The sequence below is a fragment of the Emydura macquarii genome, unplaced genomic scaffold (genome assembly GCF_026122565.2).
Source record: "Emydura macquarii macquarii isolate MOO-44397 ecotype Brisbane River unplaced genomic scaffold, CSIRO-AGI_Emac_v2 contig_931, whole genome shotgun sequence".
NCBI classification, from domain to species: Eukaryota; Metazoa; Chordata; order Testudines; family Chelidae; genus Emydura; species Emydura macquarii.
Window position 1 is genome coordinate 120,455 of NW_027131068.1, and position 67,232 is coordinate 187,686.

At 62.5% G+C, this 67,232-nt stretch overlaps 4 protein-coding genes and 1 pseudogene across 6 annotated transcripts in view; all 5 read right to left on the reverse strand.

Moving 5' to 3' along the window:
* Positions 1-324: 324 nt before the first annotated feature.
* CADM4 (cell adhesion molecule 4) lies at positions 325-20,315 on the reverse strand. 3 transcript variants are annotated; one of them, XM_067543615.1, is made up of 9 exons: positions 20,194-20,315; positions 6,942-7,088; positions 6,707-6,859; positions 6,454-6,588; positions 6,046-6,207; positions 5,605-5,695; positions 5,147-5,319; positions 737-865; positions 325-515 (listed from the first exon to the last, which is right to left on the reverse strand). In XM_067543615.1, exons 1-9 carry the CDS (start codon positions 20,255-20,257, stop codon positions 406-408), a joined length of 1,164 nt encoding a protein of 387 aa, XP_067399716.1. In that variant the 5' UTR covers positions 20,258-20,315; the 3' UTR covers positions 325-405. The 3 variants fall into 3 exon arrangements, with proteins under 3 accessions (XP_067399716.1, XP_067399718.1, XP_067399717.1); XM_067543617.1 differs by lacking the exons at positions 325-515; positions 737-865 and adding an exon at positions 3,626-3,996; XM_067543616.1 differs by lacking the exons at positions 325-515; positions 737-865 and adding an exon at positions 4,233-4,976.
* A 15,214-nt stretch (positions 20,316-35,529) lies between these two features.
* On the reverse strand, positions 35,530-39,043 carry RPS19 (ribosomal protein S19). The gene is made up of 6 exons (XM_067543623.1): positions 38,961-39,043; positions 38,283-38,353; positions 37,829-37,929; positions 36,532-36,715; positions 36,167-36,221; positions 35,530-35,594 (listed from the first exon to the last, which is right to left on the reverse strand). Exons 2-6 carry the CDS (start codon positions 38,351-38,353, stop codon positions 35,568-35,570), a joined length of 438 nt encoding a protein of 145 aa, XP_067399724.1. The 5' UTR covers positions 38,961-39,043; the 3' UTR covers positions 35,530-35,567.
* A 1,043-nt stretch (positions 39,044-40,086) lies between these two features.
* On the reverse strand, positions 40,087-41,756 carry LOC137149978 (adenosine receptor A1-like). Its single transcript, XM_067543630.1, has 2 exons — positions 41,284-41,756; positions 40,087-40,840 (listed from the first exon to the last, which is right to left on the reverse strand). Exons 1-2 carry the CDS (start codon positions 41,754-41,756, stop codon positions 40,087-40,089), a joined length of 1,227 nt encoding a protein of 408 aa, XP_067399731.1.
* A 4,426-nt stretch (positions 41,757-46,182) lies between these two features.
* Positions 46,183-56,120, reverse strand: LOC137149970 (guanylate-binding protein 1-like; annotated as a pseudogene).
* Positions 56,121-60,978: 4,858 nt separating this feature from the next.
* Positions 60,979-67,232, reverse strand: part of LOC137149971 (guanylate-binding protein 1-like) — a 12,487-nt gene continuing 6,233 nt past the window's right edge. The window contains exons 6-10 of the mRNA XM_067543624.1: positions 66,992-67,232; positions 64,968-65,242; positions 63,589-63,805; positions 63,302-63,400; positions 60,979-62,144 (exon numbers count right to left, since the gene is read on the reverse strand). The exon at positions 66,992-67,232 is cut by the window's right edge and continues 2 nt beyond it. Of these exons, the coding sequence (XP_067399725.1) occupies positions 61,714-62,144; positions 63,302-63,400; positions 63,589-63,805; positions 64,968-65,242; positions 66,992-67,232 (1,263 nt within the window). The 3' untranslated portion in view covers positions 60,979-61,713. The remainder of the gene's footprint in view (positions 62,145-63,301; positions 63,401-63,588; positions 63,806-64,967; positions 65,243-66,991) is intronic.

A 67,232-nucleotide genomic window follows, 5' to 3' on the forward strand; every position in this document is an offset into this window, starting at 1 on the left:
CCAATCTGCCCGTAGCCTGTACCCCCCGCCCCCAGGGGCAGGTGGGCGGGGCTTTGGCACTGGGTGGGGTTTCGTTACAGCAGGTGGAGCCTCCCAACCCAAGGGCGAGGTCTTACCGGGTAGGGGCAGGGCTTCTTGTAAGAGGCGGGGCCTCACCACCCAGGGGCGGGGCTTGCGCTCAGGCCTGCTGCTGGCACATAGTCCTTGGTTTCAAAAATTAAACCAAAAAAAAATAATGCCGGGGGTTTGGCCGCGGCTCGATGTTATTGGCTGTTTGCCCAAATTCTCCCCCTCCCCCCCACCCAGCTCTGCCCCCCCCCCCCCCACTCTGGCCCCCCTGGACTCTGATTTCCCCCAACCCCAGTTCTGGCTCCCTGGGCGGTGACCCCCCGCCTCCGGCACGGCTCAGATGAAGAACTCCTCCTTGCGCTTGTGGCTGTCCCCGCCGTTCAGGAAGGCTTCCCGGGCCTCGCCGTGCTCGTCCAGCCCGCTGGCCTCGTGCGTCAGATAGGAACCTGCTGGCGGAGGGAGAAGTGAGGGGCAGGCCCACCCCGTCATCCTTCCTGCCCCCACCCACCCCCACGCAGAACCCCTCACCTGCCCCACCCAGAATCCTGCCCCTCACCCTCCCATAGCCCCACCCCTCACGCTCCCCCACCCATAACCCCGCCCCTTCCATAACCCCACCCCTCCCATAACCCCGCCCCTCCATAGCCCCGCCCCTCATGCCCCCCACCTTTCTGCCGGATGGAGCACCACACCATGGCGATGAGGACACAGATGACGGTGAAGACAAGCAGGGCTAGGATGCCCCCCACGATGGCGTAGGGCACTGAGGTCTGGGCCTCCACGATGGCCCCGGGGTCTGGGGAAGGCAAAGGGGGGTAATGAGGGGGGGCTGAACCCAGAAAGAAGCTGAGCAGCCAGCGGGCCACCTCCCCTGGGCTCCTCGAGCCCCCCAAGACAGCCCCCATGGCCCATCCAGCCCTCGACCGCTCTGCTGGGGCAGGGCCAGGTGAGATACAGGGCTGAGATGCCACCAACTCGCTTCACACACAGGGCCAGTGAGTGAGAGGGGCCCGGAGGACCCCCAAGCCAGCCAGCCCGGGGCTGCGTGGGGCGCACCTAGGGCTGGGAGAGCAGAGGGCTGCTGGTGGGACATGAGGGGCCCCAGCCATGCTGGCTGGGGCCTGGGCATCAGGAATGAGCCGGGGCTGCAGGTCGGGAGCGAGGGGCAGGGGCCGAACATCCCTGTGTGCACCTCTGTACTAATCTGTACAATGTCTGCCTTGGGGTCGCAGCCGCTTTGCTGGTCAGCGTTTGTGACGAAGTTGGGAATTTTGTCAAGCCTGCTCCGGGGCTGTGGGAGAAATTGGGGAGGGGGGTCCGGCCCCCCTGGGCCTTTGCACATCACCCCGAGCCACCTGCTGTTCACGTACTGGAAAGTGCACCAGGGATCCACTCGCTGTATGGGAGAAGAGTGAAGGGCCCTGCTGGGGAATCAATGGTGCCGTTCATATTAGCTTTCTGGGAGAAGCTCACTGAGTTCATGGGCCTGGCCAGGGAGAACTTAGCCAGGACCCAAGGAAGCAGAAGGCCGGTACAGCCGCCCCGTGCGTGCCCGCTCCTAGGGCACCAGGGCCCAGGGGATGGTTCTCATCTTGGTGCGGAGGAAGATGCTACAGGCTGATGGGGACAGGCCCTTTAAGGCCATCAAACAGCTGAGCGAGGTGAGCGCCGTGTAACCAGGTGCACAGCTCCCGGGTGTGTCATGGCAACATGATGAAGTTGTACTGTGCCAGGGAGGGGCCGGTGCTGGCCACGTGTGGCCAGAGGGAGGAGAAGGGGGAAGATTCCCTTGGTGCGTGTCTGCCCTGAGACGGGAGCTGCCACCCACTGGAATCGCTTCCCCTCTGCCCAGCGAACCCGGCCCAGCAGGCAGAGATCAGAGTGGTGCTGGGTTCCTACTAGCCCGTTCTCCAGCCGGCCAGGGCTCAGTAACCTGGCTACCCACCGGGTGCAGACGGGAGCAAACCCTCCCATCAGGTGTTCCCCTTCCTGAGTCACTGGGAAAACAGCCCAGGACCCCGAGAGAGAGGTCAGGCCCATGCTGGCTCTAGGGGTGATCCAGCGTCTAACAGCCCCTGGGCCGCCCTGGCAGTGCTGGTCCCCGAGAAAGACGGGTCGCTCCGATTCTGTGTGGACGATTGGAAGCTGAATGCCATCACCGTGTCCGATGCCCGCCCCATCCGCTGGACGGACAAGATCCTAGACACGCTGGGGGGGTGGGGGGGCTGTTACCGCACCATTTTCTGGATCTCACCAAGGGCTACTGGCAGGTGCCTTGGGAACCAGAGGCCAAGGTGAAATCTCCCTTCATCGCCCCTCTAGGGCAGTTCCTGGTCCTGCCTTTTGGCTGTAAGGGGGCACCAGCCACCTCCCAGTGCCGGGTGGGTTGATTACTGGGGTGGAGCACGTTGCCCTGGTGTACAATGCTGGTATCTGTCCCAGGGGAGGAAGGTGCTGGGTCCCCTTGAGGAGGCAGGACTGACTGTAAAGACTGGAACGGGTACAGGGGGAGGGGGGGTGCAAGGGGTTGTACCTGGGCCCCAAGGTGTGAAGCAGCTGCCTAAAGCCCGAGCCGGCCAAGGGGGAGGCGACCCGAGACTGGAACAGGCCCAGGCCTAGCTGGGGATGGCAGGTGCTACTGAGGTTTGTACCCACGACAGCCCCCATGGCCCAGCTGTGTAAGGTGGAGCCAGGCGAGGCGGTCTGGCCCGCGCAGGGCCGGGGGCTCGCTGCGCTCTGAAGGAGGCTCTAAGCCAGGGGCAGCGCTGGTAAAGCCAGACAAACCCTCCCTGCTGTTCACAAGCGCCTCCGACCCCGGGCCAGGCGCGGTGCTGATACAAGCTGCTGCTCGGGAGCCGAGACCCTCCCCTCGGGAGCCGTCCTGAGCAAGACGCTCCTGCCCCGGGAGCAGAACTAGGCGGCCATAGTGAAGGGAGGGGCCTGGCCATGGCAGGGGGGGGGGGGGTCTTAAAAGCTGCAGCTGTGTCTGTTTGGGCAGCACGGTACCGTGGGCACAGCCTGCTCCCCTCACCGGGCTGCACCAGCTGAGAGGGTAATGCCGGGCTCCTGCTACGGAATGTGAGACACGGACGGGGGCCGGGCCTGTGAAGGGAGGAGCCAATCTTACAGCCAACACTGGCTCCTGCAGAGGGACCCTGAACCTCCCCAGAGCACTGGCTGAAGTGACCCCACACAGGTCAGATGCGAAGGGTGAGAGGTGTGACAAAGGGGGGGGATTTGCTTGATGTTTTGCCTGACTGTGTGTGCCTCAGTTTCCCTAGGGGCAGCAGGTTAACACTGTGGTGGGACAGGGGGTTGGTTGTTGCAGGGGACCAGCTGTGAGCTTGCCTAGAAGCCGGGACTCCCGGCGACCCCCCATCTTGGGAGCCAGCCAGTTTTAGCCAGTCGAGAAACAAAGGGTGGAAGAGAGAGGGCCCAGGGGATCTGTTTGCCCCGGGAAGGAGACAAAGGATGGCGGCGGGGCTGCTGGGAAGGGGATATGGGACGAGCGGCTGGAAGGAGGTGGCGGGCGGATGGGGAACAAAGAGCAGCCTGAAGCACTGAGCCCCTGGATGCAGGACACCCCCGAGGGACGGTGCTGAGACTGTCAGGGTTCGAGCCCTGAGACCTGCCTGTGCTGCGTCCAGACGCACAATGAACCTGCTGTTTTATGCCCGCCGAGAGTCACTGCTGCTGAGAGATCGGGGGGCCTGGCTCCCTCTGGGCGGAGGAGTCCCAGGGGCCCAGATCGAGGGGACTCCCCCTGGAGGACCACAGCGAGAGACAGGCGGACTGAAGGCTCAGAAGTGCGGTGCCAGGGCCACAGGGCCTAACCCCAGCTAGCGCGTGCAACCCATGCGGGGGCTGTCACACAGGAGGAGTCCTCCCAGGGGCCGTGCGAAGCCGAGAGTCCGTGAGCGTCCTGTCCTGAGAAAACGTGTGACAATGCGTGTGAAGTTACAAACGCTCCCTGGCCCCGACGGCGCTGTCTGCACGGGGGTGAAGGCAGTGAACTGCATCACTCCAGGGGCGGGACGATAGGAGGGTAGCAGCTGTAGTGTAGACCTGGCCTAAGGAACGGGGATCTAGCCAATTTGCATTTGAGCAGCAAACAGAGCCAGCCCCTGGAAGGGTGAACAAAAGCTCCAGCAGGTGAGGAAGGACAGCAGGAGGCAGCCTCTCCCCCAGGCCTCTGATTCAGCAGTCAGTCTTGTCCAAGGAGGGGACTGACACTATAAAGCTGAGGAAAAACACCCCAAGGCCGCCCTCCTCTCTGCACATCGGCCGCAGGGACAGGGAAGCAGCCGGTACGCAGCAGCAGGAGTCTAGCCGAAGGCGTTTGGCCTGTGAGGCTGCAGAGATGTGAGAAAACTTTGCTTTGAATTTAACCCAGTTTGCCAAGCACGACTCCAGCTGGGGTTTTGCCTGGTTTTGCCGGAACCATTTGGTGCCTTGTTTCCTCAGACTCACGTAAAATCCCTTTGTAGCTAATAGCCGCATGGGACCGTTTGACTCAGGCTGCACACTGGGACTGAAGTGCCTGGGAAAAGCTGCGTACGGTAACTGAATCTGGGCGTGTTTATTTCCATCGCTCAGGCAACAAACCCATAGAAACGTGCACTGGCCAGGAGACGGTGGGATGCAGGTTTCTGGGCGAAGCGTTGGGGTGAGCTGCAGCGCAGTCTAGGCTGGAGACGGGCGCAGCTCACACAGACAGAACTGGGAGAGACGGAAGCCTTGTCTACACCATTCAGTCAAATCGAGGTGTAATTACAGCTGGTTTGCATGTCCACTCTGCCGGCGGTGCACGGCCCCCAGGAGTGTTGGCACCTCCAGAAGGTTAGCGGGCTTACAGGCTGGCGGGCACCCCACGTTGCAGGACAGGGGTGATATGGATCCTCTTTGGTCTGGATTGTACACAGGGCATGACATGGGGCACCGGCCACGCTGGGGGGGCTGAGGATTAGGAGGGGCACTGGCCATGCTGGAGGTGGTAGGGGGGCTGCAGGGTCGGGATGAAGGGGCGCCGGGGGGCTGCGGGTCGGGAGTGAGGGGCGCCGGATCGGGGCGTGCTTACCATAGACGACCAGCACGTACTGGTCGGAGGCGCGGCCGTGCTTGTTGGCCGCCTGGCAGGCGTAGGTGCCGTTGTCCAGCAGGCTCAGCCCCGGCAGCGTCAGCACCTCGCCCTGCACGTGCGCGCGCTCGGGCAGCGAGTCGTTGGCCCGGCTCCACGTGATCTCTGTGGGGCTGTGGGCACAGAGACCGGGGGGGGGGGAGGGTGAGCTGGGCCATGACCCCAGCCATCAGCTGGCCCCGCACCAAGGTGATGGGCAGTGACACTGACCACACGCTGATGCAGGACTCCTGAGGCCCCACCCCACCGTATCCCAGCCTCTGGGAACATCTGGCGCTGTGAGCTTCTCCCCAGCAGTGCCCTGGCCGCAGACCCCGGCGCTGCGAGCTTCCCCCCCAGCAGTGACCCAGCATGCCGACAGTGGCCCCCAGCCCCACAGCCCTGGGCAGGTCACTCACAGCGGGTTGCCGTTGATAGAGCAGGTGAGGAGCAGGGTGTCGCCCTCACGCAGCACAGCCTGGCTGGGCTGGATCCGCGCCGTGGGCGAGTCTGCGGGAGAAGACGAGCCTCTGACAATGCGGCCCCAGCACAACTCACCCCCCGGCACGACATGCGCCCCGAAAACGACACCCTGCAACACAACAACACCCCGCACATCGGGGCGGGGCCCAGCCCGCCAGAGCTGCAGCACACAGCCCAGCGAGGCACCCTCACCGTGCGCCCGCCCCCCCCAACCCGCCCCCCCGCATACCCACAACACACAGCAGCCCCTGAGCCACCGCCACAGCTCCCAGCCCGGCCCCACATGCGACCGACGTGAGGAACACGACCTCCCGGGGCAGCCCCCTCGGCAGGCGCTCCCTGCCCCCCACCCTCTCCCCGCCCAGCCCCGCACTTACACTGCACGTCTAGCACGTACTGCGTCTGCTTCCGCTGCCCGCGCAGGGCGGGGTGGGTGGCCTCGCACGTCACGATGGCGCCGTGGTCCCGGCGCTCCACCCGCAGCCGCACCGTGCTGCTCACCCGGAAAACCTTCCCCAGCTGCTCCCGGCTGCTGAGTCCTGCCACGGTGGTGCCAAGGGGTGAGCGGAGCCGCAGCGCCCCCTTTCCATGCCCCGTTCCCCACCCTCTCCCGCGCCCCATTCTCCACCCCCCAGGGAGCTAGCCCCGCCGCTATGCCCCTCCAAGCCCCATTCACCACCCCCTAGCCAGCCCCACCCGCCCGGGGGGAAGGTCCTGCATACCTGTCCCCATCCCCAAGCCAGCCAGCCCCCCACCCCCCCCCAGCAAAAGCCCCACCCCCTCACCTCTCAGCTCCCGCCGGTCCCGGTACCAGCGCAGGGTGGCCATGGGGCGGGACCGGGGCACGATGCACGTCAGCTCCACCTCCCCCCCCTCCACCGCCTGCTCCTTCACCTCCACCGTGGGGTTCTCGGGGGCCACTGCAGAGACACAGGGGGGGAGTCAGGGGCATCACTGGGGCTGGGTCCCCCGTCCCTTCCCAGAGCCCCTCCCCCCTGGGGCAGCCACCCCTCCCCGGCCCCCAGGGTGGCGCCGCACCCAGCACGGTGAGCAAGGCGATCTGGTGGTGCGTGTCATCCGTGTACAGCTGGCAGAAGTAGCCGCCCTCGTCTTCCAGCTTCACGTTGGAGAGCAGGATCCGCACCTGCTTCTGGGTGAACTCCACCAGCTGGAACCGTTCGTCCTTCAGGGCTGCGGGGAGACAGACGGACAGGGCTCAGCAGCTCCCCCGGACCCCCCCCCCCCCCCCGCCCCCTGGCCGGCACCCTCTTACCCCGCGTGCCGTTGAAGAAGAGCGTCTGCCGGACCGGGTTCTGGATCACCACGATGGAGCCGTCGTACCGGTGCAGCCGGCAGTTGATTTCAGCCACACCGCCCTCCACCACCGTCATGTTCTCTGTCTGCACCTCCTGCGCCAGGGCTGGGTGGACGAGAGCGGGCGTCAGGGCCGATGCTCCACATACGGAGCCCAGCAGCACCCGAGCGGGGCGTTGGTCTAGGGCTAGATGGTGCTGCCCCACCCCACATTCCCAGACAAGGGAGACGGGGAACTTGCTGCGGCGGGAGGGCACGACTGGCTTAAAGGCCAAGCTCAGCGCATCGCCATCAGCGGGGCACCATCAAAGGGGGGCACGTGCCAAGTGAGGGCCAGGCTCAGTGCCAGGGCTGGGGCTGGGTGGCATTTCCATTCGTGACTTGGATCACGGCTGGATCTAAAACCTGCCGCGGCACCAAGCCGGGAGGGGTGGTGGCGACCTGGTGGGCAAGATCCGGAGCCACAACAACCTCGACACACTGGAGAATTGGGCCGAAACCAATTCACTAAAGACAAGTGCGAAGTCCAGCCAGGGGGAGGGAAAATAAGACACCTGGTTGCCAAACGGGGCATCGCCGGGCGTCTGGCTGGGAGGGAGCCGGGCACCGAGTGACCGGGAACCAGCGGTGCCATACTGTGGTGAGCAAGGCTGAGACCGGCTGGGGGTACTAATGGGAGTTTCACACGTGAGACATGGGAGGTGGTCGTCCCGCTCTGTTCAGTGCTGGGGAGGTGCTAGCCGGACGCCTGGGTCCGGTTCTAGGGCTCGCACTTCAGGGAGGAAGGAGACAGATCGGAGAGACTCGAGAGAGCACCACAAAAGATCCAAGGTCTAGAAAAGCCAACCTAGGAGGAAAGGTTAAACTGTGGTCCAGAGAAAAGCAACCTGAGGGGGAGCTGATAAGGCGGCCAACGCGTCAGGGGCCAGGATTGCTTGTTCTCCATGGCCGCTGATGCGGGACACACAGTGCTGGGTGTTAGAAATAACCAAACAGGTTGTCCCAGGGGCGGAGTGGGGAGATGAAAACCTTTATTGCCTGCTCGTTCCACCTCGACGCCGTGAGTGAGCAACGAGGGGTTACTTTACAATTCTTTTATCCACAACGGTCTGTAAATGTATACATTGCCAGCAATACCCCATAGACTCTGATTTGGTTACACTGACACCTATAAAATGAATATTAACAACTACACGATGAATATAATTATACCCACCCGTTTGTTGTTTACAGGATTATTGCACAGAGCACAGGCACATCACCTTAAAACCTATAAATTTTATGCTAACGTTCTTTGAAGTAAAGGCATGCCAGGGGGAGAAGGAAGATAATGCTTTCTTCCCACCAAGGCCTTGTGCAGGAGTGGTGATAGACTCATCCCCTGAGCAGATGGCCGGGAAGGGAGGAGAAAAGAGATAACAGACTAACTAGAATTCCCACCAATTAACAGAAACAAGGTTTGCCCGTGCCTTGACCCCGTTCCCTGTAGCTTAGGCCTGATCACTTGTCCAGCTTTTAACTCTTTACTCTCCTACAATGGGCACAATCCGAACTGGGCAGACTGAGCTTCGACACGAGGAGGCAGCACTGGGGAATCGATTCTGGCACCAGCCTGATGCTGGGGGGTGGGGAGAAGGGGTATCTCCCCCCACCCACTCCACACACCTCCTGGTTAGCAATGACAGCAGCCCCAGGGAGGGGAACCCCCATCTCACACCATCCCCCAAGCACCAGGGGCCCCGGCCTTCCCCCAAGGAGGGGATCCCCCTCCCCAAGATTTTGTAGAGGTTTGTTACAGGTGACATGGAAATAAGGGGTGTGGCCTATACAGAGAAGGTGGGGCTAAAACATTCTTGCTCCCCAACTGGCCAATAAGAGGCCAGGGTTGGTTCATGCTGTTATTTCAGCCACTTGTCCGTCCCCCAAAATAAACCCCCCCCCCCCCATAACTGTTGTGTGACCTTTGACCTCTACCGTGAGGCCACTTCCTGTTTTTGGCTTAATCCCTCCCCTCCCCCAGTGTGTACACAGGAAGTCAGTCCTTGGGTCACTTCCTGCTTTGCTCCCATGTGGCTGCATATTAATCGGCGTCAATAAAAATTGCTGCTGTCGCACACAGCTGCCTCCTCCTAGCGCCATGTCGACCCCGAATGCCCACTGTCCCTCAGCGCCACGTCGACCCGAACGGCCGCCCTGCCCCCGGCTTCGACCTGAACGGCTGCCCTTCCCCCAGAGCCATGTCTACCCCTGCTGCCCATCCTGCACCGCCACCTCGACCCAACGGCTGCCCTTCCCCCAGCACAACACTGACCCGAACGGCCGCCCTGCCCCCAGCGCCACTTCGACCCATATGGCTGCCCTCCCTCAGCACCACATCAATCCAAATGGCCACGCTTCTGCCGGCGCCACGTCAACCCAAACCGCTGCCCTGCCCCCAGCCCCGGATGGCTGCCCTTCCCCCAGAGCCACGTCTACCCCTGTTGCCCGTTCTGCACCACCACGTCAACCAAAATGGCGGCCTTCCCTCAGCACTGTGTGAACCCAAATGGCCACCATCTCTCCACGCATATTGACCCAGATGGCCGTCCTTCCCCCAGCACCACGTCGATTCAAACGGCTGCCTTCCCCCAGCGCCACATCAAGCTGAACAGCCAGCCTTCCCCCTGCACCACGTCGACCCAATGGCTGCCTTGTCTCTTCAGCATCAGCACAAACGGCCGCTCTCCCGCTGGGTAAGGTCAACCCAAATGGCCGCCTCTCTCTCGCTGGGCAGTGTCAACAAAACCGCCATCATCTCCCTCTCTCCAGCGTAAACAAACAAGGCGGCTCCATCGCGCTCTCCGCCTGCCAGAGAAAAATGGCTTCCACGTCCTTGTGGAACATAAACAAACATGGCTTCCCCTCCGCAACGTCAAGCAACACGGACGCCCGCTTTCTCCCTCCGTGCAACAAATACGGCTGCCCCGCAGGGCCCTTCACACAGGTGTCTGCCCCCGCGCTCGCTGCACCGGCAGCACAAAATCGGCCACCCTGGCCCACATATACAAAACCAGCTGCCAGCTCACTTCATCCTCTAGACTACAAACATGGCCGCCCTCTCTCGGGCCAGACGGACAAACGTGGCCGCCCTCTCTCGGACCAGACGGACAAACAATGGACATCCTCTCTTTGCACAAGAAACATGGCCGCCCCTCAGCAACATGAAGGAACATGGCCGCCCCTTGGCAATCTGGACAGGAATGGGCATCCATGCAAGGGGATGGGGTCAGGTAGGTTAGAGCAGAGGGGGCTGGGAGCCAGGACTCCTGGGTTCTATTCTCATAGATGAGGTGGGGGTGCCCAGGGCTGAGGGTCTGGAGTGAGGGGCACTGGCAGAGCTGGGAGGCCTGCAGGTCAGGAGTGCGGGGCACCAGCAAATCTGGGGGGGCTGTGGGTCAGGAGGGAGGGGCACCCACAGAGCTGGCGGGGGAGGGGGGCCCTACGGGTGTTACTGCTCCTTTAAGACTCTTGATGTTTTGTCTCCTCCTCCTTTACATCATAATGGGTCGTCATGGGAACGGCTCTGATGAGCTGGTGTAATCAGTGGGGGGTGGTCGATAACCAGGTGTGTGGGGGAGGCTGGGGGGCAGAACTGGGGATGGACAGGCTGGGAGGTGGTGATGGCAGCGGGGGGATGGGGAGAAACCCCCGAAATAACCATGAGGGCCTAGACTCCCCCCACAGTCCATCCCCCCAAATCGCAACTGCCCCCCACCCCGCCTCCATCAATGAAGGATTGTGGGAAACCCCCAGGCTGATTAGGGGCCCTGTCCCGAGAGTGTTCGGGGTTATCCCCTCCACACATTCCTCCACCCCCATGGCTGGGATTGGCCCCCTATCCGCTACCCCACGCTCCCCATGCCACCCCACCTCTGCTCTGGGACACCCCCACCCCCCACAGCCCAGGAGGGGACATCACAGTCCAAGGGGCAGTTCCCATCATGCCCTGCAGGGGGCGCTGGCAGCATCTCCCTCCCCTCCCCCCTCCATTCAGCCCAGGCTCATCATGTGTTGCCATGGCAGCCGGCCACCGCAATTTGCATATCCAACTCCTTAAATATTTGGCTAAGGCCATGGGTGCGGAGGGGGGTTGGGCAGAGATCCGGGGCCTGGGACCCCCATGGCTCCTCCCCACCGGGCCGGGGGGCCATGGGGCAGGGCTCTGGAGGGGGGCTGGGACTGGGGCTGGGGGGCTGAGGCAGGGCAGGAGCGGCCAGAGAAGGGGCGCCACAGAGGCAGGGAGGGGCAGTGCCAGAGCAGGGGGGACGAGCGAGGGCCCCGGCAGGACGGGCCCCGCCACCCCCTCATTGATATGCCAGGCACGGCCCCACGGCGACCGCTGAACAGAGCCAGGGCCTGTCCCTCGGCCGGCCCCATTCACAGCCCCCCTACGTAACAGGAGCGTGGGGTCTCAGCCCGCTCCAGCCCCACTGAGCTCCTTGGCCCCAGCACTGAGCACAGCCTGTGCGAACCCCAGCTGCTCCCGGGAACGGGGGCCGGGAGCCAGGATGCCTGGGTTCTCTCTGGTGGGCAGAGCAGGGCCCCTGGTGCCGTAGGTCACCCCCCTTCTCCCTGGGGCGCCTGCTCCCCGGGATCTGCCAGGCGACACCTGCCCCCGGTCACGGGGCAGCAGCACGTCCACCCGAACCCGCCCACGGGCTGCCCCACGGGACCCATCAAGGCAACACCCACCCCACCAGTGGCCTCCCCACAGCCCCCCACCAACTCCCGCTCCCCCTGCTAGCCCCCCACCAGTGCCCACGCCCCCCAGCCAGCTCCCCCACACAGCACCTCCCCATGGGAGAGGCTGGGCTGGCGTAGCCAGGCCCCCCATGCAGCTGTCTCCTCACCATCCCAGCCATGCCAGCTAGGGTTGCCGTGGCAACACCCCCATCGCTGGTTGCTAGGCACCAAGACTGTTGGACTCCCTGGTGTGTGGAGGGGGGCGGTTTATTGCTGTGTCAGCTCCTTCCCCAGCCGCCCCCCCCCCCCCCGCAGGGTCTCCACGGCGACCGCAGCGCAGCCAGCTGTGACTGTCAAGGTCATTCACGCCGCCAAGGTCACCAGGCCCCCTGCTCCCCCAGCGCCCCTCACTCCCCACCCGCAGCCCCCCAGTGCCCCTCACTCCCGACTCGCAGCCCCCCCAGCTCCACAGGCACCCCTCACTCCCCACCCGCAGCCCCCCAGCACCCCTCACTCCCGACTCACAGCCCCCCCAGCTCTATGGGTTCCCCTCACTTGCCCCCCGCAGCCTCCCTCCTCAGGGCTAAGGCCAGGCCTAGCCAGCCAGGGGCATATTCTGGGCTGCTCCCTGCATGCCAGGGTCAACAATGGGCCCCCCTTCTCCCCACAGAGAGAGGAATTGTCCCAGATCCCCCCCGCTCCCAGCCCTTCCCCCAGGGGGAGAACGACTCCAGGGACAAATCCTCCCGGGGGCCGACCCAACCCCCAGAGCCGCCCTGACCTGCGGCTCCCATTCACTGCCAACCACTGCAGCGCTGCCGCCCCGGAGAGTGGAAACTGAGGCACATGGCACCAGGTCCCGGCTGTTGGACCCAGCCCAGCCCTGGTGCCGTCATGAGGGGGGACTAACCACCCCCACCCATGGGCCCATAGAGAGGCCTGGGGGTGTCAGCCCCCCTCCTCCAAGGGCAGATTCCTTAGGGGGAATTTGGGGGGAGACACTGGTGCCCCCGTGGGTGGGGCCCTGACCCACACATTCCTGCCAAGCCAGGAGCGCACGCCACTGCCCACGGAGATGCCAGGATGGGGACAGACAAAGGGCCTTTGTTTCCTTGCCAGCCAGCTCCCTGCTGCTGCCCGGACGCCTGGGTCCCTCGTTGTGGATCAGCTGCTTGTGCTCCCTGTCAGACTCCTCCCTGCCCTGGGTCCCTAACTCTGGCTCAGGCCCCCCAACGCATGGGCCAAACCAGCCAAGCAAATCAGGGGGCTCACCCCCTCCTGCCCGTGTCCCTCATTCCTGACCTGTAGCCCCATGTGAGGTCTGGGAGGGATGGGGGGGTCTAGTGATTACAGCAGGGAGCCAGGATTCCTGGGTTCTATCCCCAGCCCTAGGAGGGGATGGGGGGCCAGTAGGTTAGAGTAGGGGGGGGCTGGAAGTTAGGGAAATGAAGGCCCCAGGAGAGCAGGGTTGGGCTAGTGGGGGCTGGTTGCCATAGCAAGGGGCAGGGCAGGGCCGGGGGAGGGGCTAGTGCCCGGGGGAGCTGGCGCCGTGGGGTGACAATGGCCCTTTCTCTGCCGCCTGGTGGGGATAAAAGCCCCCTGTGCGGTGACACAGAGCCGCCTGTCAGCCCCGATCCCTGCCGCCTTTGTTGCTCACATAGGCCGTCTCCTCCTGGTACAGCCCCCGGGACACGCTACTGGGGAGGGGAAACTGAGGCACAGACCTCCCTCCCACACCAGGTGACCCACAGAATAGAGCCCAGAAGTCCTAATTCTCCCCCCCACCCCAGCTCTAGCCCCCCGTCATACACAGGAGCTGGGTGATTTCACAGACACCATTTCATACAGATACAAAATTCCCTTTTAATTCCTCACCGAAACAGCCCCCGCACCCCACCCCAGAGGTGGCTGCATCTCCGCACTGAGCAAGGGGTCCCCGTATAAGTGGTCCCTGCACTCTGCCCCGGAGGAGCTGCACCCCAGCGCTGGGCAAGTGGTCCCCGAAGACGGCAGCCGTGTTAAGTAAGAGCTTGCCAGACCCGTCAGCGCCCAACCTGCCCTCCTGGCAGCTGGTGGGCGAGCGACCGTCTATTTCATCTCTGCGCGAGCGGGGAGACGGTGCCAAGGTGGGGGAGCCAGGGCTCTCCGGGGTAGGGAGCTGGCGCTGCAGAGTGGCACAGGTGTGGGGGCAGCACACGCCCGCCGGGCACCGGCCCAGAGACGATTTCATTAGGGAGATAATTGGGACGAACGCAGGCAGCCAGCGAGCCAGACCCACGCGCCAGGATCTGGCAGCGGGCACGGCTCCTGCTGGGCGTCACCAGGAGCCCCCCCCATGCACAGCCAGCGCCCCCCCACAACACCCCGACAGGAGCCCCCCAGGGCCAGCGCTCCCCAGCTCCACACAGCGTTCCCTGCTGGGAGCCCCTACAGACAGCCAGCGTCCCCCCCACCCCCCACAGACAGTTCCCTTGCCAGGAGCCCCCCTTCAGACAGACAGTGCCCCACTCCCCACAGTGCCTCTGCTAGGAGATGCCCCAGAACCACTGTCCCCGTCCCACCCCCCACAGCACCCCCACCCCCATCCAGCACCCCCCCCGTTCCCCACAGCACCTGACAGGAACCCCCCCCGAGCTAGCATCCCCACCCCCCACAGCCAGTGCCCTTGTCAGGAGCACCCCACCCCCCAAGACAGCCAGCACCCCACCCCCCCAGTTCTCCATCCCAGGGGGCTGAAGGCGGAGTGCTGAGCCGCAGCACAGCAGGAAATTCGTACCCAACTGCCCCATGGCTGACCTGGTGTCTGTGCCCCCAGCCTCCGCAGGGGGAGAATCTCCTGCCTCTGCCTGGAGACCCCCACCCAGGTTTCTGCTCCCCCTTTCCAAGGAGGGGCTGCTAGGGAGGCCGGGGGCAGAAAGTGAGCAGGAAGGAGCAGGCGGCTGGGGGAGCTGGGACCGAGGGCTGGCCAGGCTGCGGGACCCCGGCCAACAGACAGGATTTGCTCAGGAAAAACTGGGGGGGGGGGGAGGGGGAAATGAAGGAGAAAAGGGCCCAGGGCCACACAATCAGGGACAGAACCCAGGAGTCCTGGCTCCCAGCCCCCCGCTCTAACCACTAGCCCCCACTCCCCAGTGTGAGAAGCAGGTGGCGGGTTTCCCAGGTGAACGTTACAGCTGATGCTGATACAAGTGGGGGAACTGGGGGGAGAACAGGGGACTGTGCCCCCCAGCTCCTCGCTGCCCCCCATGCAGGCTGAGCCTCCTGCACTGAGTCGGGCGGGAGAGGGAAATGGGCTCGTTACAGCCCCCAGACCTCTGAGCAATAATGCAAAGCAAGCCCTGGCAAATGCAGGGGTGTCTGAGACTGCGGGGGAGGGGACCCCAGCTCCACAGGAGGGGAGGGGCAGGGCAGGAGCCAGCAACTGGGGGTGGGGGACGGAGTGACTGGTGGCACGGATCAGACTCCACCATCAACGATTCCTGGTAACAGCGCCGGCGGGAGGCCGGGGACGGCCAGGCCTGCGTCCCCCAGACACCCAGGATTGCCACGACCCCCACGCCTGGGCCAACCCTGGGCCGTGGAACAAGGCTCGTCCCCAGCTATGGGGCTGCCAAGAAGGGAGGTAGAAAAGGGGGTGCTGACCCCCCAAACCTGACAAGGGAGTGTCCCCAGAGCAGCTGTGGTCAGTAAGGAAGGGGGGGAGGAGGGAAAAAAATCTATCAGCAGGATACCCAAAACCCACACGCAGACCTGGGAGAGAACCCAGGCGTCCTGACTCCCAGCCCCCCTGCGCTGACCACGAGCCCCCACCCCGCTCCCAGCATGGGGCTGGAACCCAGGCTTCCGGCTCCCCAGGCTTGGCGCTGCCCCCAGCAGGTGACAACGGCCAAAATAAACCCGCTTGTGTAAAAGCTGCCGACAGCCGCCCCACGCCAGGCTTGTGGGCTGCCCCCGAGGTGGCTGACCGGGGCATGGGGCGGGAGGGGCGGGGAGGAGGAGCCATGGTGCCTGCTGGGCATGGGAGGGGTGCCAATGCAGCTGGGAGCAGGGGGCCCAGGTATGGCCAGCCCCCCGGCCCCTGCCTGCCACAGGAGGGGAACCCCCCTCGCCATGGCAGCTGCCGAGCTCTGGGATCCCCACGCTGGGGGGCTGCATAGCCCTACAGGGAAGCATGAAAAGTGAGTGGGAGGGTTTGGGGGGCTCTCCCTGGGCAGCCAGCACCGGCCCTACTGCGGCACTGGGGGTCTGTGCTGCAGGGAGTGGGGGGGGGAGGCTCAGCGCCCCTTAGCACTGGAGTGTTAACTTCACCCTTCCAGCCAAAGCCCAGCTCAAGGGCAAATTTTAACTCAGACTCCTTAATTCCTCCCCCAGATCCCCCCCATTCACCTTCAGTCCCTGATCTATTATCTTATGGATTGTTGCAGAGCCACCCCAGAGGTGGCTGCATCTTGGTGCCAGGCGAGTGGTCCCGTCTGCAGCATTCGGGCCACAGGGGACATCGGTTACTCCTGAGCCAGCTCCGATCACTCCCATGGGACCCTGTCTGCCCCCCACGCCAGGCTCCTGCTGGCACCCATCCCTGGGGAGGGGCTGGGTTCAGGCCTCCCTAGCACTCCTCGAGGGCCCTGGAGGTGACCCACAGCGCTACCAGCCCCCCGCCCCCTCCCACGGCCGAGGTGAGGCCCTAGCAGGGGGTCCCCAGAGAGGGGTCAGCCCCCAGTCACGGAAAGCAGCTGCAATGCTCAGGCTGGATAACGGGGGTGTGCGATAATTCACAGCAAGAGAGAGCAGGGGGGTGGAGGGGGCTGGGAGCCAGGACTCTGGGGTTCTCACCCAGTTCTGGGAGGGGAGTGGGGACTAGTGGTTAGAGCAGGGGGGCTGCAACGATTTGTCTAGTGGCGGGGGGCCGAAAGCCAGTGAACCGAACTGTAAACCCTGGAAGTGATGGAAACCACTTTGAGCCAGTGGGCGAGGGGGGGCATTCAGGCTGTGAAGTACCAGTGGAGGGGGCCCTGTTAACCCAGGCCAGACTGCAGGCATTATACACCCTCCACTTCCCTTGGCCTCCTGACAGGGGGGGGGCACCGACAGGCATCACACCTCCAGTGCCCCGGCCCTCCAGCTTCAGCGCCAGGTAAGGCCTGGCCAGTGTTTAATCTGAGCCAGGACCCAGCTGTTCCTGGTCCCCCACCTTCACCACCAGCCCAGCCATTCCTGGCCCCCGCACCCCTCCCCAGCCATTCCTGGCTCCCCCCTTCCCCGCCCCGCCCAGCCATTCCTGGCCCCGGCCCCCCTCCCCCGGGGCAGCACCTCAGTTATGAATGTAAAAAAGTTGCTTGAGCCCCGTCCCTCTGTCGTTACAAATTCGACCCTGGCCAAGAGAGAAGGGGAGAGGCAGGGACCCTCCCCTAGGATGGGGGCGGGTCTGAGATCCTCTCCCCACGGCAAGGGCCTGGAGCCCCGGCACTGGGGGGGGGGGGAAGAGATACACTGGAGGGGCCACACAGCACCAGGCAGAACTGCTTGGGCGCGGGGGGGCAGCTGTGATCACAGGTGGGGATCACGGCTCAGACCCTGCCAGCCACACGCCTTCCCCGCTCCTGCCCCCCCCCCCCCCCCCAGTCCCTCTCCCCTGGCTAGTTTCAGCCCCAGCTCCAGCCCCCATCCTGCGTCAGGCCCAGGCCAGCTCCCCCCGCCCCCCGTTGATGGGGGGTATTATCTGAATGGAAGGCGTGTTAGCAGCAAACTTAAGGAGCCACTGCTAATTGCTGAGGGGGGGAGGAGGCTCAAAGGTCATGCACCCCCCCGCCTGAGCCTCAGCCACTCGCTGGCCCCATAGGGCCACGAGCTGGGCTGCGAAGGTGGCCACAGGGGGTGAGGCCAGCAGATGCTCCGCCACTCCCCACCCCCAACAGCCACAGCCCCCAGGGCCTCAGGCCGACTCACGGCCAGCTCACTTCCTCACAGCCCCACGCTGGGTACGGGCAGAGTGGTGCCAGTGATGGGGGGCGGGGAGCCAGGACGCCTGGGTTCTATCCCCAGCTCTGGGAGCAGAGTGGGGGCTAGGGGGTCAGAGCAGGGGGGAGCTGGGAGCCAGGACGCCTGGGTTCTCTTCTCTGCCCCGTGCCCCTGACCAGCTGGGTGACATGGGCCCTGCCATGGGTTGGAAGCTGTTTGAGGGCAGGGCCTGCCTGTCTCTCACCGTGGGTCTGGGCAGCCCCCCCCCCCGGTCTCAGTGGCACCTCTCAGCCCCATGTCGGGGGTTGGCGGGCAGGTTTTGGGGACAGCGGCTGTCTCCCTTGGGCCCTGAGGGCTGGGACACCGGAGCGGGGGGCGGGGGCAGGAGGGTTGCAGCCAGGGGCCCGAGTCCCAGGGAACCAGCTCCCCATGGAGGCTCCTCTGGACTGGCAGCACCCAGACCCCTGCACCCCCTGCTTCTGCAACAGCACCCAGAGATCCCAGCACCCCAAACCCTGCCCCCGCCAGGGCCACAGACACGCTGTGCTGGGAGAGGCAGAAATCGGGGGGCGGGGGGCACCAGTCACTTCGGCTGTCGCAAGGGCAGCAGCCCCAGGGCCGGGCGAGCCCCCCGAGTTAATGCTGGCTCAGCAAGATAAGCGCCCCCCCCCTCAGCTCCAGCCCCCCTTTGCATCACAGCCCCCCCCCCCAACGCCTGCGTCTTTCAAACGCCCTCTGGCCCCACCAGGATTTTCCCCTTGTGGCTGCAAACGGCCCTTCCCCCCCACAGATATCTGGCAAACCCCGAAGTGTGTGTGTGGGGGGTAGGCTTCTCTGACCCCCCCGCGGGGCTGAGCCCCGGACCCACAGTTTTCTGCCCGGGGCCTCCCCGCGAACCGCTGGCTGCAAATTCCCAGGAATTTCTCAGGAGCCTCCAGCTTCAAACAATAAAAGGGGGTGACACCGAGGGGGGGGGGACAGCAGGGAGCGGGGGCGCTGGGTTGATCAGCAGCGGCCAGCAGGGTCCCCTAGAGGCCAGGTTCGAGCCCAAGGTCCTGCCCCAGCCTCCCCACCTCCCTCAGAAACAAGGCGCGGGAGGGATGGGCCCGGACGCCTGGGTCCCAATTCCTCCTCCCTCCGCCCGGTTCGGCCCAATGTAAACCCCCGGGGAGAACGGCGGAGATGAACACCCCCCACCCCAACGCTCCCCTGCCCCCATCTCAGGGTCGCCTCCCGGAGCCGCGACTTGGGGGGGGGGGATTTCAAGGACGATTCGCAGGACGGGGGGGGGGGGCGCGCACCCCCGGACCCCCCCCGCGGCCGTGGAGCGGGGCTGGCCTCTGGAGGGAGAAGCCGCCGGTGCCCGTTTGCCCCGGCCCGGGCCAGGGGAACAAAGGCGGGATCGCTGCGGGGGGGGTCCGGGGGGGCGCCATTTTCCCCTTGCTTTTTCTTTCCAATTTCCCCCTTAATCGGATATTTTCAATTAATCCGTCCCGGATTTCAGGCACACACCGGGCTGGGGGGGTTGCAAAAACAAATCGCGCCCCCCCCCCCCGGCCGGGACAATAAAAGCAGGAGCGGGGGGGGGGGGGGGGGAAACGGACGAGGGGCTGCTCTCGGCCCCTCTCCCACCAGCGAGCCCGTCACCAGAGGAATCGGAACCGAGGTCCGGGGCGCAAACAGCAGCGCCGGGCCGGGCCGGGCCGGGCCGGGCCAGCGGTTTAAAAACGGGGGGCGGGGCGGGGCGCACGGGGGGAGATGCCGGCGTGAAGTCGGTGCTCGGGGATACCGCAATAAAGCGGGGGTGCACGTGGGATGGTGCAATGAAGCGGGGTGCAACACGGGGGGGCACAGGGATGGTGCAATGAAGCGGGGTGCGCGGGGTGCAATACGGGGGGGCACGGGGATGGTGCAATGAAGCGGGGTGCGCGGGGTGCACGACGGGGGGGCACGGGGATGGTGCAATGAAGCGGGGTGCGCGGGGTGCAATACGGGGGGGCACGGGGATGGTGCAATGAAGCGGGGTGCAAGACGGGGGGGCACGGGGGAAGCTGGCACGACGCGGGGGGGCCGCTGGCACGATCGCTACGGGCTCTGAATGCTAAACTGGCGAGAGGCGGGCTGGGGCGGCGAGCGAGGCGAGGCTGGTGCTGAGCCCCAGGCCTGCCCCGGGGGGGGGGCACGCAGGCTAGTGTCGGGGCGGGGGGGGTCTCACAAAGCGGCACCGCTGCAGAGCGCCACGCGCGAGCTGCCCCTTTGTCCCGCAGCTGCTGCACACGTCAGGGTCACACACGACGCGGAACCGGGGGGGGCTGAGCCGAGAGCCCCTCGACAGCCCCCGCGGGGCCCCCCCAACTCCCGCAGCGCGCCCCTGCAAAGGGGCCCCGGCCCGGCCCAGACGCTGCCCCCCGGAGCTGGCTGGGGGGCAGGAGAGCCACGCACCTGCCATGGCTAAGGGGGGAGGCTGCGCCCAGCTCTGCAGCAGCCTGCGGCTCCCCCCCTTTGTTTCCCCCCCCCCCCGGACCCCTTACCTCGCTCCGCTGCCCAGAGCAGGACCAGCATCGCCCAGCCCCGGCCCCACCGCGCCGGCCCCATCGCACCCTCTGCGCGCCCGGCCCGGCTGCACCTGCACTGGGGCTGCTCCAGCTTTAATGTATGCTAATGAGATGCAAGGGGCCGGGCCAATGGCAGCCGGGAGGGGCCCCGGGAAGCTGTTTACAAGTCCCATGCGGGAGTGGGGCGGGAGGAGATTTAAAGGGACAGGCCGGGCGTCGCCCCCACCCCCACCCCGCCCCTCTGCCCCCTGGCACCATGACAGTGGGTACAACGTACAGCGGTTGGCTGGCAGGCCGCTGCCCGCCCCCACTGCTGGATGGGGGCCTGGGGTGTTGGGGGGCTGTTCTCCCCCCCCAAAATAAGTGCCCCCTCCTGGAAAAGCAAAAGGGGCTCTTCAGATCCATAGCAGGGGGCAGGATCTGCTTTCGGGGGCCAAGGGGCTTCTGCAGCCGGGCAGGGGCAGGAGTCTGTGATGAGAGGAAACTGAGGCACAAAGAGGGCTAAAGTCAAGCAGCGAGGCAGCAGCAGGTCTGAGGACAGAACCCAGGAATCCTGGCTCCCTGCCCCCTCTCTAACCACTAGACCCCATTCCCCTCCCAGAGTCAGGCCTAGAGCCCAGGGGTCCTGGCTTCCAGAGCAGTACTTTCATTAGTACGTCTAGGAATACGATTTTGTCTCCTAGTTAGGACCAGGAAGGGAGCCAGGACTCCTGGGTTCTCGCCCTGGCTCTGGGAGGGGAGCGGGGTCTAGTGGCTGGAGGAGGAGAGAGGGCAGAGCTGCACCGCTCTAGCCCTGTATACCTCTGGGATCGTGCCCAGGTCCCCTGATCTGTCTGTTCCATGGGGTGGGGGAAGCGCTGCAAATGGCAGGTTTGGGGTGATCTCTGGGGCGATCGCATGGGGTGTCCATTGCGCGGGTTTGCTGTGCCTGACCCTGTGACTGTTACTTATTCTTGTCCTGGGCCTGGAGAGCTTCTGGGAACTGATGCGGGGCTTGAAGAGAGAGTCCCTAAGGGGGAAATAAGTTAGGGTTCCCCATCTGAGATCAGGGCCCCCTCGTGCTGGGCGCTGCACAGACCTTCCAGACCAAGCTCAGAGCCCCACTGTGCCGGGCACACTGTGCTGTGGTTATTCCCTGCCCCGCAGGGCGCATAGGGGGAGGATTGGGGGTGTGGCCAGGGTGCCCTGCACGGTGGCTATTTTCTGCCCACCCAGGGCCCGTAGGGAGCAGACCAGGGCTGTGACTCTAATGCTCTGCACTGCGGCTCCCCGGGGCCCATGGGAAGCAGAGCGTATGTTAGAGCAGCCCCGAGGCTGCTCTTATTTGCCCCAGGGGCTGGGCAGCAAAGCCAGCTTTGTCCCCCGCCCCCTGGCCCGGTTCCAAGCGTGGGACTGAAGTAAAGATTGGGCCAAGTGCCCGACTGCTGGGGGCACCGGTGCCCCCCCCAAACACCGCATCTCCTGCTTCCTTCAGCTGGGCGAGCGCCGCTTTGAGGCTGGGGTGGGGCCGTCACATCCTGGCTTGGTCCCAGCCCCCATACCAGAAGCAGCTGTCACGCCTGCGCAGGTCTGTCCCCGGCATCAGCAGCCCCTGGCCAGGCTTGTCGCCCTGGGCTGATGCCCGGTGAAAGGACTCCGGCTGGTGGCAGCGTCTGGCAGGGGGCGGCAACGTAACAGAGGAGCAAAGATGCGGCCCACCGAGGTTTGCAAAGGCAGCTGCAAACAAAGCACCAAGTCCCGACTTGTCAGTGTGCTCGGGGGCGGCCAACAGGGCGGCATCTCTGCGCCAGGCAAGAGCTGTCACGCCGCCCGGGCTGGCAGAACTCGTTAGGCGGCTCCGGGCCCCAGGGCCAGCATCTGCATTTTGTCCCCGGGAGTTTCAGTTGTCGCCTTGCACCCAGCGGCCCGTCTCGCTGGGCCAGGCCAGAGGAGCGGGCAGGAGTTTAGCTGGGCCAGGAGACACGTCGAGTGCCCAGACAAGGATGGCTCGGAGCCGGCTGCCCGCTGCTTAAGAGCAAACATGGGAGCCCAGGAGAGAAATGCGGTCGCCTGCCGAACGCGACAGAGCCGCGGCCCCTCGGCCGTGCACGCAGCAAACCGGGAGCCGGCTCTTCCGCGGCCTGGCTGGCGAGACGCAAACTCTCCCGGGACAGAGGCTTCTTTGGCCGCGGCAGAAATCGCTGCCCAGGGGACAGGCCGGAGCAAAGGATTCGGTGGGGCTGAATCAGGGACCCGCTGCCACCCTCCAGCCCCGACAAGGATTTGGGGGCACGGTGGGTGATCGGCAGCACATGGGCTCCCAGCGCGGCGCTGGGCCCAAAGGGCGTACGCCATCCTGGGCTGTATACATGGGAGCTCGCCCGGGAGAGCAGGAGGGGGTTTCCCCTCGGGGTTTGGCCCTGGGGCGACACGACTGGGAGCTGGGCCCGGTTCTGGTCCCAGAGGCTGGTGATATGTGGGGAGGGGTCAGAGAAGAGCCCCGAGGATAATCCAAGGGCTAGAAAACCTGCCACAGAGCGAGAGAGGCCAGGAGCTCAGGCACTTAGCAGAGCCCTGGGAAGGGTCGGGGGTGACTCGACCCCCGTCTGTCCGTGCCTGCAGGGATCGCGGCTTGTCTCTCCAGCAGGGGAAGGGCTGACACGAGCAGTGGCTGGAGGATGAAGATGGACAAATGCAGCCTGGCATTATGTGGTCCGGTTTTTAACCAGGAAGGGAATTAACCAGTGGAACAATGACCAGGGGGCGCGGGGGATTCTCCATCGCTGACAACCTTGGCTGCTGCTCCAGGAACGATTTAGGGGCTGGTCTCTGGCCTGGGCCCTACAGGAACATCTACACTGCAATAAAAACCCCGCGGCACCGGGTCTCCGGGCCTGGCTCAGCTGACGTGGGCTGGACCCTGGGTGCCGAGATCCTCCCTGCCGTGAGCTGCCAGAGTCCAAACCTGAACATTTGCGCTGCCGTGGGCCAGCCCCTCACCGCCCCGGGCCGGCCTCGCCCCTTGGCCTGCAGCACAGCCCTGTCTTGCGCACCCCGGCGTGGGTCAAAGGGCGGCTCGGTGATGCCGCACCCTCAAAAAGAGCTTCTAGTTTCCTCCCCCGGCTGATGGGAGCTGGCAGGGGTGTACCATGGGTCTCCGCTGCCCAGGGGCCATCCTTACACTGCCCCCCTACCCCCTCCGTCAGTGGCAGCGCCCCGCCGGGGGGGTCTGTGTGCCCATGTCCCGCCCCCCGTCAGCGGTAGCAGCAGCGTGGGCAGCGCCCCGGGGGGGGGTGTGTGTCTGCGGGCGTTTCCTGCTCTCCCCCACTGTAGGGGCAGCGGGGGGGGGGGGGGCGCGGGACGGGCTCTGGTCCCGTGTCTCTCTCCTTGTGCCCAGCACAGAGGCAGAGGGGCCGGGAGGACGCCCTGGCTGCCTGCAAAAGGGGGCAGCTCCTCCTCCGAGGGCCTGGCTGGTGCCCCCCCCCCAGGTCAGCACATGGGAGCATGGCCTCCTCCTCCCTCCCCCCCGTATGCCACTGGCAGCTGGCAGCACTTTTGAGCCCCACACCTCACACCGCCGCCTTGCATTTAAACACCCCCTCGCCCCCATAGCCAGATCTCTCTGCGCTGCTGCTGTGGGCAAAGCCCTACCTGCCTCCTCTTCCTTCCCGCCTGTGAGCTCTGCTCTCAGCTCGCCCCCACATCTCCCCACACCCCTACCTAGGCCCTATGGCCTGGGCAACCCCCCTCCAAGGTCCCCCCAGTGGCAGTCCGGGTGCGGGAGCTGTTTGGAGACCCCGACCCGTCGAAGCCCCGGAAGGAAGGATCGGGGTGCTCCACCCGCCAGTGGGCTCCAGCCCAGGGCCAAAGGGGAGCCGGGAAAGGAAGCAGGGCCAGGACTTCACCCCGAGGGCAGGACGAGCTGGACGCGGCCCCCGTGGGAGTGGAGAGATTTGGGGAATGGGAAATGGGGGGCACCTGTTGTCAGCCCAGGTTAAAAGGAAGGTGGGTTGGGAACCGTGGAGCAGCCCCACCATGGAGAGAAGCTGTCACTCGCACGCCCCGTTTCACACCACGGTGCAGGAGATGCAGCGGGCGTGCGAACACCCCGGCCCCGGACGCACGCGCCAGAGGCACCATCTGGAACCAAAATCCGGCAGGGTTAAAACTCACACGAGGCCGTTCTGCACCAGCAAGGGACGCTCTGCTCGCCCCTGACCCCCGGCCGGGCCGCAGGGGCCCCGCGCAGCTGCGGAGGAGGGTCCGGATTTTCCCCGGCTCCAAGGAAAAGCACAAACCGTAGCTGATGCTTCCAGCCCCGCTCCTGGCTCCGGCCAGGCCCCATCTCCCCTGGGAGGAGCCGCTCTGGATTGTGCTGGACACCCGCCAAGGGATGGTGGATGTGGACAGAGGCCGGCTCTGTGCTCAGGGCACCTTCGAATACCTGGCTGCAACGCCCTGCTCCGCCAGGCTCCTTCTGCCGTGGCTCCATGCCTCAGTTTCCCCTCCTGCGGTGCCAGAGAGGTGCCAACTCCAGGGGGACTGTGTCTGTTGGGGGCCGCTGATGGTCCGGCCTCCAGCGTCCAGGCTCGTTAACGAGGCGGCTCAGGGGAGGGTGGCAGATCTCGGCTCTCCACTGCGCTGGGGCCGGGCGCGTGGCCCCCCTGGGAGCAAACCAAACAGGGCTGCGCTCGCCCTCCACGCCGGCTTCTTCCGTCCACGCCGCGTGAGTTCCAGCCCAGCCCCTCCTTCGCAGCCAGCACCACTCGCCCCCCTCCACGTGTCCCCTGCTTCATTCCTCCCTGCGGGGGGCACCTTCCCCCCCCCTCGCCAGGCTCCAGCACCTGCTGATTTCAGGCCAACACGCCCGGCTGGGCGGGGGGTCCTGGTTACCTCTGAGCTGCCCATCTGCGTTAGTTTCCCTCCTTCAACACGGGGACCAATTGCTGTCTTGGCCGGCTGCCATCCTTCCACAGTCCACGCCCCCCCCCCCCCCCCCGGTTCCCCTCGAGACGCTGATCTGCCTCCCGCAGCCTCAGCGGGCCTGGGGTGGGGTGGTGGCCAAGGCCCCCACGTGGGGGGGAAACGGGTGTGCTTTACCGGGGCCTGGAGGTCCTGGGAGGCCTGGCCAAGGCTGCAACCCGTTACCACGAGGAAACCTTTTTTCATGGTTCATGAGATGGCATGTCTGGGCTGAGGGGTTGTGGGAGGGGGGCCCGTGTTACAAGTTTGTGCTGGACCTGGGTGGTGGCCCAGGGAACGTTCCCCCCCCCCCCCCCCCACGCTGCTGGAGTGACGTCAGCACCAGCTGCAGGCCACCGATAGACGCCTGCCAGCCTTCGGGCGCCCGGCGCTGAAAACGTGGCTCTAAGAGCTCCGGCTGTCTGTGCGGGACAGGCCCTGGTCCCGCCTGCCAGCCCCCAAGCACCGGTGGCCCTCCTGGAAATGCGGCACACGGGCGACGAGCTGTCTGGCTGCAGGCCGCTCTCTGGGGCGCCCAGGAACGAGCCTCGATCCGCGAGGGCCAGGGGTGCGTGGCAAACTCCTGCCCACCCGCCCGGCAGGCCTGGCAGCGTTTGCTCTGCGGGACCGGTGGGGAAGGGTTTCTCCGTCTCCGCACAGAGTGTGACGCGGCCCCGCCGCAGAGCGCTCACAGCGGGCGAGGTGCTGGAGCCAGGGGTGGCCGGAGCGGAAAACGGGGCCCTTTGCTCCTGATGCAAGCCGGTGCCGGGGGCGGTGTCTGTCCCCCCCGCGTCACTTTGCTGTGGAACAAGCCCAGCCGATGTCCCGCGACGCCAGCTGGCCAGTGCTGCCACCCCGAGGCCAGCCCTGGAATCCAGGCTGGAGGCGTCCCGGCGGCTCCGTGCGCTGGCTTTCTCCTCTCTCCTTCGCCAACTGGACGCACTGTCAGGCCCGTTTGTGTCTCAGCCGGGGCCCCTGGGCAGATCTACGGCAGGGGACGGACGAGGAACGTCAGCCTGGGACCTTGAGGAATAAACCCGCAGAGACGTCCGCGACTGCCGGTCAGCTGCACGGGCCGGGCCAGGCTCCCAGCAGCCGGCGGATGAAATGCGCGGGAGCGAGTGACGGGGCTGTCGGGGGCGAGGGCGCTGTCCCAGTCCAGCTGAGTGCCAGGACGGGTTAAATCCAGAGATTTAGGATCTCTCTGCAGCCGCCCCATAGGAGCCGGGACGGGGTTACCCTTTCGCTGGCCACCCACTGCACCCTGCTCCCAGCCTCCGGTCCCTGCTCATCCTTTATCCGTCTGGGCTCCACTTCAAACTCAGGGCAACGCAGCCACATGGGAAATCCACCGCCCTGACGCCGTAGCTAGACTGGCTTCACCGCCCCCCTTCCCCCCGGTGTGAACGCAGCTAGGTCGAGGGACGAACACTTCCACCCTGCGCTCTCCGGGGCGATGGCTTCTCCCTCCGTGTCCAAGCAGCGCCCGGCCCCACAGGGCCCTGATCTCGGCTGGGGCCGTTCAACGCTCCGGCTAATTTGCTAGGATACAACCACGGGCGAGGGTCTGCATTGCCCATCGACTGGCGGCACGGTCTCTGCCCCGGGAAAGGAAGCAGCCCCTTGGCCCGCGGATGAGGCATTAATTCGCACAGGCTGCCCACGGCTAAGGCAGAGCACAGCCTGCCAGGCAGAAGGAACAGCGCCGAGCGCCTTGGACACGGTTGAAAGAAGGGGGGGGGGTCAGTGAAGGAACTGGGGGGCCCCGAGCCGTGGTACAACAGCCACACTGACAATCGCAGCATCCTGCCTTTCTCTAGACCCTGGCGGCCACGGGAGCCCGTCCCCGGCTCCGAAACGGGGATCAAAGCGCTGAGCCCCGGGAGAAGATTCGCTGGGGCTCAGCTCCCAGCCCCGCTCTCCTGGCACGGAGACAAGTGGGCACCGCAGAGTGCGATAGCGCAGGCGCTGCATCCCCCGGTCCAAACTGCACCGTGGGGGGGCGGATTTTGTCTGACTGAGCAGGAGTTGGACCAGTCGAGACTCAGCAGTGGCTCGGCAGTGGGGTGCCCGCCTGGCCGGGGGTGTCTCTGCTCCGGTCCCCGAATCCTGGCCTCCTCTCCCCGTGTGAGACGTGCTGCAGAGGGCAGGTCCCGCACGTGTCTCTGGCCGGGGGTGCACGGCCGGGTTTTGGATGAACCGTAGAACCACAGACGTCGGAGGGAAGGGCCCTCGTGTGGTCACCACGTCCAGCCCGGCAGGGCCGAGTGAAACTAGACCAGCCCCGGCCTGGCTTTAAAACCTGCGGGGACAGGGACCCCACGACCTGGCTTGGATGCCGAGTTCAGCGCTTCCCCGGGGAGTCGGAAAGTTTCTCCTAACACCCAGCCTCCATCTCCCTCGCTGCACGTTCCGCCCGGCGCGTCTTCGCCTGCCGTCCGTGGACACGGAGAACGGTTGATCCCCGGCGTCTTTCGACAGCCCTGAACACACTCGAAGGCTGTTCTCGGCTCCCTGCTCAGCCGGCTCCTTTCAAGACTGACCCGGACCTGGGCCCTGCTCACCGGACACCTGCCTCGCTCCCGACTTCTCTGAATCGGGTTCTGGAAGGCGGCCTCCATCGAAGCCAAGCGCGGGCAGAGCTGCCTGAATCCCTCGGCTGCCGTTCCCCAGGCGCCTCCCTGGATTGGCCTTTTGATTCTGCAGCAGAAAGCCGTTTCCCACTCTGCTCTGCTAACAGCCAAACATCTGTGCCTCCCCCCGCCCCCGCTTTATAGCCCCAGAGCCTCGTCTAACGGGAAGAAACGAATGTTTGCAAAGAACAACCAGCCACGTAACCACAACTGGCTTTTGCAAGCCGGGGATTTGCAGCCCCTGCCGGCGCAGATTAAACGAAGCGACTTCGCTCCAGTGTTTTTCTTTGTTGCTTCGCTGCCCGTCTCCAGCAAAGGAGGGAAGGGAAAAGCTGCCTCGAGGGAGCTAATTCAGCCGCCCGAAGCAAACCGGCCTTCGCAGCTTCAGTCACCTGCAGCTAGCGCAAGGAGGGGGGGGAGAACGGAGAGTAAAGGACAGTCAAGACGCCGGGAGTAGCTGTTAAGGAAACGGTTTAAAATCTCTTTCAGGGCCAGAATGGCCGTCAGAGGCCACAGTCTGTAGGGAAAGAGAGAGCCGGGGGCGGGGCTGTCTTTTACTGACGGAGGGGACCAGGCAGCTTTCGCGCATACGCCGAGGGTACCCCAGGGCCGGGCAGAGCCCTGTGTCACTCAGGAGCGTCTCTTCCACCGGTAGGTCTTGGGCCAATAGACGATCTGGCCTCTCCCAGCCGCTCTCCCTGGAGCCAACTCGGCTCCACCATCGCACCCAAAGAGGCAGGCAGGCCGGGGGCGGGCTGAGTCCAGCTCGTGCAGTCAGAGGCTGCGGGTTCAAATCCCCTCGGGCGGGAGAATAACATTTGCTGGTCCTTGCTCTAGCTCGAAGAGGACAGGCTCCTGCTGGGGACTTCCCCGGGGCCCCGCCTGGCCTAGGAATCTCGCCCGCGTTTTCCTCCCCACGAAGGCAGCAATCAGCGTCCGGCTGCAGCAAAGACGCCGGCTCCGAGCCTGTGCTGGAGCCCCACCGGATCGGGGCTCTGGAACCACTCGGGGTGAAGCCAGGCAGGACTCTAGGGTCGGGGTCTCCCCTCGGGTCCCCTCGCACCATCGCAGCCACCTGCTGAGTCTGCCCCCGGAGCATTCAGCCCCCCTGCCCTGCCTGAACTGACCCTGGGGAGCCCCACACGCCCCGAAGGGGCCGTGCCCCGCCTTGCAGGCAGCAGCGACTCAGCCGGCGCGGGAGGCGGGGGGTTTGTTAGCAGGTGTTACTTCCTTAGCAGCTGAATCAAAAGTGACAGCAGGGACCAACTGGGGAGCCCCATTCCTGGGCTCTGCCCCGGCCGCTCCCCCGCCAGGGGACTGGCCCTTCCAGCCGGCCGCCCCCAGCCACGCCCCCTTGCCCAGCCCCCGTCCGTTGTCTCTTTTCCCTCCTCGAATCGCAGGACAGTCCCGCAGGTGGAGCCTTGGCCCCGTCTCCTGCAGCGAGGACACGACATCCCGCGGAGACCAAGTCGGGGGGCGCTGCCCAGCTGGGCTGCTCCGCTCTGGTCTGAGTGGGGCTTGGAGTTGGAGGGGCTGCTCTGCCCCGGGCTCAGGGCTGGGGGGTCTCAGGGCGAGCGGGGGGGGCTAGCTATGGGCTAGGGTTGTTTCCCTGGCTGGCAGCTAGCTACTGAATGCAGAATTTAACTCAACGTGTCGTTTTAACTGTCCACAGCTTCCTGCCGGGGCTGTTTCGCTCGGCGGTGAGGTCAGTGCCCCGCGTGACAGTAACGGGATTTCTTTGTTTTCATTTTGCCGGGTCCCGCGATGTCCCGCAAGGACGATCCTGCTGGCCTGAAACGGGCCAGTTGCTCTCGGACCCGAATCCTCCGTTTCCACCTGCCGAAGCAGGTTGATCCAGGGCAGAGGGTCCTGGCCATGGTCTGTGGACGTGTGGCTGGAGAAGGCCCGTCTGCCCTCTAGTGGCCTCTGCAGTGATCACACACCCGGGTCCCATCACCGACACACGAGTAACACATGGGGAAACTGAGGCACACACGCAGCACTCAGAGAAAACGTTAAGAATGTCTCCACTTTGTCACCTCTCTCCCCCCTTTGAAACCGAACTGAGCGGGGTCACCTCAGCCGCTGGCCTGGAGCAGTCCCAGCCCCCCCCGTGACAGAGCGTCAGTGCTAACATTGGCCCTCCCCGGAACGTGGCCACCCCCACAGCGAGATCCTGGCGGCTCAGACTCCATCTCACGAGCTCGGCGTTAGCCCCTTTCATCGGGTGTCGCCAGGGCAGAGGCGAGGGGTCGTGCACACAGCGACGCGCCGACCGAGCAGGTACGGCTGCGGTTTCATGAGCCCCCCATGGCCGGGCCTCCTTCTCTGTGACACCACAGCTCTGCGCCCGGGCAGCAGTGTCTGCTCAGTACACGCTGGGGCCTCTCCCCCTTGGCGTCCGTTTGCATCAGCCCCGCACCCAGCCCGTGTCTGAGGCGTCTGCGAACACTAGAAAGGGCTTGTGGAAACCTGGATTGGCCAGAACCGGGCCCTGGATCAGATCCTCTGTCAGTGCACACAGGCTTTCTGGCACTGTCGGTCCAGACCCCCTTGTCTGGCTCCCCTCCCTACACAGCTCAGTGATGGGGGCTGTGGAGCTGCAGTGAGGCACAAACCTCCGGTAGCACCTGCCACCCGCTAAAGGCCTGGGCCTGGGTCTCAGTCTGGGGACAGGCCAGTCTCTGATCACCTCCACCGTAGCCAGCTCGAGCTATAGGCAGCCGCTCCCCACCTTGTGGCCCAGGTCTGTGACCTCGGCCATCCCCACCTTACCCGTCTCTGCCGTCACTGTCAGCCCTGCCTCCGTCCGGACACCCAGCCCCGCCTCACCCGGGACACAGGGTCTGCCCAGCTCTGGCTGAAGACGCAGGCATCGTCGCTGTGCACCAGGGTGAAGATCTCCAGCCCCCTCAGTAACTGGGCCACCAGGCGCTGGGAGGTGGCAGGCGCCCCCGTGAGGCCAAATGGCAGGACCAGAAACTCACAGAGCCCTAGGGGTGATGGAGACAGATTTCTGTCTAGCACCGGGTCTAAGGGCACCTGCCAGGAGCCCTCGGTGAGACCCACAGTGGAATGATATCGAACTCCCCCAGCTTACGTAGGATCTCGCCCATCCAGGGCGTGGGGCGGGCAGCGGACATGGTGATGGCGTTCAGCTTCCGCTCATCAGCACAGAATAGCACAGAATCTACCCGTCTCTCTCAGGAACCAGCACTGCCAGAGAGGCCCACGGGCTGGGGGTCGGCTGGATCACCCCCAGAGCCAGCATGTCTTGGTCTTCCTTCTCCAGGTCCTGCGCTACTTCCCCAGTGACTCTGGAAGGGGAACACCTGATGGGAGGGGTGCTCCTGTCTCCACCCCGACGGGCAGTGGGTTGGTGAGCCCGGCCGGCTGAACAGCGGCTGGCGAGAGCACAGCACCGCTCTGATCTCTGCCTGCTGGGCCGGGTTCACTGGGCAGAGGGGAATCGATCTAGTGGGTGCAGCTCCTGTCTCAGGGCAGAGATGCACCAGGGGATCTTCCCCTTCTCCTCCCACAGGTCACACAGGGCCGGCACCGGCCCCTCCCTGGCACAGTACGACTTCATCATGTTGCCACGATCCCCCATTTCTGTGCGCCCGGTTATGTAAGGTCTGAGGCCTTGTTCTTAGGCTAAGCAGCAGCAGCCAGGAGCTAAGTGGCAGCTGGTCCCAGCTTCACATTCCTGAAAGGACGTCAAACGATGCCCTATCGAGCTGTTACGAAGGTGCTGCTGTCCTGATAGCACCTGCCAGCACCAGATAAAACCAGATCTTACCGTCGTTTGCTGGCGTTCTGTCTGGAAAGGAATCACCAACCAACAGCTGTGCTTGTAAAACCCCCACGTCTTGTTGTGTCTTTATGGCCCCCAATGCTCCATTGTGTATACGAATGGTTTCCGGCTCATGCTTTGTGTCTGTCTGCGCACTGTTTAAATCGGTGCCGGTGGTGGGATCTGATTGGTTACAGACCTGTTTGTAAGGGGCGAGGGGTGGTGGTTTGCGATAATGATTGGGTACGGTGCAGCTCAGCTGGACCCAAGTTTTCACTATATAAACGAAGGTCCGAAAGGAACCTAACCCCAGGACACGGCCCAAGATCAGAGCTGCCAAACTTAACACTCGGCCAACCACACTGTGCAGAAGCTGGAGTCCCCGGATGATCTAATCCTGACTGGCCACCAGGAGACGTTTGCCTGCCTCATTGGGAGTGGTGGGCGTTGGATGCGCAGGGTGCGCTCTGCTTTGCTGACTGGTAATAGAGAGAGAATAAGGAAATTACTGTGTAAGGCTCCGTCACTGGTAAAAGATCCTGCGAACCCGCCGTAGCGCACAGCCGAGCCCCACCGACCGGGAGAGGTGTGAACTGGAGAAGAGTGGGCGTGCCTAAATTAACCGGGTTATGCCTTCAGCCCGGTGGATTGGTGCCCTAGTGTGTGGGTAACGGACAGCGCCACCGCGGCGCTCACCGCACTCAGCTGTTCGACGACCTCAAAGGGCCCGTCCCAGGCGGCTTAGAGCTTCTTCCTCCGCAGCGGGATGTGACCCATCCCTGGTCCCAGTGCCGCAGGAGGGGCACGCGCGGTGCGGTCATACCAGACTCTGCTTCACTGGCCTGGCTCCGTTCTCCCTGGCCAGGCCATGAGCTCAGTGAGCGTCTCCCGGAAGCTAGCACGTGCTGCACCCCCGACTCCCCCTCGGGAGAGGCCTTTGCCGCCCATCGCCCCTCACCCAGCGCAGGGTCCCCTCCCCTTCCTCCCGCACAGCAACTGGAAGGGGCAGAGCCCCGTGCATTCCTGGGGCACCTCCCGGTATGTGACCAGCAGGGGGGGCAGGTACTTGTCCCAGTCCTGGGGTGCTGGCCATAAAAGTCCTTCAGCATCAACTTCAGGGTCCGTTAAACCTCCTCACCCGACCGTGGGATGAGGGTGACAGGCCGAGGCCCAGGTGGGCCGGACCCACACGTCTCCCCCCGGCACTGAGCAGGGCTGGCATGGAATTGGAGCCTGGTCTGTGAGGAGCTCCTGGGGAAACCCCACCCTGCTGAAAATGCTCAGCAGCGCATCTGCCACGGTGTCGGCCTCCGCAGGGGACAGAGCCACGGCCCAGGGTAGCGAGTAGCAAAATCTACCCCCACCGGTGTGTGTTTCTTCCCCCCGGGGGCCTTGCTGACAGGCCCCACCATGTCCATCGCCAGCTTCTGGAAAGTTCCTCTGTGCTGGGCAGGGTCCCCAGGGCTGCTTTACCCTTGTCCTGGGCCTGCCCCACCCTCTGGCAGGTCACAGGGCCGGCCGTGCAGCCGGAGCACATCAGAGATCCCAGCCAGTAACAGATCTGCAGCCTCTTCCTGGGGCGCTGGGTCCCCTGGTCTCCCCAGAGAGGGACATGGGGTGCCAGGTACAGTAGCCTGCGGTGGCACTCCTGAGGGACCAGAAGCTGTCTCCTGAGTCCCCACGGTTCTACCTCGCTGCTGGAGCCCATTCCCAGGACAGGAGCCCTTCTCCCCAGGGATCTTTCCCTGCAGTCTCCCCCAAGGGGGTTTTGCAGCCCTGACAGCCAGTTCCCTCAGCTTCGTTAACAAGGCGTCCCTCCACAGCTCAACCACTCTCCCGCCAGCCGTCTCCGCACCGCCCACCACACCGATCAGCGGAGATCACGGGCGCCCCTGGCGAAGCACTGGAACGGTGAGGATTCCTCAGCAGCCTCTGCAGGACAAGACGGGCTCTAGCCCCGGGTGAAGCTGTGGTGGTGGACAGGGCTCAGGGGCAGTGCCTGGCACCCAGGGAGGAGGAATTCCTCCGTGCCGAACGGCCCTTTGCCGCCCCAGCCTTGTGTCCCGGGTCCCCTACGCCCCACGGGGACCATAGAAACGCCAGGCTGGGAGCTCGGGAGGGCATCAAGTAAATCTAGACCAGCCCTGACCAGGTGTTAAAACCCCCCAGGGCGGGGATCCCAGCACCTCCCTGGGGCACCTGCTCCCCTGCTGACCCAGCCACAGGAAGTTTGCCCCATATCGAACAACTCTCCCGTGCTTCAAACGAAGCTAACTCCTGCTCCTCCCATCCAGGACACGGAGACCAATCGAGCAAAGCTGGTCGCTGTAAGGAAGATGGCGAAGCCCTACCAGGTCCCGTGTGTCTTCTCCTCACTGAACATGTCCAGTTCTGTCCGTTTCCGCTCAGGTCACGCGTCCTCAACCTCTGATCATCTGTGTTGCTTCCCTGGTCTCTCCGCTCTAGCCACATCTTGGTGAGTTCCCTACCACACCTCACATTGAACACCCGTTAATACAGCCCTGGCTACCTGCAGGACGCAGCACCTGCCCCGGCCGCCCAAGATGTTGCTCCTTAAAGACAAGGAATCTCAGCCCTGCCAGCCATACGTGAATGGAACAGCTGCTGTCCTTTCAACCCCATCTCCAACCCACCGCTGCTCTGCTAAGCACACTAGCTCTCCACGGTTTGGCGAAAGCCCTGTTTAAGAAGGCCCAGCGCTGCCCCTTTCCCTGTTTTATGATCTCCTCGGGGGCAGGAAGGAGCGACAGGTGGGGAGTCGGCAGGTCCCTGCCGTAGATCGAATGGAGAATTCTTGGTGGCTCTCATTAGCTCCCGAAGGGCTGCAGAAAACAGCGGCAGCGATCACAGCCTATTAAAAACTCGTTCCACCCTCGTAGAAACCTCCCTCTGGCAGCACTGAAACGTCACCCTGCGTTTCACAAGCCGGCCTCAGCCCCGGCGCTGGCAGCCGCTGTTTGATGGATCAGGACCCTTGAAAGCAGCGAGACGCAGGGCGTCACCACGCCCGCCCCCACCTGCACAGACAAGCCACGTTTCAGCTACCGACATCCCCCTCCCCTGGCGGAGATGGGGGATTACAACCCAGAGTGGGGCAGGGTGGGGCGGAGGGGGGAGAGCCTGGGGCAAGAGGCCAGCTGGTGTGCACGTCGGGTGCTGGCACTAGCCATGCAAGCTTTGGGTGATCACCGCGCGGGGCCAGCTGCCCCTGGTCCTTTGCAGCACAGACTGTTCTACGGGGCAGCGCAGGATTTAACTGTAGTTGAGTCTGCGAGACGCGGCGGCTCCCCGGGGCAGATCAGCACCAAGTGCCCAGGGTGCGACGCGGTTTCCACTGCACAGAAGCAGAGCCTGAGGTGGCGGCTGCCGCCCCCCCCCACACACACACCCTCTGCTTTGTCACTGACAGACCCACCCCGGGGCTGCAGTTTCTCACGACTGGTCTGGTGCCAGTTTGCAAAGCAGCCCCATGGCTGCACTCGGACATGCCGAGGTGCACCATGACGAAGCAGCGAGCTGCGGGTCTGACTGTGGAGGCCCCGGTCACGCCGCAGAGGACCTCGCCGGCGATACAGGAGGAAGTGCGGAGAGGCAGTGGCTGCGGAAACCTTTCAGCCTGACCCAAGTGCGGGGACATTGGTGCCACAGTGACAGTGGCGGATAAAGAAAGACTCTGCCACCTTCCCTTCCCTCCCCCGCAAGCCTAGGGCTGGACCCTCCCGCCCTCAAAACAGAACGCTCCAGATCTCATCTGCTGATGCGTCCCACAGCCCCGGATTCGAGGGAGTGCTGCTGCAGAACAGGCCGGCTCTCCCCAGGCCGGGACCTTTGCGCTGCGAATTAGCCAGCTGCCAACCATGCCGTGCCCGGCTGCCCAGCCTCCCTATGCACGAGGAAAGCCCGGGAAAGGAACAGGCTCGGGCGTGAAATAGGAACCGGTTTTTTATTATCTGACGTTCACTTCAATGTTTCTTGTTTGCAGCTGCCACCTGGAAGAGAGGAGAGGGATGAGAGCCGGCTGGGAGCAGGCAGCACTGTCTAGGAAGCATCTCCTAAGCACGCAGCCGCTTCGAACAGAAACCTACGAGCACTGGGGCAGAGGAGCTGCCGGGCTGGCATGGGCGTGATTACAGGTAAATCTAGTCTTTGCTGATAGTCTCCAAGAGGCCCAGCAGCCTTTTCCCCTTTCTAGGCATGCTGCAAGCTGCCTCCTTCCACATGGGGGGCTCACAGGCCCTGCACCTGAGCAGGGGGTTTGTTACCCACCAGGCCAGTTCAAGTATGAAAGCTGGGAGTGCGCAGACCCTGCAGTGAGAGCCCCCGTGAGCGAGGAACAGGGACACTTCATCCTCGTCCACACGGTGCTGGAGCCGCCGGCAAGTTAACCAAAGCCAGTGGCTGGATCTTTCCTGGGCGTGGGTCCTGGGAGAACATCCCCTTCCCACCCACTGTGCGACAGGTGCCAGCCACGCTGAATCCACTGGCCAGGCAGCCCAAGGCCACATTAGACAAAGGCCGACCCAGCACTCAGTGGCGCGGGGAGGAGGAAAAACAGCCTTACCTGGCCAGCAATTCTGTCCAGATCTCTCTGTCCCTGAGGGGTGAGTTTGCGACCTCTGGAAGGAAACGGGAACGGTTAAGAATCGGCCACTGCAGTAAAACAACGCCCTTTGAATGCACAAGCCCCTCCCCGGCCCCGTGTCAACTGGTCAGTCGTCAGCATTACGAGATTAGCCAGCCGGTGGCAGTCCGTGACCACCACGCAGAGTGCACGTTTGGATCAGCTGCACTGAGAACCCAACATAAATCCCAGCCTGGCTGCTCTCCCCGCGTTGCCTTCCACCCAGCGGCGACGCTTCTCACCTGACCGTGACTCCAACGCTCTCAAAGGAGCCGTGTGGGCAGCCAAGCCCCTCCGACACTCACCCGTCCTGATCCTTCTCCACCATTTTCAGCCCCTCCAGGGCCTGCAGCACCCTCCTAGCCACGCTTTTGGAGCCGCGGCTGAAGTGGCTGGGCATCACGCCATTGCGCTGGCGGCCTCCGTAGATCTTGGTCATGGAGCCGACGCCAGCACCACCACGGAGGTATAGGTGGCGGGCTGTGGAAGCTGCAACCACACACAAAGCCCGTTAGCCTGACATCTTGGCAGCAGCTTCCGAGTCAAAGCATTAATGCGTGGTTCCCCTGGCCCCCATTTTGGGGTCAGCTGCGCTCCACTCGGAGAATCCTGCCCCCAACCGAAACTGCAGTGAATGGAAAGCGCCAGAGGGCGATCACCCCAGTTGGGATGCGACCAGGAGACCAGAATCTGAGGGGGGCGGAGTCAGGACTTGGCTTTACAGCTGGGAAGCTGGAGGCCCTGGTGTCATTGGTGAAGGGCAGTTTCTCCCGCCACCACCCGTGCGGGGTTTTCTGCAGGAACCTCACCCAACCTGCAGGGCTCGCAAAATCTGAGCAGATCACAGCCGGAGGGGAAGGGGGGGGGGGTGCCAATCCCAGGTTAACACATCCAGGGCTCCAGGGCAAGGGGGGCTGGGAATCAGAGGCTGAACGTTACAGAGCCAGACTCCTGATTTTGGTACTGGAGGATTCAAGGTGCTGGACAAGTTCGAGAGCCTCTCTCCAGCCAGCCCACGTTAGGCTAGACAAACCTCCATGCACGGCTAAGTCTAGGGAGTCTCATTTGGCCTTACTGGCCCATAGGAAGTGCCTTAACGAAAGCATAACCCAGGAGTTACAAACACCGTCCAAGTCCAGGTGTGAGAGGCCCTCAGACACCACAGCGACATCGATAGGAACCTCAGCAGACAAACCCCAGATCAGAGGTCAGCACCATGGCAAAAGGCCCCAGGCCCTTGCTGACAATGCAGGGTTTTAGATCTGCATGCTCACGGTGACCATGTCTCATGGAATCACCTCCATTCCCCCCACCCCCAACACCATCAGCGTGACTCTCTGGCATTCAGGGCACCAGTTTAATGCCTAACGCTCAGATTCTGTATTTATTATGCGCTCGTCAGCTATGGACAGCTCGGCAGAGCCCACCAGGCGCTTCGTACGAGTCAAGTATCCCCGAGAAGAATCTACAGCGCGAGAATGCCAGCCGGTGTGGAAGGGACGTCGGCTGTAAGCCCTGAATTCATTCAGTCGTAGCCACCCTGTTGGCTCTCAGGAGATGGACGCACCCCTCACTGCTACGGGGAAGGGCTGGGATTCTTACCCGCTCTGGTATAGAACCAGTTCTCATCGTACGGCGCCAGCTCCTTGTGTTTGGCCAGCTTGACCGTATCCACCCATTCGGGCACCTTCAGTTTCCCTGACCTGCAAAACAAGCCCGGGACATGTTAGCAGCACCTCCAGACCAGCCTAGCCGGGGGCTAGCGCTGCACATATAATGCTGGGTAGGCCCCAGCGCACGGGCTGCAGAAGAGACTTTGCAGGGGCCCAGCGTGTGCCAGGACCCACAGGCCTGGGGGAGGGATGGGGGGAGGGTCAGGCCCCTCCAGAAACAAAAGGGGCATTTTGGGAGAGGAAACGTATCCTGCCCACATCCATGCTGGCAACCCAGGCAGCTGCACCTGCCTGGCTCTCCCCAAGCCGCACCCTGGCTCCCAACGACCCTGTCCCTCGAACCCTGCCGGCCCAACCAGCCCCTTGGAAAAGGACAAACTCACTTCTTGAGGAAGGCAGCCAGGGCCCTGACGAACTCCTGCTGGTTAACGTCTTTCACCGTGACGCCAGGCATCTGCAAGAGGGGAGAGCTGTGCTCAGCGCCGCTGGGGGCCGGTGTGCGGGCAGGAGAGCCGCAGGGTCTGACAGCGACTGCCTGCGTGGCGCCGGCACACGAGACCCCGGCTTTGGGCAGCCTCGTGCCAGGGCCACGCAGCGGGAAGCCAGGCTGCCCCGAACGGCGGAGCTGACCGAGCCGGTGTGGCAAGGGGGCACTGGGGGCCCACGTCGGGGAGCAGCCCTGGGGCAGGGGGAGCGCCACCGCCCCACGCCGACGCCAGCCCAGCAGCCGGCACCCAGAGGCGGGCGCTGCCGGTCGGTCCGCGCTCTGGTGCAGCGGGTCACGGGGCGCGGCAGGACCCGGCAACGCTCAGCCCGGGTGCGCGGGGGCCGTCCGGCGCAGAGCGGGCAGCAGCCCCCGAGCCAGCCCGGCCCCCCGGCACGGGGCTGCCCCGGCCCCGTAGCTCGGCCCCCCATGAGCCCGGCGGAGCGGGGCGGTACCGGGCCGGGCAGTCCGTGCGGGGGAGCGGCCCGGGGCCGGCTCATGGGGGGGGCGGGGGCCCCGGGCGGGGGATCGGGCGGGGGGTCCCTGGTCTGGCCCGGCCCGGCTCCCACCTCCTCACCTCGCCGCTGCCTCCGCGCTGCCGGGCTGAGAAAGGGCCGCACGGGGCCGCCCGCCCGCAGGACACGGGCCCCCAGATCGCGCGAGAGCCGCTCGGCCAATCGCGCACCGCGAGAGCTGCCCCCAGCCAATCACCGCCTAGCGGAGGGCGGAGGGCCCTGCGGGGCGGAAGTCAGGGGGCGGGGAAACCAGCGGGGGCGGAAACGCGGCTCGTCACCCGCTGAGGGGCGGAAGCGCGGCTTGCCCAGGGCTGCGGGGCGGAAGCGTGACGTCACACTGGCCCGTCGTGAAATCACAGCCTCTAAATGTGATGTGTCGCGTTTAATCGCAGTCTTGTGACGCCACAGCACTTCATCTCGGGATGCTGACGTCACAGCGACACATTGTGATGTCACCTCATCTCACCACAGTCTCGCTGTGACATCACAGCGCAGCGTCACCGGGACACCTTTGGTCTCTCAGCGCAGCTCCTGGCCAGGAACCCGCCCGGCCCCCAGGACCCGCCTGTGCTGGGAGCCGCGGCCCCTTCCCCAGCCCCGCCCCCCCGGGCAGCCAGTCCCGCCCCTCGCCCAGGCCCCCAGCCCCACCACCGCCCCCTCCGTCCCTGCGGTGCCTGGGCTCCATCGCACACACACTCGCACTCGGCACAAAGGAACGACGCTGCCGTGGCCGGTTACAGGTGTTTATTGCCCAGCAGCGGGGCCATTCTCCACCTGACAGCGGAGGGATCTGGCGCCTGCCACCGCTCCGCCAATGATTGCTCCCCACCCTACTCGCTTTGGGGTCTGGGGCTGGTTCCCCCGACTCTCACAGCAGGAGATGTCACCCGACAGCCTTGAACCCGTGGCTGGACCTCGGCGTTAGCCAAGAGGCTCAGCATCTCCCAGGATCGGGCCCATGTTTAGCAGCCGATGACACCAGACACACACAGGCAGGCGGAGACAATCCAGTCCCTGGCTGCGGAATTACAGACGGGGCAGAGCCAGGCACCAGCTATTTGGGGGTGGGAGGCTGCATTTCCCTAGCGTCACCCCTCGCTGTTCAGACAGGACAGGGATCTCGCTGGGGTGATTGGCCTCTGGGGCGCTAAGCTGGGGTCAAGGAGCAGTGGTGGGCCTGGGCCCTTCTTATCTTCTGCTGCTCCAGCCCTGGGGATGAACTTTAGCGCTGGGGCAGCAGCAGCCTCTCAGCCTGGGCCAGCACAGGACGTAGCGGAGGAAGACAGACCTGAGCGCCAGCCCGAAGTCCTTCTTCCTCATGGCGTAGACCAGTGGGTTGGCCAGGGAGTTGAGGTGGGACAGCAGCACGGCCAGGCGATCCAGCGCCGCGTAACTCTGGCAGCTGGGGCAGAGCAGCCGGAAGCAGTAAATGACGTGCAGCGGAATCCAGCAGACGCAGAAGATGCCGACCAGGAGGAGCAGGCTGCGAGCCATCTGCAGCTCCCCTCGCTTGGCCACCTGGCACGTGCGGGAGAGGAGGTGTCCGCGCACCACCCAGAAGAGGTCGGCGTAGATGCCCCCCAGGGCGACCAAGGGCAGCAGCGTGCAGGCGAGGAAGACGAAGTAGATCAGGTATTCGGGGGTGAAGGCGGAGGTGAAGGAGCAGTGCCCCAGGTGGCCGTCGTGGACCTGGCTGTAGTGGGGCTCCTCACGCGTGCCCGGGTACACCTTGGAGAGGAAGCCGCCGTAGGGCTGGTCACGGGCGATGAGGACCACGGCGGCTCGCTCGGCGGGGAAGCTGGCGGCCAGGGTCTGGTTGACCTCTATGTACTGCCTGAGGCGGTTCCAGCCCATCATGGGGGAGAGGCCGATCAGCAGCGAGAGCAGCCAGCACAGGCCCACGGCAGCCAGCATCCGCCCTTTCCTCACGTGCACGGCGTAGCTGCGAGGAGAGAGCCGGCTGTGAGCCAGCAACAACCCCCCGCAGGCCTGGAGCCCCCCGCGGACAGAGCCATCTCCACAGACACCCTGCGGTGCCTTGCTGCCCGGCAGCCTTGGCAAAGGCCCTCCCACCGGGGACGCTAAGGTTGCCGTCGGCCCTGGCACGTGTCGGAGCCTGTGTGCCAACTGCCCCCAAGCCCGGCCAGGAGCGGTTCAGCCTCCAACCCAGGTGGTCCGGGGCCCAGACTGGCTCGCCAGGCCTCAGAGCCAGCCGGCTGGAGTGAAGACCCCAGCTGAGGTGTCCCACTGCTCCCCCGTTGGGGTGCCCCCATGCACACATCTGGGATGCCCCGTATCCCCGCAGCCAGGGTTACCCGCCCACCCGCGCACTCAGGGTGTCCAGCTACTCCCCCCTCCATCCCCACGAGGGGCCGTCTCTCTTGCCTGCTGGGCAGTCGGATTTTCAGGTGGGCGTTGAGGGCGATGAGCAGCAGCAGGAGGATGGAGAACTGGGTGGTGACCAGCGGGAAGCAGGCCAGGAAGAGGCAGGTGTAGAAGCAGACGGTGAGCTGCATGCTGAGCACCATGGAGAAGGGGATGGCCAGGGCGCCCACGCCCAGGTCGGCCAGCGCCAGGCAGGCCACCAGGCAGTTGGTGACACTCCGCAGCTCCCGGTGCAGGCAGACCGTGGCGCACACCAGCAGGTTGGTGCCCACGATGGCCACGGCCAGGAGCCCCTCCAGAAAGACGAAGCCGAGGTAGAGATCCATCATCCAGCCCTGCCACGAATGCTGCGTCCCCGCTTGGTCTCTCCAGCCGGTCCCTGCCTGGGAGATAAGCAGCTGCCGGCTGCGTTTGCTGAGCAATCTCTGAGCAAACAGATCTCGGCTGGCGCAGGGCGAGCTCGGGCGCCGCATGGATCGATCCGGCTCATGGCGGTGGCAGGTGCCACCTGGAGGCGGGAGAACGTCGGGGCCAGCAGGTGCCAGCCAGTTTGGGGAGCGAGCGTGGGCGAGGGCAGACCTAGGTGCTGCTCACGGGCAAAGGAGCGTAGGGGTGGGGGGATGGGGCGTAGGGGGATGGCAGTGCTGGGGGGCAGCGATGCTAGGGGGAAGGGGCACAGCTGGGAGGGGCAGGTGCATTGGGGGGCACTGCTTGGGGAGACTGGGGTCCCCCCAACCAGAGGTTCAGATAAACCCTTGATCTCAAATCCCCCGCCCTGCTCTGCTGCTACATCCATCCCAGTCACCCTTCGCGAGAGCCAGGGACCTTCCCCTCGCTGGGACCCGGCTGGTGTTTCTCCCTGAGCCGGGGACACACGGAGCTTTGCTGCTTGGACTAACGGGCTCTGCAGAATGGCCAGACGTGGCGTCCTGGCGCCTGCGATACGGACCTTCTGGCTGGACAGAGGCCGCGCCTGCCTCCATCTATGGAGAGACAAGGCCAGGAGCTAATCCCGTTTATTGGACCAATTTCTGCTGGAGAAAGGGCCGAGCTGCCAAGTGCCACAGAGCCCTGCCACCGCTTGCCGAATTGATCTACTGAGCGGCACAAATGGAGCTTTTATGGCCCTCTTAGCCAAGGGAGGGGGAAGGCGTTAAGCTTTAATCCGCTGTCACTCGTGGATCACCTTGTGTCTATCCTGAGCAGCGGGGACGAGGCGGGAGCCCCCCAGGGCCATGAGGAAGAGTCACTGAACTGCAGCAGGTACGAAGAGGCAGAACTGAGGCGCGAGGATTTATATTCACTCTGAGGCCCTGGGAAACATTTTCCAGAGCACCGGTACCAGGGCAGCTGACGCCTTGGATGAAATTGGGCCCATCTCTCTGTCCCAGGCTGGCTGGGTCCTGGTTTGGTGTATGGGGGGGCTGGGCTGCTCAGAGATGGCCCAAAGTCCAGAGATTGCAGGAACCAGACACACAGAGGACTGCAGGCCTTCACCCAGAGAGCTCGATTCCCCCTCCATAGTCTGATGGGGCTGGCCAACCTTTCCCAAAGGACAGGCCCCCCCACAGCCCAGAAGTCCTGGCCCTTTGCTGCCTCAGCCTGTTTAAATCCAGGCTATGTAACCAAAACCCTTTTCTCCGGCTGCTGGAGAATCCAGTGAGAGCTAGTCTATGGGACCTATCCCGGGGACAGCTTCAAAGCAGGAATTCCATTCGCACCCCAAAGTGACAGACAACCTCCCCATAACACAGACAATTGCATTTTTAATACAATGGACCTGAGGCATCGCATGGAATCCAGGCAGGTTTCACTCGACTCCCATCTGGCTCGCAGCATATTGTCACGTCACGGGCTGGGACCGACAGGAGATCCATCCCAGAGCAAAAACTAGCACTGATGCCCCGGGACTGATGGAGGGCAGAGAAGTACCTGAGCTGGGGGGATGAGGGTGAGGCATGGCGAGTGCTGCCGGAGCTGCACTGCAGCTGTGGAGCATTGTGAGACACGGGCACCACATCTGGCAGGTGGCTGGCCTGCTGCGATGTGAAAGATCGACTGTCCGGGGGAATTCGGGATTAGGCTTGGGAGACTCTGCTGATCGATGAACGCCGCAAAGGGCTGCCTGTTTTAGGAAGCCTGTGCGCAGTTCCTGGGGGAGAGGGAAATGGAGGCTTGAGGACACTTGCCGGGCCACCCCAGTGCCACAAAGGGGAGGGTGAGGAGCAGCTACCCTGAAAGAGCCTAAATCCCATTTTCCAAAGTGCCGGAGGACGTTTTCAAACAAGCCAGATTTTCAAAGAGATTTAGGTGCCCAAAGAATTCTAGAGTCTCAGCGCAAAGGGACTCGGTGACAGGCTGTACCCCACGTACACCCATCTGGTGAGATCTGTGCATCATTCATGTTCACCCTTGCGGTGTAACTGTGTGTCGGCTGATGCAAAGTGTGTCACGTGAGGTGTTTTTGGAATGCTCATGAGTTATGAACATTATTGTTCTGGGTGCACGTTTCCTGCAACATCACAGATATGAAACTGTCCTGTGTCATATCCCCAAGTGTGCGTCTCACATGGTTTGAATAGATGCAGATGAACACAAAGCTATGTTTCCACACCCTGCAGATGCATGCAGACAGGAACAATGGACGGGCCTAAGCACCTGTGAGCACTTTGGCTCAAGTGGGAGAAACCATACCCATTGCTGGACATGGCTGATCACCTGACCCCAGGGTGTGTTGGGGAAACTTGTTAAAAGCTGAGGCGTCTTTCTCCCAAGTGGCATCAAGGACTGTCACCTACCCACAGAGATGGGGGCCTGCTTGCAAGACACATCACAACAAGCCTGTGTGGTAAGCTGACAGTGGTTAACGTCATGGATTGAAAAAGACTGGAATAATAATTATAGTTTAAGTTCCAGAGGGATCGCCCTGTTAGTCTGTATACAGCAAAAACAACAAGAGTCCTGTAGCACCTTTAAAGACTAACACATTTAAGTTCTGCAGGCATAAGCTTTCGTGGGCTGTAACCCACTTAGTCAGATGTAAGGAACAGAAATCAGATGGGGAGGGGGTGTATATACATCCAAGGGTAAAGAACAACAATGGGGAAGGTAGGTATAAGCAAAGTCCATTCAGTTAGATTAGTTGAGGCCTATTCACAACCATGGATTAGAAGGTGAGAATGTGTGAACAGTCAGAATTACTTCTTGTAATGAGAGAACCATTCAAAATCCCTATTCAGACACAGACAGAGGTTGGTGGTGGGGTGGAAATTATTGAAATCCCAGTGGAATTCTTCGAGGGACTCTTTCCTATGGGTCCAGATGATGAAAATGTCGTCAATGTAGCGTAGGTAAAGAAGAGGTGCTTGGGGACGAGTTTCGAGGAAGCAATGTTGTAGGTCATCCATAAAAATGTTTTCATACTGTGGGGCCATGCGGGTGCCCATAGCTGTGCCACTGACTTGAAGGTATAGATTGGCTCCAAATCTGAAGTAGTTGTGGGTCAGGACAAAGTCACAAAGTTCAGCTGTCAGGTGTGACATATCATCATCAGGGAAAATGTTCCTGAAGGCTTGTAGTCCATCTGTGTGTGGAATGTTGGTGTAGAGCTTCTGCATCCATAGTGGCTAGGATGGTGTTTTCTGGGAGACCACTGATGGATTGTAGTTTTCTCAGGAAGTCAGTGGTATCACGTAGATAGCTAGGAGTGCTGGTGGCATAGGGCCCGAGGAGAGAGAGTCCATATAGCCTGACAGTCCTGCTGTGAGTGCGCCAATGCCGGAGATGATGGGGCGTCCAGGATTCCCAGGTTTGTGGATCTTGGGTAGCAGATAGAATAACCCTGGTCAGGGCTCAGGGGGGTTGTCTGTGTAGATTTGTTCCTGTGTGTCTTTAGGGAGTTTCTTAAGTAGATGTTGTAGTTTCTTTTGGTATTCCTCAGTGGGATCGGACGGTAGTGGCTTGTAGAATGTGGTGTTGGAGAGTTGTCTGGCAGCCTCCTGTTCGTAATCCGACCTATTCATGATGACAACGGCACCTACTTTGTCTGCCTCTTTGATTATAATGTCAGAGTTGTTATGAGGCTGTACATGGTGTTGCGTTCTGCATGGCTGAGGTTATGGGGCAAGCGATGTTGCTTGTCGACAATCTCAGCTTGTGCACATCAGCAGAAATTATGTAAAAGTCTAGTCTGTTGTTTTGACCATCAGGAGGAGTCCATGCAGAATTCTTCTTGTAGCGTTGGTAGGAAGGTATCTGTGGGTTAGTGTTGTTCAGTGGTGTGGTGGAAATATTCCTGGAGTTGGAGACGGCGAAAGTAGGATTCCAGGTCACTGCAGAATTGTATCATGTGTGTGGGGGTGGAAGGGCAGAAAGAGAGTCCCCGAGAGCCAGAGCCCACCTTCACTAGGTGAGGGACCGATTACACGCAGGAGGCTGGGTGTGGGCCGACCCAGAAGTAGGTGGTTCACACAGCAAAGCAGGGTAAGTCAGGGCCCAAGAGTGAAGAATTGGGGTGACACAGCTACACACCAATCCGGATTGCAGGCGGCGGAACATCAGATTCGTCCAGTCTGACGCCCTGCTATCCCTCCCCGATGATATCTCCATAAAACACCAGTGCAGAGCGGTGCCGTGGGGATTGCAGAAAGGTCAGTGAGCCCCTTTGGGAAATCCCACTGGCATCCAACGGCATCTGCAGGGGCTTAAATACCTCACAAAATCTGGCCCCTCGGGCGCTGCTGAAAATGTCCCCTCAGGACTTTGGAAACTGGAGGGTCAGCAGGGTGCTGTGAGCACCCACAAGTTCTTTGCATCTCTCGGTCCTGGGGCTGGCTCAGCGCCAGCTGGCTACAGCCACAAATGGGCCGCTGGTAACCTCGCCTCCCGAGTCCTGGGCGAACATTGTAGCAGGGCCTAAGGGTGAGGCTGGCTTAGGCCACCCAGGGTTTCTTCCACCCTGTGGCAAATCCTCATCCAGCCCTAACGACCGGCTTTTCTTCCCCTTTGCAGCAGCAGACTGGGGAGAAACCACCCAGCGCCCCCTGGTCCTAGGGTGGCGGTGCTGGCGCCCGTAAACCCCAGGATGGCTCTTTTGCCTGGCCCATGATATCCCACAAGTGCCAGGGGTGCAAAGCAGTGAGACAGCTAATAGCTTAATGGAGCTGGACCCTACCAGCGGAGAATGGAAAGCAAGGGAGGGAAGCGCGAAGCTGTGTGGAGCCCTGGCCGATGCCCTAGATTACATCCACCGTCTGGTGAGGGATGGAAGCATGGGGGAGGGGAGCTCTCAGCGTTGCAGTGGGAACGACCCAACACTTTGCTGGAAGTTACTAAGGTGCTCCCTGGAGGAGTGTCCTGCAGCCGGGGGTTCCGCAGGTGAACGGGGTGTTGTGGTAGAGAGGCTAGTAGGTGGCCAGGCCCCCCATCAGAATGGGAGTAAGCTGCCCAGTGCAGAGGAGAACCACAATGGTGTCAAGATCTCCTTGATCTGCCGCTCCAGCTGCTGATCTTTTCCTCCATGCGCTGGGCCTCCTCCCGAAAACCTTCCTTCAGCAGGGCTGCCTGCTCCTGGGGGACAGTGAGAGCATGAGAAGGACCCCCCAACCCCCCCCACAGGACAGTCCCCCCCATGGGCAGGGAGGGGTCATGGCAACAGTGTGGGGCTGGAGTGTGAGAGATCCCTGCTGGAAGGGCTGAGCCCTGGTGTGTGCGCGCGTGCATGCCATTCCCCGCACTGCACCCACCAGCAATCCCGTCTCTGGATCTGCCCCATGGGCCTATCTAGCCTGGTATCCTGCCCCCTGCCTGCCATTTGCCAGCGCCCCGGTTGCCCTATGCCCGGGAGTCCCACCCCTGTGCAGGCTGAGGCGCCCTGGATTGGGCTGTGCCCACCCTGCGGGTTGCCCCCAAAGCTCCAAGCACCAACGGCCCCGCCGCTACCTTCAGTTTCTGATCCACCATCTTGCCCTGCTCCTCCAGCAGCTTCTTCCTGTCGCCCTCCAGCTGCCGCAGGTTCTCCTGGTAGCTGCGTTTCTGGCCCTTCAGCTTCTGCTGCAGCTTAGCCTCCTGCCGCAGGACCTGCTGCTCCCGCTCGGCTGCTTTGGCCTGGGCTCGCTGGGCTGGGACAGGGAGAGAGGTGTGGTCAGCTGCAGCCCAGGCATGGTCTCCCCCACCCCAGTGACATGACGTACCCCCCCCAGTGGGTACCTGCCATCTCCTTCTCCTTCTCTGTCAGGGTTTCGTCTGTCTGCAGGATGGACTGGCCCACGGCCTCCTTGGACTGGAGGAACTCCTGCAGAACTGCGTTGGCCTGGGGATGGACAGGGAGAGCCACAGGGTCAGAGGAGTTTGCCCCGGGGATCCGGGTTGAGATTCTGGACTGGCTCAGGCGGGTGGGGGCTGGGACATGGGGACTCTCCCCTCTAGGGGGCGCCAGCTCCCATCCAGCCCCAGAATCAGCCTTTGGTTCCCACTCGACACCCTCAGCGCCTGTTCCAGATGAGCGGGGGCTGTACCCGGCTTTTAAAGGACAAACAGCCCCACCCACGGGCACTGACCGTTCCCCCTCCAGCACAGCAGTCGAGGGCTGGACGGGCCATGGGAACAAGGTCCCTGGGACACGCTGGCAGCGGGGAGGGCTATGGGGGTGGGCTGGGCTCACACTCTGATCTGCCCCTGCTCTGGGGAGGATCCAGGAACTGCCCGGCTGAGGAAGCTGTTCTCTGGTTATCAGCAGCACTTCCTGGGATGCAGACTGGGGGTCACAGACACACAAAGGCGGGCTCCAGCCCTCTGCTACCTTGATCCCCTTCCTTGGCACCTGCCGGTATCTCTGCACCATCTGCCGCTGGTCTTCCAGGAAGCGCCGGTAGCCCCCGGGCACCACGTAGAGCCCCTGCTTGATCCGATCATCCAGCTCACCCGACAGCTCCTTCACAGCGGCCGTGCAGCGCTCTGTGGAGGCGAGCTCGTTGCGCCGGCACAGGTCCTGCTTCTGCTCCTCCAGCTGGTGCTGCCAGGATGGGCACAGAGAGGCCAGGCGTGAGGCAGCGTGGGGGGTGCACAGCGGCAAGGGTGCGAGCCACGAGGGGGCCCCAATGGGGCAGAGGCGTGAGCTGATGCGCCTGGGCCTGGGCTGGAAATTGGGCGGGGTCCCCTTGGCCTGGCATCTTGGCTCTCCAGCTAAACAGGGGCTGGAGCACGGAGAACCTCAGGGAACAGGGTCAGGGGAGCCCAAGTCCGGCCCACCCCACAGAGGGGCAGCTGTCCCATAACCCTTGGGGCCAGTGCGAGGGGCTGTACCATGAGCTCTCCTTGGAAGCGGCCATCATCGTCCTTCAAGGCGCGCGCCATGAACACCCGCAGCGCCTCCCACTCGCACTGGGCGTGCAACTCCAGCAGCTTGTTCGCGGTTTTCGTGGGCAGCACCGCCCGCTGCCCCAGCTGCTCCTCGTACACAGCCACGGCCTCCCGCACCGCCGCCGAGTTCTCCCTCTGCGCCAGGGCCAGCACCGCAGTCTCCACGCAGGGCACCGCCCCGCTGCGGATGGTGTCCACGTAGGTCACCGCCAGGTTCCCCAGCACTGCCGGAGGGACGGGGTCAGTGGAAGGTTCCCCAGCACTGCCGGAGGGGTAGGGTCCCCATCAGGGAGCCCAGCCCCCCCACACCCTGCAGAAGCCTGGCTGCTCCCTGCCCCATCCTGCACCCCGTGACCTGCCCTCCCCTGCAACACAGACGCTGAGCCTGGGACGTGCCCCACATCACCCCCAGATACACCCCAGTGCCCCATCCCAGATGGAAAAGCACCCCGGTCTCCCCCGAGCCTCGTCTCTCCTTGGGACACACCTGGTTTCACCCCCAGCCATTGGGTCCTCCTCTGCCTTTCTCTACAGCCCAACGGCCCTCTGGGAGCTGGGCATCCTCCCCAGGGAGATGTGCCCCCTCCCCCCCCCGCCATCCAGGCCTCTCCCTAGGGACCTGCTAACCAGACCTGCTCTGTCGGGCTCCCCCCCTCCCGCCACGGGTCATTTCCGTGCTTCTGTGCTGCCCTTGATGATTCTCCAGCGTCCCTTCGAACCGCACTCCCCAGGGCTGGGCACAGGCACCAGAATTGGCGCCGCCAGTGCCGCACACCAGGGAAACCCTCCCAGCTCAGTTCATCCTGCCCAGCCTCTGACATGAGCCCTGTTGGTCCCAGCGTGGCACAGGGAGCCGCTGACTCCCCGGTCCGAGGGCTACGGACACTCACTGGCCCCGGTCACCACATGGCCACCCGGGATGGTCTTGGGCTGCGACGTCTCCAAGATGTGCTGGCAGAACCCGGCCACCTGCTCCAGGAACTCGGGCTCCAGCTCGGCCTCCCGAACATCCTCCAGCCGGGCCAGGTCCCTCCGGCCGGCCGGCTGGACAAAGATGAAGCATTTCCGGGTCGGGAAGAACTGGCGGATGCACTTGCGGGGCAGGTTGTACAGCTGGGCTTCCTTGGTGCTGCCTGAGGAGGAGACGAGCTGGGCAGCAGCCCTGCACCGAGATGCAGCTGCTTCTGGGGGGCAACGTGGTGGCTGCTGGACACATTCCCCTTGTGGGAGGAGGCCTCGCTATCCATGGGGATGAAGGGGGACCATCCCAGCTGGAATTTGGCTGGGACAGCAAATGCCCCAACTCCCAGGGACCAGTAACACCTGTGAGGTGTTGACGGCTTGGGTTTCTGTCTCAAGCAAACACCACCCCCGTAGCACTGCCCTGAAGTCAGCACCGCTCCCCTACCTGGCTTTAGTTTCAGGGCGTTCTCCAGGTACTCGTCCTCGCTGATCTCCCGCCCGTCCAGCTCCAGCTGCAGCGTGAAATCCCGCACGGCCCACACGAAGGCTGGGAAGAAGCGCACAAACGCATCCGAATCCTGCCGGCCGCCCCCGCCCGCCACCGTCACCTTGATGTGCTCTGTCAGCTCAGTCACGTAGCTGGGGCCAGATAAGGAATTGGAGACACAGCGCCCCTCACAGGGGGGGTCCTGCTCCCTCAGGGCCCCCCCAAACCCACCTGCAATGGGGGCTCATTAGGAACTGGGACGAAGGAGAGGATATTCCATCACCACCCCAGAAGCAGGAATTGAACCCACGATCCCCAGGGTTCAGAGAAGCTGCCTGCAGCACTGGAGCTGAAAGAGCAACTCCGCAGCTCAGGGCAGCAGTGGGTTGTTACCCCCCCCTTACACGGAGCGGCTGCTAGAAGGTGCCGTGGTGCACACACTGCGCTGTGGGTCACGACTTCGCTGGGGGTGAAGCGTTTGGATGGAACTGCAGGACCCTTCCCCAGGGAAATCGCCGCCCCCTCCCAGCCACCTGGCAAGGATACTGCAGCTGGTCCATGGCCTGCTGGTCTATGGTCCCTTTGCTGTTATAGACCAAGGTGCTGCTGAGCAGCACGGCCAGCGCGAAGATCCACGTGTCGTTCTTCGTGTCGCCCTGGAACGACACCCACCGTCACCGTCCCCAGCGCGTCCCAGCCACAGATCTCACAGCCCCTCGGGGCAAGGCGGGATCATCAGCCCATTGGCACAGAGGGGGAAACTGAGGCACAGGGCACAGACTGGCCCAGCTCTCTGGAAGCCTAGCCCATGGCTTTCTCTGCCAGACCACAGTGAATTCCCGTTCTTCGAGCCGGTAGAGTCGCTATTTGAGGTTGGCGTATTTCCCCCCACGCACCCCAGGAAATCCCCAGCTCCTGGAGGCACATGAAGGGGAGGGGCTCCCATTGCTCGCCTGTTACTGAAGTAAGTTTCTGACCCGTGTGGTGGCATTAAAGCTTTGGGAAGGTGACACCCCCACCTCCCTCCCGCCCCAAGGGTGCAGCCGCAGCAGCCTGCAGAGCAGGGCAGGGGGTTCAGCTGCTCTCATGCATCTTTGGGTCCCTGGTGGCTGGCGATGCCGGCTCCTCTCTCCGCCTACAGCAAGGCGATGCTGACACGCAGCCAAGCCTGCGGGATCCTTCTCAACGGATCCATCGTATCTGCAGTGTCCGAGCCCTCGCCAGGTTGAATGTATTTATCTTCACACTCCCTGTAGCAGGCAGGGCAGGGCGTTGGCCCCACTGCCAACATCTTGGTAAATTTGGACCAAGTAAAGAAAGAAAAAAAAAAGCTGGAAATTCAAAATGAAATATTCAGAAGTTCTCCACTTTTTTTGCATGCCCCATACTCAGGACACGTTTCCCATTTTCAGTCCCTGGCACTTTTTCCCCATTTTGACATTTCATCACAGTTCAGGACAGGAAAGTTTTTCTTTATCGCAACAGTTCTCTCAAGCCACTTGCAGCCTCGCACCTGGGCCTTCCTTCCCAGCCCCACACGGCATCCCCAGCACCCCAGCACCGGTACTGCGCCAATCAAAGGGCATCGGCTCTACCTCAGACAGCACCTCCTTCCCCAACAAGGGGCTCCTTTGCTAGGAGTCTGGCCCTTAGCAGAGGGAGCTCCTTAAATACCTATCCCCTTTCCCAGCATGCCTTGCCCTGAACTACAATTCCCAGCAGCCCCTGGGAACTACAAGTCCCAACAGCCTCCGCGTGCGAAGGGGCTTTCCAACCTGCTCTGCAAATTGACTGATTCTCATACACTGTTCCCCTCCAACTCACCTTCTCCACGTCGCCCAGCCCCTCGGTGTCCAGCAGCACCAGGGTGTGGCCGGCCCGGCGGGGGTGGGGCACGCACCACATCCAGATGCCCTTGGTGTGAGACTGCACCGTGGAGCCCAATGAGAATCCTGGAGGAGAGACGGGCGGAGCTGGGACAGATGCAGAGTGACAGAACCCAGGAGTCCTGGCTCCCAGCCCCACTGCTCTAACCACTAGACTTCACTCCGCTCCCAGTGCCAGGGACTGAGAACCCAGGTGTCCTGGTGTCCCATCTTTCTCACCCGATCTCTTGCCGGCCAGTTTGTTCATGAGGTAGGACTTGCCGGTGCGGTACAGCCCAGCGACAGCCACCACCACCACGGGCTGGTGCATCTCCGCCAGCACCTGCAGCGCCTCCTGCTGCACCCGCAGCTCCCCGGCCGGGCTGTTCTCGATCAGGCAGATGGGAGCCGGCATGGGGATCTCCATCGCACTAGGCAGGCGGCCTACGGACAAAGAGTGGGGAGGGTCAGCCCAGGCGAGATGCAGGGGGGCAATGAGATACAGGGCCAGCCCCCCCCACCCACACAAGAACCTTCCACCCGTCTTGGGTGCAGTGTATGGCCCCAAGTGTCGCCCGCTGCAGTTCACCCCAGGTGCAGACAAGCCCTGACAATCCTGCGCATCGCTGCAGATCTCCAGTCAGTGCCTCTTTAATCGTACCTGGCGGGGCTGCTGCTGGAGAGGGAGGATTTTCCAGTGGTCAGAGCGCAAGCCTGGGACCCAGGGTCAAATCCTTGCTCCACCACAGACTCCCTGGGCAAATCACTCGGGCCAGATTCGTAAAGGTGTTTAGGCATCGCTGCACTCAGCATTGCAAAGCCTAACCATCCCCCATCTCAGCCGCTCTGTGCCTCAGTTTCCCCGTCTGTACAATGGGGATAAAAGCGCCACCCTGCCCCCCCCCTGCCCCCCCAACGGGAGGAGGGTCCAATACATGAGGCTGTGATGATGGTGCCCATTGAAGGAGCATAGACAGGGCAGCCAGAGGCCACGGGGATGGACTCCTTGGGGACTCTTGCCTCAGTTCCACCCTGTCTCCAAGCTCTGTCCGGCTGCCCTGGAGCCACGGGCTGAGCTGAGGTTGACCGTTTTCATTCAGTGGCCGGAAAATGCAGGGATAAAATGGTTTTGACTCCACCCAAAGGGGCAGGTGTCCGGTGTTCTCGCCAAACCAAACACTCCAAATATCAGTTCATTTGGGGGCTGAAGGAAACATTTTTTTCATTTTATTTTTGGGTGAGTTTTTTACCTCCCCCCCCCCCTTTTTTTAATTTAAAAGATGAATCTCGTCACACTTGGGAACTTCAATTCCCAACGACCGTTCAACCCCAAACTGATTTCCCCGCCAGGACATTTCTAGGTGGGTTTTTACCCTTTCTGTGCCTCTGTTTTAAAAACAACCCAGCTCCATTTGGACCCAAAACGCCACCGTTTCCCCTTCATTTTTTTGCCAGCTGGAAATCATCGGCGATCCCAGCCTGCATTTTTTTTCACCATCCATCCAGAACTGGGCCCAGCTCCAGCCTGGGTTCTGCTCGCGGCAGCCGGATGGAGGCAGCACTCCCCCCAGGGCTGCCGTACATGGACAGCACAGATCGGGCACCCGCGGGTGCTGAGCGGAGCCGTTTGAAGAGGGCAGCGCCCCAGGAGAGGGCACAGCGCCCGAGGCTTTGGGAACGAGGTGAGTTTCTTTGCAGACGCAGCCCCCAGCGGCTGAGAAAGTAACTCCCCAAAGATCCAAACATAACAAAAGTGGTGACGAAGGACGGACCTAGGCTGCTGGAAGCACCAAAAATGTCAGGGGAAAAAACAAAACCATTTGCTGTTATGGGGAACTGGCTGTGCTGCAGGAGCAAACTGAAAGTGAAAGACAGACTGAGAAGGGGGAAGAAGCAGATTGGACACAGATTGCTAAGAAGCAGGAAAGCAGAGCTAGTGAAAGGAAATCACTGGTGATTGTGTGTGAAGGATCCCCAACATACATGAGTAAAAGACTCTAAAAGGAGGGAGAAAGAAAAAGGCAGCAATGGCGACACTTACTGGGCCCGGGGGCATTTTGATGAAATCGTGGAGCGATGGAACTCAGATAATGAACATTTTCTGGAAAACAGATTGCAAGATGAAAAGAAGGTGGCCACATTCTTAAGTGTCATGGGAGCTAAAACTTTTAGTCTATTATGCAGCTTAGTGCACCCTGAAAAGCCAGGCACAAACTCTTACAGTGCAAATCCTAGAGGCACATTTTTCTCCAAAACCACTGCTCATTGCAGAGAGATTTAGGTTCCACCAAAGGAATCAAGAAGAAAGTGAAACAATTGCCCAATGTGTAGCAGTTCTGAAGAAGCTTGCTGAGCACTGTGAATTTAGTGATGTGTTAAACGACACCCTGTGTGATAGGTTAGTTTGTGGTCTGCACAATGAAGCAACACAGAAGCGCCTAGTGACAGAGGCCCAGCTGACCTTGCAGAAGGCCATTGAAGTTGCAGTTTCTATGGAACTGGCAGCAAAGAAAGCCCAACAAGTAAATGCATCCGCCAGAGTGCATAAGGTGCCACAAGAACCTACCCACAAGACAGTGGGGAGCCAGGAATGTTACCGCTGTGGAAAGCCGGGTCACCGTGCATCAGAATGTTGGTGTAAAGACCTAGTGTGTTGGCAAGGTGGCAAAAAGGGAGACATTGAGCGTGCCTGCTAACTAAAGAAAGAAGACTCAAACAGAACAGGCAAACAGGAGAAAAAGAAGCCTGCTGTCTGGCGGACCAAAAAGGAAAATCTGCACGCTGTAGAGCAGGCTCAGGATGATCAAAGTGACACCCAGTCAGAAGAAGTGCCAACTCCATGTCTTGTCCATGGCAGTTGGCTCACATGAATACAGGGTGAAACGCTGTTGGAAGGTAAACCTGTACGCATGGAACTGGACACCGGCGCAGCAGTTTCATGGTCTCAGAGATTGTGTAAAAGGAGAAGCTAAAGCATCTCCTGCTTAAGCTGACAAAAACAGTTCTGAAGATGTACACTGGAGAAGCTGTACCCATGCTGGGCACTACTGATGTCAGAGTGGAGCTCAATGGACAGACGGCTCAATTGCCACTGTTTGTGGTGGAAGGCAATTACCAGCCTTCACTGGAAGGTCATGGCTTAGGAAGATCCAGCTGAATTGAGCAGAAGTCCACATGATGGCTGAAGGAGGAACAGGGCTGACAGCTGTATTCAAGAACCATGCTGCTGTTTTTGGAGAGGACCTGGGAAGCATGAAAGGAATCAAAATGTCTGAAAGCCAGAATGTGCCATACGCCATCAGGGCAAAAGGCGGAGTGCGTTTCCCAGCCCTGAAGAGGAGCTCTGAGCAGTGGAAGCGCCAAAGCTGGTCTCTCTCCCCACCAGAAGTTGGTCCAATAAAAAATATTTCCTCCCCCACCTTGTCTCTCTAATATCCTGGGCCTGACCCAGCCACAGCAACAGCGCAGAGTTTTCTTATAGAAAGTGGAAACAGAAAATAAAAGATCAGTTTTACTGGGAATTGGCTGCAAATTCCTCCCTGGCCACGCCCTCTCCTCTGGGAATGGTAATAATCAGCTGTCAGCTGGACAGGCTCTTCCCATGGGGATGATCTCTGGCAAGGCTCCGTGTCACACCACGCAGGCAGAGACGCCAGATGAACCACGGACCCGCTGGCTGGCAGCTTGCAGAGAAACACGACTTCGGTGCTGGGAATCCAGGACCATCCACCAGAGCCAGCACCAGAGAGAGACGAAGCAGGCTGCTCCCGCCCAACTCCCCCCTCCTGCTCCAGGCGGCTCTGACCAGCCCCGCCCCACTCAGGGGCCCTGCAGGTACCCCACAACGGGGTAGGAGCCGGGCACAGCCCCGTCTCCCGCCACCCCAGCGCCAAGGCAAGGGGCTCCCAGAGAAGCGCTGCGTGGCCCACAGAGCAGAGCCCCCGTAGCTCTGTCCCGCTGGGAAGTCCCCTCCCCCCACGACCCGGCGGAGCGGGGCGGTCCCGGGGAGCCCAGGCGGGGGAGGGGCCCGGGCGGTTCAGGGGGCGGGCGGGGGTCCCGGGGGGATGGGCGGGGGTCCGTGCGGGGGGTCCCCGCTCCTCACCGCGCGGCCGGGCTGCAGACGTTGGCTCCTTCCCCCACACACGCTCGTGCGACCCACGAAACTTCCCGCCACAGACGCTCCGCGCGGCTCAGCCAATCGCGGTTCACGCCCCGCGAGAGCGGCCGCCGACCAATCGCCAGCGAGCGTTAGGGGGCGGGGCCCTGCGGGGCGGAAGTCAGGAGGCGGGGAAACCAGCGGGGGCGGAAACGCGGACTCGTCATCCGCTGCGGGGCGGAAGCGCGGCTTGCTCGGGGCTGCGGGGCGGAAGCGTGACGTCATACTGGCTCGGCGTGACATCACAGCCTCTAAAGGTGATATGTCGCGTTTAATCGCAGTCTAGTTGTGACATCACGTCTCATTGTGACGTCACAGCACTTGATCGCCGGATCGTGACGTCACAGCGACACATTGTGATGTCACCTCGTCTCACCACAGTCTCGCTGTGACGTCACAGCGCAGCGTCACCGGGACACCTTTGCTCTCTCGGCACAGCTCCTGGCCAGGAACCCGCCCAGCCCCCGGGACCCGCCTGTGCTGGGAGCTGCGGCCCCTTCCCCAGCCCCGCCCCCAGCCAGTCCCACCCCTCGCCCAGGCCCCCAGCCCCACCCCCACCCCCTCCCTCCCTGCGGTGACCGGGCTCCATCGCACACACGCTCGCACTCGGCACAAAGGGAGGACGCTGCCGCGGCCGGTTACGGGTGTTTATTGCCCAGCAGCGGGGCCATTCGCCGCCTGCCACCGCTCCGCCAATCATTGCTCTGGCAGCTGAAGGCAGCTCCCCGCCCTGCTCGCTTTGGGGTCTGGGGCTGGTTCCCGACTCTCGCAGCAGGAGATGTCACCCGACGGCCTTGAACCCATGGCTGGAGCTCGGCGTTAGCCAAGAGGCTCAGCATCTCCCAGGATCGGGCCCATGTTTAGCAGACGATGACACCAGACACACACAGGCAGGAGGAGACAATCCAGTCCCTGGCTGCGGAATTACAGACGGGGCAGAGCCAGGCACCAGCTATTTGGGGGCGGGAGGCTGCATTTCCCTAGCGTCACCCCTCGCTGTACAGACAGGACAGGGATCTTGCTGGGGCGATTGGCCTCTGGGGCGCTAAGCTGGGGTCCAGGCCGCCAGCCTGTCACGCTAGCGGGGGACAAGGAGCAGTGGTGGGCCTGGGCCCTTCTTATCTTCTGCTGCTCCAGCCCTGGGGATGAACTTTAGCGCTGGGGCAGCAGCAGCCTCTCAGCCTGGGCCAGCACAGGACGTAGCGGAGGAAGACGGACCTGAGCGCCAGCCCGAAGTCCTTCTTCCTCATGGCGTAGACCAGCGGGTTGGCCAGGGAGTTGAGATGGGACAGCAGCACGGCCAGGCGGTCCAGCGCCGCGTAGCTCTGGCAGCTGGGGCAGAGCAGCCGGCAGCAGTAAATGACGTGCAGCGGAATCCAGCAGACGCAGAAGATGCCGACCAGGAGGAGCAGGCTGCGAGCCATCTGCAGCTCCCCTCGCTTGGCCACCTGGCGCGTGCGGGAGAGGAGGTGTCCACGCACCACCCAGAAGAGGTCGGCGTAGATGCCCCCAGGGCGGCCAGGGGCAGCAGCGTGCAGGCGAGGAAGACGAAGTAGATCAGGTATTCGGGGGTGAAGGTGGAGGTGAAGGAGCAGTGCCCCAGGTGGCCGTCGTGGACCTGGCTGTAGTGGGGCTCCTCACGCGTGCCCGGGTACACCTTGGAGAGGAAGCCGCCGTAGGGCTGGTCGCGGGCGATGAGGACCACGGCGGCTCGCTCGGCGGGGAAGCTGGCGGCCAGGGTCTGGTTGACCTCTATGTACTGCCCGAGGCGGTTCCAGCCCATCATGGGGGAGAGGCCGATCAGCAGCGAGAGCAGCCAGCACAGGCCCACGGCGGCCAGCATCCGGCCTTTCCTCACGCGCACGGCGTAGCTGCGAGGAGAGAGCCGGCTATGAGCCAGCAACAACCCCGCAGGCCTGGAGCCCCCCGTGGACAGAGCCATCTCCACAGACACCCTGCGGTGCCCTGCTGCCCGGCAGCCTTGGCAAAGGCCCTCCCACCGGGGACGCTTAGGTGGCCGTCGGTCTGCGATGCCCTGGCACGTGTCAGAGCCTGTTTGCCAACTGCCCCGAGTCCGGCCAGGAGCGGTTCAGCCTCCAACCCAGGTGGTCTGGGGCCCAGACTGGCTTGCCAGGCCCCGGAGCCAGCCGGCTGGAGTGAAGACCCCAGCTGAGGTGTCCCACTACTTCCCCCGTTGGGGTGCCCCCATGCACACATCTGGGATGCCCCGTATCCCCGCAGCCGGGGTTACCCGCCCACACGCGCACTCAGGGTGCCCAGCTACTCCCCCCTCCACCCCCGCAAGGGGCCGTCTCTCTTGCCTGCTGGGCAGCCGGATTTTCAGGTGGGCGTTGAGGGCGATGAGCAGCAGCAGGAGGATGGAGAACTGGGTGGTGACCAGCGGGAAGCAGGCCAGGAAGAGGCAGGTGTAGAAGCAGACGGTGAGCTCCATGCTGAGCACCATGGAGAAGGGGATGGCCAGGGCGCCCACGCCCAGGTCGGCCAGCGCCAGGCAGGCCACCAGGCAGTTGGTGACGCTCCGCAGTTCCCGGTGCAGGCAGACCGTGGCGCACACCAGCAGGTTGGTGCCCACGATGGCCACGGCCAGGAGCCCCTCCAGAAAGACGAAGCCGAGGTAGAGATCCATCCCCCAGCCCCGCCGCGAACGCTGCGTCCCCGCTTCGTCTCTCCAGCCGGTCCCTGCCTGGGAGATAAGCGGCTGCCGGCTGCGTTTGCTGAGCAATCTCTGAGCAAACAGATCTCGGCTGGCGCAGAGCGAGCTCGGGCGCCGCATGGATCGATCCGGCTCACGGCAGTGGCAGGTGCCACCTGGAGGCGGGAGAATGTCGGGGCCAGCAGGTACCAGCCAGTTTGGGGAGCGAGCGTGGGCGAGGGCAGACGTAAGTGCTGCTCACGTGCGAAGGAGCGTGGGGGTGGGGCATAGGGGGATGGCAGTGCTGGGGGGCAGCGATGCTAGGGGGAAGGGGCACAGCTGGGAGGGGAAGGTTCAGATAAACCCTTGATCTCAAATCCTGGCACTTAAGCAATTAGCGCCCATGGCAGATGCAGGGCTGGAGATGCTCAGGTGGGAGCTGCCTGGGGCAGGGCCTGGCTCTGACTTCTGTGTGTGTACAGCACCTGGCACGCTGGTGCCCTGGGCACTCCCGTAAAACACCTAGTAAATAGCAATCATAATGTATAGAGCATGGCGCGCTGCGGTCCTGGGCACTACCGTAAAACACCGAATAAATAGCAATTGGAATGTATAGCCCCTGGCACGCTGGAGTCTGGGCCAGGACTGCCTTTGGAGAAAAAGGATATGGGCTACTGGGCCCTGCCAGAGGACAGGGGTCTGGTGGCCCCCCAGCGAGCTCTGCTTAGAGCCAGCGCTGCTCGGAGAGCTGCAGACAGGGAGAGCTGCTAGTGCGGGTGGCAGATCAGATGGCAGAGGTAGGTGCTGACAGCCGGAGTGTGACGATCCACCTGTCCTTCCCCGCCCTGCTCTGCTACAACATCCATCCCAGTCACCCTTCACGAGAGGCAGGGACCTTCCCCTCACTGGGACCCAGCAGATGTTTCTCCCAGAGCCAGGGACACGCAGTGCTTTGCTGTTTGGACTAACAGGCCCTGCAAAGTGGCCAGCCCTGGCGTCCTGGCGCCTGTGATACGGACCTTCTGGCTAGAAAGAGGCCGCGCCTGCCTCCATCTATGGAGAGACAAGGCCAGGAGCTAATCCCGTTTATTGGACCAACTTCTGCTGGAGAAAGGGCCGAGTTGCCAAGTGCCACAGAGCCCTTCCGCCGCTTGCCGAATTTATCTACCGAGCGGCACAAATGGAGCTTTTATGGCCCTCTTAGCCAAGGGAGGGGGAAGGTGTTAAGCTTTAATCCGCTGTCACTCGTGGATCACCTTGTGTCTATCCTGAGCAGCGGGGACGAGGCGGGAGCCCCCCATGGCCATGAGGAAGAGTCACTGAACTGCAGCAGGTACAAAGAGGCAGAACTGAGGCGCCCTCTTCTCTATCCCTGCTAGAGGCCAGTGCCAGCGTCTTCCCGGCCGTGCAGGGGTTTTCATTCCCTCGCCGAGTCCCGAAGCTTGCTGGAGGCAACAGGAAAGGAAGGAGTCACTGGGAGGAAAAGTAAGTGGCCGTATGTTCCCTCAACCTCCATGTTGCCGATTTATCTGCAGCAAACGTGCCCAGCTCATGCCAACAGGAAGCACCGACGGGCAAAAATGCAGCAGCCAATGCACGCAGCCAGCCACTCACGCCAGCGCCCAGCGCGCCAAGGGGAGAGCGTGGTCGGGTGTGCAGTGCAATGAGCCAACCCTCACTACGTCGCTCTGGGTACGTTTTTCAGGACAGGACCGGCCTGGTGTGTGGGCTGGACCCAGCGCTTTGGGAGAAGTAAAGAGCGTGTACCTCCGAGGATCTAAGTTAACCCTGACACCCTAGGAAACATTTCCCGAAGCACCGGTACCAGGGCAGCTGACCCCTTGGATTAAATTGGGCCCATCTCTCCGTCCCAGGCTGCTCGCGTCCTGGTTTGGTGCGTGGAGGAGGGCTGGGCTGCCCTGAGAGGTGACCCAAAGTCCAGAGGAATTCCATTCGCACCCAGAAGTGACAGACAACCTCTCAGTAGCACACACACAATTGCATTTTTAATACAATGGACCCCAGAGGCATCACACAGCATGCAGACAGATTTTCCTCGACTCCCAGCAGGCTGGCAGGATATTCTCAGACCTCTCACAGGTTGAAGGCTGGGGAACGGGAGGGGCGCAGCCGGCTGATGTCTCGGGGCAAAGGCTAGCACCTGACCTGAGAATGATGCAGGGCAGAGAAGGACCCGAGCTGGAGGGACGAGGGTGAGGCGTGGCGAGCGCTGCCAGAGCTGCACGGCGGCTGTGGAGCATGGTGAAGGATGCGTGGCAGACGGAATGCACCGGGGGGATTAGGGGTGGGAGACGCTGCTCATCAATGAACCCCGCAAGGGCTGCCCTGTATTGGGAAGCTTGTGCACAGTTCCTGGGGGAGAGGGAAAAGGAGGCCGGGGGACACTTGACGCCATCCCAGTGCACAAAGGGGAGCCTGAGAGGTGGCTGCCCTGACAGAGCCTGAATCCCATTTCCCAAAGTGCCAGAGATCAACATTTCCAACAGGCCAGATTGTCAGAGGATTGAGGTGCCTGAAGGGCCCTAGATTCCAGGCCAAAAGAAACTCATGCAATCTGACGCTCTCCATGGCTCGCTGATCTCCCCTCCTCTGCTTAGACCACGCAGGGTTTCTTCCACCCTGGGGCAAAGCCTGGGCCAGCCCTAATGCCTGGCTTTTCTTCCCCTTTGTGCCAGCAGGCTGGGGAGAAACCATCGTACAAAACCATTCAGTGGAGCCCTTGTCATCGGTGGCGGTGCTGGTGCCCGAAAACCCGGGGACGGCTCTTTTGCCTGGCCCCAGGGATCCCACAAATGCCGCAAGGACCAGGGAGACCAGGAAAGCAGTGAGAGAGCTCATAGCTTAACGGAGCTGGGCCCTGCTGGCAGAGTGCGGAAAGGAAGCGCGGGAAGCGCGAAGCCATGCAGAGCCCAGCCATTGCCCTTGATTACATCGGCCGGTTCTTCCACGGCCCCGGCTCACGGTGGTAGTCAGCAGCAGCATCAGCATCATCCTCGCTGACAAAAGCGTCATACACGACCCTGAAAAACTTGCCGTAGACGTTCGCCATATTGAGAAGCTCCTGCATCTTCTCAGCGCTCATTTCCTTCCGCAGTTCGGCGATCTCCTCTTCCATCATCTTGGCCTTTTCCTTAAAGCCCTGCTGGAGCATGGCCTCGTGCTCCGTCAGCTTGCACTCCAGAGCCCGCTCCGCCTCCTGCTGGGCGCTGGCCATCTCCTCGGCCAGCTTGGCCTCCAGCTGCCTCACGTTCTCCTGGTGGCTGCGCTCCTGGTCCTTCATCAGCTGCTCCGTCTGCAGCTGCTTCTCCTCCGCCACCTTCCGCTGCTGCTCCAGCATCTCGGCTCTCTGCTTCTCCTCTTTGGGGGAGGGAAAGAAAGGGGGAAATAGAGGCACCTGGAGCAGCTCACGGTTGCCACACAAACCCATGGCCCCTGACGCAGCTGGTGTCAGACCACAGTGCTTCTGGGCTTTTGGAAAAGTGGTTGACAAATGAAAACACAAGCCAATCTCCAATCCCCTCCCCCCCACCCTTACGTGCTACATCTTGGAGAAAAAGCATAGTGGGGCACAGCTGCCTAGCCCATCACGTCTGCGTACAATGGTGTTGTGCACGGTTTGCCCACTCACGTCTCTGGCAAGTGGCGGAGCTGACGCAGAGGGGAATATGCGGGACACCCCCGCAGCACCGGGGAGTGGATGGAGTTCCCTGGATGATGGAGCGGACTGTAATATTCAAAAGCCCTTAGTATTTGTCCTAACCTGCTTCCATGGAAAGCCCCGTTCCCTTCCCTGGGAGCAGAGGCAGGCCAGCGCTGAGCCATTTGGAAACTCCCGCCTTAAATACGTACAAAGAAACCGGAGGAGCAGGTGCATGAAAGCCAGTGGGCAAGATACTGGTCTCGGTTATCCCAGTGTAGACGAGAAATAATTCTTTTTGACTTCAGATGGAGTGACTCTGGTTTACACTGGTGTACCTGAGATGGGAATCTGGGTGCTCCCATTTGGAAGGTTTTCGGACTTTCCACACAGGGCATGTGTGCAGCCAACCCTGAGAAATGCTAGTGTGGCAAGGAGGGAAGGGGAGGCAGGAAAAGGCTGCGTGATGCATTGAGGACCGTGTTGGAATTGCAAGCTATCGCTATGAGAACAGGGGGTTCTCTGCTCCGGCTTGAAGGCTGGGGGGGCTCTGCAGCAAAGCACGGAGCAGCCAGACAGTGTGAAAAGAGGCAGCTTAAGTCAAGCTGGGGTGAATGGTACCTCGCTGCCTTAGGGAGCAGCCTGGTTTGTCTCTCTCTGGTTTGGGGTTCTTATGTCCTCTGAAATCCTCAGAACTAAAGTCGTGCTACGTTGCAACCTTCCAGCAAAAGGGCTGATGGTTTTCATCTGACTTCTCTGCATGTGTGTTGTGAACACAGCAGATCATGGAGGAGGACAGAGGAAAAGGAACGTTTTCTTGCATAAACGTTTCTTGTGCAATATTATCCCAGTATTATTATCTGATGTTGTGACTTACCGGCCAGGACCTTCTCCGCTTCAGTCATCTTTTTGTCAACGTTGAGCACCGTTTCTGCTTCTGTCCTCTTGCTGGCCAAGAACTGTTCCAGTACCGCCTCTGCCTGGGAAGAAGAGATCGCATAGCATGCAGCCCGGAATTGTCTGTGAGCCCCCATGAGTCTGCTACCAACCTTCCCACACCCCCAAGAGAATGTGACCCATGGGAGCATAGACTGAGGATTCAGAAACCCCCCAAGACACGTGTAGGAACAAAGGCAAGCGAAAGGGGGCGCTGGCGCCAGAGACTCGCCTTCACTCCTTTGTTGGGTGCCTTGCGGAAATCTTCCACCACTTGGCTCCGGTCTCTCAGGTAGACCTCGTACCCGCCAGGCTGAGAGTAAACCCCGTCGCTGAGCTTCCTCTGCATGGCGGCTGAGAGCTCCTCTAGGAGGGCGCAGCAGGAGTGCTTGGAAGCGGCTTCATTCTCGCCCAGCAACTTCCCATAACTTTCCTTGATCGCCGCCTACTCGATAAACGAGGGAGAAGTGGAAGGCAGCGTCGCACTCAGCTGACGGTGCAGACACACACCATGATCGCCGGAGTCTGAGCTCAGCCGGGCTTAGCTTTCTGGACTCAACACGCTGCTCAGGATATCATTTTTACAGCCCTGAAGGACCACCCGTCTCCGCCAGCAGCCCCGCTACCCCACTGTTTGCCTCCTCGCTGATCTCCCGTCCTACTGGCTGCAGCTGGGAAACCGCACATGTCCTGTATCCCCCTGCGCTCCCCCTGGTCCCTAGGCAGTGGCTCCCCCCTGACAACCTAGCTTCTTAGTCACTCCCAGGCCTTTGGATGCCTATAAACGATGTCGGCACGTTCTCCTTTATCCACCACTTTACTGACACCTCGAAGAATTTTAAACACTTCGGGAGACGCGACTTTCCCTTTTCAGGCTGCTTCAAGCTCCTCGTCACAACCAGAGCAGCGACTTGCAACCGAGAGCTTGGATTCTGGAGAAGGTTTCTGCAGCGTGGGGTGTCGCTACGCCGCGCGCCCCCTGCAGCTACGTCTAGCCCATGGGGACCGCACTGGCCTGGCTGCAGCCCCGCAGCCATGCTGGCGTGACCAGCAGGTGCGTCTCCACTGACGGAGGGGCTGTTCCCTTGGCGTAGGAAGCGAGCGACGGGGGCAGGTCAATGGACGCGGTCTTTCGTCGCCATGGCGCGGCCATGCCGGGGGTGAGGTCGGCACAGCCGCGTCACAGCCTGGACTGACTTGCCGACGCCAGTCCCGCAGTGGCTGTACGGCCGTGTCTACAGGACCGAGCCGATGCCAGGGTGGGCCCTGTAGTGTAGACACAACGTATGCCCACAGAAGGAGAGTTCCCACCGGTGTAGAGCAGCACCCCCAAAGCATAGCAGCATTGACAGCCACACTTCTATCGGCACAGCTGAGTGTACAGCGCTGGCCCCGATATTTCTCGGGGGGCCAGGTTCCACCCCAGATCGACACAGCTCTGCTGGTAATGGTGCCAGTCTGGCCCAGGCCGGGTTATTCGGATTCACCCTCAGAAGCTGAGGACAGGAGCTGTTACGGGTTAGCGGAGCTGTGCAAAAGGTCACCCTGGGAGCCCAGGCTCCGAGCCGGGGCGGGTGGGAAAGGAAGAGCCCCTGGCGTTCACGCACCATCAGCCGCCCCTGGAACGCCTGCTCCTCGTCCTTGAAGGAGCGCCGCATGAAGAGCGTCAGGGCGTCGCCCTCGCATCTCCCGTGTGCCTCCGAGAGCTCCCCCAGCTCCGCCGGCAGCCGCTGCGTCCTCATCCCGGCCGCGTAGAGAGCCAGCGCCTCCTTGACGGCCGCCTCGTTCTCGATGGCCGCCATGGCCGTCACCGCGTTGTCCGGGCAGAGCACCTGCCCGCTCCGGATGGTGCCCACGTAGCTCTGCACTAGGGCGCCGAACACTGGGGGAGGGAAGGAGAGAATTCAGGGCAGGCCTTGCTTCCAGACTGTGCCGGGAGCGCCCTGCTGGGCCGCGCCCTGCGTTACGGGGTCACCCCTCAGCTGGCTGTGCCCCAGTGAGCTGCTGCTCTGCACCAGTTCTGCAGAGCGCTGTCACAGCCAGCCCAGGGCCCAGCTGGTGACCGAAAGGGACCTTCAAAGTGGACGTAAATCAGCTTGTGCAAGAAGATGAGCTGGGGGATCTTTCAGAAAGACACTGTCACCAAACAGCCCCAGGCCCAGCAAACATGTAAACACTGAAAAGATTTACCCCGGACCAAAGAACCAGCGATGCCAGGAAGCCCCTAACAACTGGGCCCAGCTCCTCAGAGAGATTTAGGCTCCTAACTCCCATTGATTTCCATGGGATTAGGCATCTCGGTACTTTTTAGGATCTGGGCTGTGGCTACGGCTATTGATTTGACATGAAATGCCCTCGGATACTGGAGGTGCTGAAGGGCAGGTTACTACGGGTGGGTGGGTGGATAGAGAGAAGTAAGGTTGCGTCTTTGCTAGACAGGAGACGCTGCCCCGCGGCTCAGATCACCCACGGCACCCGGAGGGGTTCTCGTCATCCACCTCCCCTCGGTGGGCGGAAGAATCCTTCCTAGCGCTGTCTACACGGGGAATTAGTTCAGCTTGACTATGTCACTCAGGAGTGTGGCTTTTTCACCCCCGTGAGCTACAGAGCTGGGGCGACCCAGTTTTCAAGCGTAGCCCCACGCTGATGAGAACAGCCTTGCAGCTGCTGCTTTAAAGAGACGAGGCCAGGGCGGAAGTCTCTTTACTTGGACCAACTTCTGCTGCTGAGAGACACAGGCTTGGTCCAGTAAAAGCTATTCTCTCCCCTGCCTTGTCGCTCTGATCTCCTGGACTGACCCGGCTCCCGTTACACTGCATCCTGATCTGCTCTAAGGCAGCGAGTTTTAAAAGCTGTTTCTTTGTTGTCCTCGAAGAAGGGGTGGGGGGTCCTGCTGTTCTCACGGGACTTGGAAGCCACGGAAACCTCGGCGGCCCCGTCGCTTGTGTTGCTGCAGTTGTTGAAGAGCCAAGCACAGCTTCAGCGGGCAGCCCAGGGGTGGGAGACGGTTGGATGCCAGCGCATTTTTTGCTGCAAGGCGCAGCTGCTTCAGTGGACACCTGCCTGCTTCCTGCTCCCTTCAGGGGACTGTTCTGAATTATATGTATTGCAGTAGTACCCCGGGACCCTACGGCGCTAGGCGCTGTCCGTTATTGTCACTGTATTACGGAGGCACCAGGACCAAGATCCCGCTGGGTTGGGCACTGTAGAAACACAGACTCCAGTCCTTGCCCCAAAGCATTTACAATCTGGTTAGGGCTCATCTACACCACACACCCTTTGCTGGTGCAGGCCCCTGGCCAGCAAAACCTGGCAGTGCAGCCTAAAACAAGCGCCAGCCATCAGACTGAAAGCACAGCGTCAGCCAGCGTCCCAGGCAGCGGTCTTAGCCCTCTGCCTACTTCACCCTGCCCACCCTGACGGCAAAGGCCAGCCTGAGGCGGCCCTGAAGGAGCATCGCGAGGCGGCTTCGGGAGGTTTACAGGAGCTCCCGCCGAGCGTGGGGGCAGCCGGGAGAAAGCACCAAGGGGCGGGTTTGAAAAGGCAGCGAGCGAGCGCTGGGCACCGGCAGCTGCTATTGCAGAGCTGTTGGAAGGCAAGCAGAGATCTCCAAGCCCCTTAGCTGGCGTACATTGGCCGCTGACGGGCTGCCCTCCGGGGATGGTCTTGACCTGCGCCTCCTGGAAGACGTACTCGCAGAACCTCCTGGTTTGTGAGAGGAACTTGGGGTGCAGGGCGCTGTCCGGCAGTGCGGCGAGCTGGCTCATTTGCTCGCCCGGCACGGGCGGCACGAAGACGAAGCACTTGCGGGTGGGGAAGTAGTTGCGAAGGCAGTCGCGGGTCGTGTTGTACTCCGCCACTTCCTTCCCGTG

What these genes read in the sequence shown, in the direction of transcription:
- RPS19 (XM_067543623.1), bottom strand. Translation starts at nt 38,353, where the DNA reads ATGCCTGGCGTCACGGTGAAAGACGTTAACCAGCAGGAGTTCGTCAGG. An exon ending in CTGGCTGCCTTCCTCAAGAA is followed by an intron (nt 37,930 to 38,282) that starts GTGAGTTTGTCC and finishes CTTGTTTTGCAG; the next exon opens with GTCAGGGAAACTGAAGGTGC. An exon ending in TGGACAGAATTGCTGGCCAG is followed by an intron (nt 35,595 to 36,166) that starts GTAAGGCTGTTT and finishes CCTCTCTTCCAG; the next exon opens with GTGGCAGCTGCAAACAAGAA.
- CADM4 (XM_067543615.1), bottom strand. Translation starts at nt 20,257, where the DNA reads ATGGGGCCGGCGCGGTGGGGCCGGGGCTGGGCGATGCTGGTCCTGCTC. An exon ending in GTACGTGCTAGACGTGCAGT is followed by an intron (nt 5,696 to 6,045) that starts GTAAGTGCGGGG and finishes CTTCTCCCGCAG; the next exon opens with ACTCGCCCACGGCGCGGATC. An exon ending in TCTATCAACGGCAACCCGCT is followed by an intron (nt 5,320 to 5,604) that starts GTGAGTGACCTG and finishes CTGTGCCCACAG; the next exon opens with CCCCACAGAGATCACGTGGA.
- LOC137149978 (XM_067543630.1), bottom strand. Translation starts at nt 41,756, where the DNA reads ATGCGGCGCCCGAGCTCGCCCTGCGCCAGCCGAGATCTGTTTGCTCAG. An exon ending in AAAATCCGACTGCCCAGCAG is followed by an intron (nt 40,841 to 41,283) that starts GCAAGAGAGACG and finishes CTCTCCTCGCAG; the next exon opens with CTACGCCGTGCACGTGAGGA.